The sequence below is a fragment of the Erigeron canadensis genome, chromosome 8, assembly GCF_010389155.1.
Source record: "Erigeron canadensis isolate Cc75 chromosome 8, C_canadensis_v1, whole genome shotgun sequence".
In the NCBI taxonomy this organism is placed as follows: Eukaryota; Viridiplantae; Streptophyta; class Magnoliopsida; order Asterales; family Asteraceae; genus Erigeron; species Erigeron canadensis.
In genome coordinates, this window is record NC_057768.1 from 43003886 (window position 1) to 43070976 (window position 67091).

General features: G+C 33.7%; 8 protein-coding genes across 8 annotated transcripts; 4 read left to right on the forward strand and 4 right to left on the reverse strand.

The window, feature by feature from the left end:
• Positions 1-973: 973 nt before the first annotated feature.
• LOC122609893 (probable receptor-like protein kinase At2g42960) lies at positions 974-5906 on the reverse strand. The gene is made up of 8 exons (XM_043782844.1): positions 5701-5906; positions 4281-4990; positions 4091-4195; positions 3783-3905; positions 3103-3273; positions 2872-3001; positions 2507-2713; positions 974-1279 (listed from the first exon to the last, which is right to left on the reverse strand). The coding sequence occupies exons 2-8, from the start codon at positions 4928-4930 to the stop codon at positions 1193-1195; spliced, it is 1473 nt and encodes a 490-aa protein (XP_043638779.1). The 5' UTR covers positions 4931-4990; positions 5701-5906; the 3' UTR covers positions 974-1192.
• Positions 5907-8843: 2937 nt separating this feature from the next.
• On the forward strand, positions 8844-10473 carry LOC122609895 (oxygen-evolving enhancer protein 2, chloroplastic). The gene is made up of 4 exons (XM_043782846.1): positions 8844-9154; positions 9353-9582; positions 9851-9901; positions 10017-10473. The coding sequence occupies exons 1-4, from the start codon at positions 8917-8919 to the stop codon at positions 10275-10277; spliced, it is 780 nt and encodes a 259-aa protein (XP_043638781.1). The 5' UTR covers positions 8844-8916; the 3' UTR covers positions 10278-10473.
• Positions 10474-11300: 827 nt separating this feature from the next.
• LOC122609894 lies at positions 11301-16659 on the forward strand. The gene is made up of 6 exons (XM_043782845.1): positions 11301-11880; positions 13571-13669; positions 14339-14516; positions 15064-15161; positions 15841-15902; positions 16418-16659. Exons 1-6 carry the CDS (start codon positions 11428-11430, stop codon positions 16542-16544), a joined length of 1017 nt encoding a protein of 338 aa, XP_043638780.1. The 5' UTR covers positions 11301-11427; the 3' UTR covers positions 16545-16659.
• A 1708-nt stretch (positions 16660-18367) lies between these two features.
• Positions 18368-22193, forward strand: LOC122578937 (reticulocalbin-2). The gene is made up of 6 exons (XM_043750995.1): positions 18368-19100; positions 20430-20532; positions 20643-20708; positions 20879-21052; positions 21143-21239; positions 21668-22193. The coding sequence occupies exons 1-6, from the start codon at positions 18548-18550 to the stop codon at positions 21791-21793; spliced, it is 1119 nt and encodes a 372-aa protein (XP_043606930.1). The 5' UTR covers positions 18368-18547; the 3' UTR covers positions 21794-22193.
• Positions 22194-22809: 616 nt separating this feature from the next.
• LOC122578762 (protein PAT1 homolog 1-like) lies at positions 22810-31111 on the reverse strand. Its single transcript, XM_043750794.1, has 6 exons — positions 30965-31111; positions 30510-30655; positions 29930-29986; positions 25448-25529; positions 23329-25301; positions 22810-23148 (listed from the first exon to the last, which is right to left on the reverse strand). The coding sequence occupies exons 1-6, from the start codon at positions 30975-30977 to the stop codon at positions 23125-23127; spliced, it is 2295 nt and encodes a 764-aa protein (XP_043606729.1). The 5' UTR covers positions 30978-31111; the 3' UTR covers positions 22810-23124.
• A 2940-nt stretch (positions 31112-34051) lies between these two features.
• LOC122579365 (aspartyl protease family protein 2-like) lies at positions 34052-36234 on the reverse strand. Its single transcript, XM_043751530.1, has one exon. It carries the CDS (start codon positions 36100-36102, stop codon positions 34477-34479), a length of 1626 nt encoding a protein of 541 aa, XP_043607465.1. The 5' UTR covers positions 36103-36234; the 3' UTR covers positions 34052-34476.
• Positions 36235-52251: 16017 nt separating this feature from the next.
• Positions 52252-53233, forward strand: LOC122579535 (uncharacterized protein At5g23160). Its single transcript, XM_043751720.1, has one exon. The coding sequence runs from the start codon at positions 52392-52394 to the stop codon at positions 53190-53192; it is 801 nt and encodes a 266-aa protein (XP_043607655.1). The 5' UTR covers positions 52252-52391; the 3' UTR covers positions 53193-53233.
• Positions 53234-63010: 9777 nt separating this feature from the next.
• LOC122610919 lies at positions 63011-64102 on the reverse strand. Its single transcript, XM_043783873.1, has one exon. The coding sequence runs from the start codon at positions 64100-64102 to the stop codon at positions 63011-63013; it is 1092 nt and encodes a 363-aa protein (XP_043639808.1).
• Positions 64103-67091: the final 2989 nt, after the last annotated feature.

The following is a 67091-nucleotide window of genomic DNA, read 5'->3' on the forward strand; positions in this document are numbered from 1 at the left end:
CGTACCCTTTGATCGTACCCTGCGTGATTACGTCTGGGTGGGTACGTCATCAAATGTTACCGACCTTAACTTATACGAGGCTGCAAATCTTGGAACACCTTTTTGGTTAGGTTCAAACTCTCAGGTATACAAACTTACAGGAACCCAACGTGTATGAGTTGGCATCTGCCTACGATGTCACAAGTCATAACCTCATCTATAAGGGTGGGGGACCTCCCCGCCCGTCCCCGGTTTTTCACTTTCTCCCTGCTCACTCCCTAAATGCACGGAGTGCTTCACCACCCTTCCCGCCCCTCCCCAGTTTTTTATATGTTTTTAGTTACTTAATATAAACATTAGTACAAATAAATAAAAATTAAAACAATACTTAAATATTTTAGTAAAATAGTTTTTAAAACTATAAAATTAAACATTTTATAGACAGTTAAAATCAATTTAAAATACTATTAATAATAATTATGTATAGAAAACAAGAATATAGAAAAATCTAGGGTATAAAATGTAAATTTGATTTTAATATATAACACATTTATCGATTGTGAGCCGTCTTCTTTCCCAACTCCTGCACACACATATACATATACATATAGTGTATATATATATATATCTCAATTTCCATGGCAGCTTTTACATAAAAAAAAAAAAGAAAGAAAAGAAAAACAGAAGCAACGGTCAAAAAACGGTAACAAAGGTGGGGATAGACCCGGGGACAGCCCTCTCCATGCCGGTCACCACCCAACCGGTACCGTTACCACGGGGCGGTGTTCCCCCGGTACCGGATTGGTGCCAGTACCACTCCGTCCACCCTAAGTCAGTTTTTGTAGGGATCATATTAAATACATAAATAAATATGCTGTATGACCGCATATGATAAACTTTTGTCTTTTAAATCGGTCTTACATAAACAGTAAGATTTTCAAAAAAAAAAGAAATGGAATAGTTAATGGTGACAACCTGAATAAGACGAATAGAATAACCAAAACCTCAATTGATCTTGATTATTATGAGCACAAAAAGGAAAAGAAAAAATAAAGAAACCTTGTTCCTTGTTCTGGCTTGTTGTGTGATGTACATTTTGCTTAATTTAAATTTACTGATACTCCCACCATACAACCACCATTCTCGCTAGTAATCTATCAAGAATGATTTCATAACTCGTTAACAATTTTTGTTAATTCTGTCAGATTTCTGATTACACTGCCGGGCGTTCTATGTCAGCAGGACCGCTCATGGTTTCGCTGTCCATGCTGGCTGTGCGGCTCCTCCTGTTCCTCCGTTCCTGTTTTCAAAAGTCAAACATGCTTAATCAATTGGTTACGGTAACATATTCAAAAATCAACACCCTCTATATTTAGTTATACTTGAAGCATCATTACATTACATGGGGGGAAAATGTTTCGGTGTGTTCGGAAAACAGCTTGTATAAAGCATTTTACTTGCCTTTTTCAATCAAAAAATAGCAACAATACCTCAACTATGCACATGGCTTGTCTGTAAACTTTTTCCCGGGTTAATTTATTAATTTATTTTAGTTGAAATAGACTCTTTATTTTGGTTAACCTAAGTATCCAACCCGCTCTGCGAGCCGACTAATCCTAGGGCGACCAACCGCCGTGCGCGTAGATCAGAGTCGTCGTAGGTGAACCTATTTTTACCAATAATGATAAATAACAAAAGATCTAGGCAAATGAAGAACGTCAAGAAGTACTACTGATACTTATGAAAATTAAGATTCTAGTTCTGCAGTCAAAACAATCAATTAATTCAAGCACTTCCAATAAGCATCGCACTTCTTTGCATGAACATATAAAGGTACCACCATGAACTCATAATCAATCTTAAGTTAATTTAAACACTTCTAACAGTCATTCATTTAGCCTCATCCGGTTTCATTCAAAATGATTAATTTGGTGTGAAGGCTATGCTAAAGATACTATTTCCTTATGTTTGGATTGGTAGATAATCGACTTCCTGATTTATTCAATTTGGTTATGCATATGTAATACAGAGAACTTGGATAACAAGGTCATAATGAAGATACAATAAGAAAAAACTATGACGTAAAGAGAAACGTTAATAATCGAGCCTTCATAGGCATCATTCAGTTTAGTTTGTAGCTTATAACGGATTCTGGATTTTGGCTAAAATGGAGTGGGTAATGCATGATTCCTACTTTTAGCTTTTACACCTACGTTCACATATTCACCACATTACTATTCAAACATCACTTTTTCTTTTCTTTAACACTACTTTTCCTTATAAAACTAATATTCCATCAATGAAACCATTTCGATTTGCACTACACATGCCAAATCGCATGATAAGTCAACAATAGATTGCATATAAAAAGTTACATTGTATATAGGGCATGGGGTGCCATGCATTCAGAAGATGGACATTCAAAAATCATAAGAAATGGTTTTGGTATGTATTAATAAATCGAAACAGGGAAATCAACACAGCTATCACAAGATGAAAAGCAAGAAAAGGCGAAAGTCAGTAGTACCTCACGATATGGGAAATCTGCATCAAGCATTCTTACAACCTGACTCATTTTAGGTCTCTTTTCAGAGTCAGGATCGACACATCTAAGTGCCACCAGAAGTGCACGTTTAAGAGCATGTGTCGAGGGTTTAGGATCAAGATTTGGGTCTACAACTTCCTCAGCTCTTCTTTGGCCCACCATCATTTTCAGCCACTCAACAAGATTAACCTGTCATAAGTTTAAAATACACTGAAATTGGACGTGAAAAAATTTAATTGGTAATGAATATCTCAAAGAAACAGTATGTGAGTGGATAGAGAGTGCCATATAGGACTAGTCTATAGGTATCAGTGTAGCACTCATTCCATGCATTAGATGATTTGTACCTCATTAGCAACGCGATTGTAATCCACTGGATCCCTTCCAGTTACTGCTTCTAGAAGAAGCACACCAAAGCTGTATATATCACTCTTTTCGTTTAACATACCAGTATTTGCATACTCGGGAGCCACATATCTGACGATTTCAAAACAAAAATTAAAATTTTAAAGTATTCAATCAGTCAATTTTTAGCTCAAGTAGTATAGAATATGTTAATCAAGAATTTGCAATCGTACCCAAATGTCCCCATAACTCTGGTATTTATGTGACTTTCGCCTGAATCCAAAAGCTTGGCCAATCCAAAATCAGAAAGCTTACCATTGAAGTCATGGTCAATCAAAATATTGCTAGATTTTATGTCCCGATGCACAACCTTTGGCTCTATAGCTTCATGCAAGTAAGAAAGTCTGCAAAATAATATGTAAAAGTTTCAATGCCAAGTGCACTAATCATAATACAAAGACTAAAACTATAGATTACACATTACAGATGGCAGGATGAGCAGGTTGGGAATAGGGCTGAAATGGGTCATTTTTAGTAAAGGTTGGGTTAGCTTTAACCATAAACTCCTCTCTTGTCCACTTTCTTAACTTTTTATATTTAAAAATGTTTTGATGACTAAAAGGAATATATATTCTTTTTCTTAAGGGCACTGAACGGGGAATATTGTTACATAAAAATATAAATCTTTAAATACAGATGAAGTAAGAGACTAGAGCATTAAACATAAACTTTGGAGGTTTATTATTCTGTTATCATGATATTCTGTGATTACATAATACTTTGTTCTCTTGCGGTTGATTTTTTTGAGTTGGCCCATTTGACTCATTGAAGATGGAACATAAAACAAATCAACCCAAGGGTCAAAATCACCACTTTAGTGTATCCAAGCAATTGGTATAGATGATTAACTTACGCTTTTGCAATACCAAGAAGGACCTTCATGCGAGCATCCCATGTAAGGACACCACATTCTTGAAAGTCTCCATGGAGCCATTGTTCCAGGTTTCCATTGTCCACATATTCATAAACAAGCATCCTAAGTTATTCAATTAAAGATAAATTATAATTCAATAGCTTTCACCTCCGATGAAACTCTAACGAGATATAAAAAATTGACGAACTAAGAACCCCAACTAAAATCCAAAGAACTTGCACAACAAAAGTTAAGAAAATTGCAACAAAATTAGAACGTGAATGTATTAATTTGATATAGAAATGTACCTCTGAGTTCCCTCTATACAATATCCTAGAAGTCGCACAAGATTCTTGTGACGGACGTGTCCTATAGCTTCCACTTCAACTCTAAATTCTTTCTCTGCCTGTCCCCTACGCATGTAATCACAGAATATCATGATAACAGATTAATAAACCTCAATATTGCCATGCATTTATAGCCGAATATTATACTCACAAATTGTTAAGTAGTTTCTTCACTGCAACCTCAGTCCCATTGATCAATGTCCCCTTATACACAACCCCATATCCACCCTCACCAACCACATTTTCACTGGAAAATCGTTTTGTTGCTTGCTCAAGGTCTCTCAAAGTAAACCAATGTCCCCAACCTAAATGTGAAGTTTCAGGTAACCCAACAAATGGAGATGCCATTCCTCCACGACCCACTGAAGATTGCTTCCAGATAGTTCCAGAAGTTCCTTCCTCCCCTGATTGTTGTGACCTGTATCCTCTTTCATACATTGAACTACTCTGACTTGCATTATCAGCGTCACCTCCCGATTTACTAAGTCCAATCTGAAACAGCATCTTTCCAGAACTCTTACCACTGGCTTCATCTGTAACAGTTGTTGATGGCTGTCCTCGATTATTATCATTGTAAGGACCTCCAACACTATCAACTCTAATATCTTTAGGCACATTTGGTATTTGGGAAATCGGATATCTATCTCTTCTTTGAGACTTCCTTTGGCACACAACCCACATTGATAAAAGACATAAAAACACACAAATAAACACACCAACACCTAAGCAGATCAAAACCCATACTTTAATCCCCATAAAGGAAGTCTTTTTCGATAAGCCTGAATCTAAACTCCCCGACATTTCGAATGACAATCATAAATTACAAAATTATCCTCTCCATGGCTTCAGCTAATCCATCTCCTACAAAAATTCCCCCAAAAAACAAAAAACACTTGAAATGTCAACAACAATTGCAGGGCTTAAAAAACTTCAAGGTTTTGTAATGCAATTAATCCAAATTATTTTGATAACTAACTTGATAACATAGATGCTAAATAACTAAATACCCGCATCAAAGTTCATTGCTTTACTACAAAAAAATTCAAACTTGATTAAATCTAATATGGGATAATTAGATTTTCTCTAAATGCAATATTAATATAAATTACAAAGCTCCAGATTTTGCAATGCAATTAACCTAAGTTATTCTTATAACTAAATTTAATAATATAGATGCTAAAAAACTATACACCCACATCAAATTTCATTGCCTTATAACATAAAAATGCAAACTTTGATACAATCCAAGAAAATATGACACAATTAGACTATATTAACGCCAAAATAAATGTAAATTACACACTTCAAGATTTTGTAATGTAATTAAGCCAAATTACTTCAATAACTAATTTTACAATAAGAAAAAAAAAAGGAGAGCAAAGAATCAAATACCCATATCAAAGTTCACTGCTTTATTACATCATAATGCAAACTTGATACAATCCAAGATAATATGACATAATAAAATTACACTAATGCAATTATAAATGTAAATCTTGGAATAAACTAAATGCATTTGAGAAGATTAAGTAGTGATCTATAGAAAGAAAATAATGTGAGGAAAGACTTACTGCAGATGAGATTAAATCTAATATGTAAATCAAGTTATTGTTGAATGAGAAAAAATAAAAATTAAAAAAATGTGTATGGATATAGGAAAGTGTAAGTATAGATTAATGGAAGTAGTGCACGCAAAGCCACCGAAAGACAAAGAAAAATCTGATGAGAAACAAAAAGTGAGTTTGGAAGTGTGAGTGTGTGTGTGTGTGTGAGTGTGGGCCAGGAACTTTCAGAAAATATAGAGAAAATATATACAGTGTAATCTAGACAACAGTGCACACTAGTACACCACAACAAAGGAAAAGAAAAAAGGAAGAAAAAAAGCCCTGGAAATAGGGTGTTTGGTATTAAATGTAGTTCTGCTTTAATTTAATTAGCTTGATTTTATAATTTAATGGTATAATGAATTCAAACTAAAATGGTTAATAATGGTTGACATTTGTTACTTTTGTATGATGGTCATCCTAATAAATACTTTTTCATTCCGTAAAATGCTCTCTCCGATATTTTAATTGTCCAGATTTAATTTATCAGGTCTTATGTCTTCAATTTTAATCGTAAATGTTTTTGTTTGTATTTTATAAGCAAGTACCCACACGTTGCGGTAGTGAGATAGTGAGGGTGATAGGTCATAGGAGATGATATGTCATAGTCAAATGTATTAGTCGTACGGGCTCCGCCCTCGGATTTAAAAATTCGTCGAAAGTATATCGAATAACATCTCTAATGAAAGAGCATGAAATTTTAAGAACACGCATATAATTTTTATAATTTATCGATGTACGGTTTTTGAAATAAAAGATTTTGAAAAAATTAGAGGTATAAAATGATTTATATAAGAGAGAGAAAGTTGTAGGCATTAATGTATGGTATATCATGCATTTTCATGTGTACATTGTTGAAATTGAATATTGAAAGTTAAAAAGTGAATTTGTTTTATAGTATAGAAGACATAGATATGAATGATATGAGTTTTAAATATAGTTTTCATTAATATAAATTTCATCAACTAACATATAACACAAAAATACGGTCACAGTTAAAAGAAACTCATTTAAAATTGGACGGAATTAGTGGATAATAATGTCGAAACTCAAAACTCTAAAGTCGTTTGAAAGATTAAATCACTGGGTTAAGACTAATCCAAAAATTCGGGCCTAACTTGGTAACTTATAATGAAAATGGTTTGAAGTGTTCTAAAACTTTATTCATGGAATTTTTGTTCTTTGGCATTTTGTATGTTTTACTACTTTTGTACATTGGTGACATGCATAGCCTCTAACTTTCAATTTGAATAATAAAATTTTAAATGATGTTAAATAAAAAGTATAAATAAAAACGTTTAATTTTTAGGAAAAATATAATTATACATCAATTCTAAATTATACATACATAAACACTTTTTGAATACCATGTATAAGTTTTTCCATGTAAGGCTCGAATCGTAATTATTAATCAGTGTTACCTAAACATCCATATTTAACACAAGCTTGTATAATTTTGTACGTGCCGTGTATTTTGTGTGAAATGATAAACGAGTATCACTTTTTATACAATATTAAATAGATATTTAAATAGTTTATTATGTTTGTTGAATGTCATACATACTTTTTTTTCTTTGTTATTTTTCATAAAGCCCATTTTGAGATGAGTTACAAGAGGACTTTCAATTTTTATTTTTTAAATAAATGAGAATTCTAACAAATGAATAGACACCCATATTTTCGAATGTGTATTTACACCAATAACTGACTAGTCTTTAGTTGTGTAAGTTGTACGTATTCTGTTTCTTACATGACTTCGATAAAAGAAATCTATCCAATAACAAAAATAAAAATAAAGGTTTTCGTGGAATTAAATGATATATGGCTACAGATATCACAACTTAATTTTGTAATTTTATACTTTATGAGTTTACGTTACAGATCATTCTTAGCTATCCTAAAATGTGTTTATCTAAAAAATATTAGATTCAAATATCAAGACCGTTTAACTAGGTCCATCAAAACTGTTTCCACTTGGTTGTGGTTTTATGCACTAAAATAAATTTTAGAGTAAATTACATAAAATTTATGATCTACTACTTATTTTTTTTACTATCCATATGTTGTTGGAAATATTTGCATAAACCATTTTTATAGAGGTAAACTAATAACATAAACTGTCTCCACTTGGTTGTGGTTTTATGCACGGTACAAAAATAAATTTTAGAGTAAATTACATAAATTTACGATCTACTACTTATTTTTTTCACTATCCATATGTTGTTGGAAATATTTGCACAAACCATTTTTATAGAAGTAAACTAAGAGTATTCACAATGATAAAAAGTCTTTAAAAGCTTTTTTATTCTGACACCTCATTATCCATTAACATAAACCTATTAAAAAGCTATTATTCCCAATGGAAAAGCTTTTTATGATTAAAATCATATGTATTTGGAAAAAAGCTTTTTGGCAAAAGGTTGAGAAAACCCAACTTATTCATCAAATAACCCTTTCAACCCAATGACATCAATCTATTGTAAAGACTTTTTTTTTCAAAAAAAACTTTTCATTAAACATCGTTGGAGATGCCCTAATAACATAAAGTGTACCCCATCCAACTTAAATGATTAAACTATCCTTGTTTCCATACTTTACGAGTTTACGGTTTACACTATCAGACAAGGGATGGATAGTGAATCAAATAAAAGACCACAGTGACGCTTGATGTACACGACTTTTATGTCATTTAAAGTGCATGAGGGACGGGGTATGTCATTAGTTTGCTCCTACAGGGACGGCATATGAAAACATTCCCAATGAGAGAGAGTAGATAGTAAAAAATACAAAGACCATAGGGGGAGGTTAATGCAACTTTTAATCACAGGTTGACCCGGCCCAATCGAACCCTTTATAACTCGACCCATTTCCATCGGGTACAAAAACTTACCCGACCCGAGAAAGTACTAGTTTCATTCGAAAAAGACAATATTGCTGAATTGTCCCACCACCACTCCCACTCCCACATAGGCAAATCTAATACGAGTAAAAACTTGAAAGATCATCTAATCTAATCTAGTTGGCATGAATTACAACCATTACACCCTTATCCAAACCCCTATCAATCTCATCTTCTATCCATCCATATTTCCAACCAATCCTTTCTCTTAATTTCCTTACCTTTCTTTTGCCTTCCCTCGATCATTTCTCCACTCACACACACACACACACACACTGTGCAAAATGGCAGCCACTTCATGTTTCCATGCACTCTCAGCAACCCCAGCCAGATCATCAGCAAACTCGCCTAAACCCATAATCAAACCCAACCAACTCATTGTTCGTTGCACCCAACAGAAACGTGAAGATGTTGCGTCCACCGATGCTTCCATATCCCGTAGGCTGGCTTTAACTGTTCTCATTGGTGCTGCAGCCGTTGGTACTAAAGTTTCTCCGGCTGATGCTGCTTATGGTGAAGCTGGTACGTTTCTTTTCTCCTTTTTTTTTTTTTTCTTCCAACGGTCAAACTAGCTAATACTGTACTAATTTGTTATGTACGACTAAAAATAGATTATATATTATAATGTACTAATACCGATCAGGGTGGGGTTAGTTCAATAATAAGATAATAATATAGGTGAATTAATTGTATTTTGATGAATGGATGTATGAACTGTAGCAAATGTGTTTGGGAAGCAAAAGTCAACGGAATTCTCGCAGTATGATGGTCCAGGATTCAAGCTGTCGATACCAGCCAAGTGGAACCCCAGCAAAGAGGTGGAGTTCCCTGGTCAGGTGCTTAGATACGAAGACAACTTTGACACCACCAGCAACCTTTCCGTTATGGTTACCCCTACCGATAAGAAATCCATCACCGACTTTGGTGCCCCCGAGGATTTCCTCTCCAAGGTTATAACTACAAGTTATATGATAATTTATTTATTTTGTTTAAAAAATTGTGACTAATTAATTATACACATTGAACCTGTTAGGCACATTTTCAATTAGCTAGCTAGGCACATATATATACTACTACTAGGCGTGCAACATGCACCTATTTTCACTAATTTCAAATTAGACGGTGGTTATTGACTAGCTAGATCTTAAATTAAATCGAAGTGTATATATATATGGAAATGAGATTTATTAAACATTGCGTTGCGGCATCGTTGTACAGGTCGATTACTTGCTTGGGAAGCAAGCTTACTTTGGAAAGACCGCATCAGAGGTAACCAATACTATTACTTGTTTAGGCAGGCAGGCATTTCAGTACTTTTAATTATGCCTTGTATTGTTTGATTGAACTGATGTATTTGTTACACAATGTGTATATGTATGTATAGGGAGGATTTGAACAAGATGCGGTAGCAACAGCAAACATATTGGAGGTTTCAACACCGGTGGTTGGTGGGAAACAATACTACTATGTGTCAGTGTTAACAAGGACTGCTGATGGAGACGAAGGCGGCAAGCATCAACTGATCAGCGCGACCGTTTCTGATGGAAAACTTTACATCTGCAAGGCCCAAGCAGGCGACAAGAGATGGTTTAAGGGAGCAAAGAAATTTGTTGAGGGAACAACATCTTCATTCAGTGTAGCTTAATCAAATTTTATGAGCTTTGTGTAATTACTACTAGTACGTATAATTAATCGCCACGCTCAACATCGAGTATGGTGTTTCCTACGTATTCATCATCCATCAGAGACGACGTTTGTGTTTTTGATTGATCTCAAGTGATTGTGGATATAAATTGTCTTAAGATTGATCAATATAAGGTTTCACCCCCCCTTTTGCATAATTAAGTCACTTTGATTACAATGTTTGACTTAATATTATACTTCTATATATGTGATTTTGATGTAATAATCAATTTGAAAACTTATACTCGTATATAAAAACTTCACAACTTTGTCTTTTCAAGATGATAATGTGTTGTCTCAATGTTGTAATAAACATTTTTAGCTTGTTCAGTGAGGATTGTAGGTGGTCGTGTATAGTTGCTAACCTTCCACTTGTTTTACTTGTAGAGTCAAAATTATATAAATGATGAATTTCATCGACCATAAAATACATATGTTATTTACCTAAGTAGGGATGTTGAATTACTATGTGGGGGACGCTGAATATGTAGGAAGGAGTAAGAAGTATTAACGATTATTTTGCATTTCTAAAGTTTAAGTGATTTAACAACCATTTGATAGTTTTTGTACAGATACATTTAGGACGATGACCTATACATCACTTAATTGTTATAGGTAAAACACTAATTAAAAAACACTATGGGTATCCCAACCACACTTTTTGGTATCCCAACCAAAAAGTGTGGGCCTCGTGTCTATAATGGTATATATGATAGAGTAAAAAACGGGCCTCTGTCATTAATAATCTGGTCGGGTTACCAAAATCATGGTCGGATACCATAAGCCTTAAAAAAATTGTGTTTTAATGGGTTGTGCTAAATATGTTGGGTAGTGTACCACTAAAAGTATACGGTATACGGAACACCATTATCAATACTTCAAACGGATATCTTGAACGAGTTGTACTTGGAATATAGTTAGATGGAGTAGTATTTTTACAAAGTTATGGTACGTACATAATCGGTCTTGGTTAGACCGTGGACATCTTAGTCGACTCGTTAAAAAAAGAACACGTTGTTTTCAACGCCATCCATTTCCAAACCTTCCCTTTTTCACTCGAGTGAACACTATCACCGGAAACACACTCATCCGACCCACACTACTAAACCAATATGTCAATATATCACAACATCCATATAACCACCACCAACCGCCATCATCCACCACTCACCACCACCACAAAAACACCTCATTTAACCTTCACATCCTTCAATCCCCTCTTGCTTTCAACAACAACCAACCGCCGTAACCGCTCAATTCTAACCGTCTCCGCCGCCGCCGCGAAGAACAGCAATACAAACCCTAAACAATCAAATAACAATAAACAAAACGAAATCGAAGAAGAAGAAATAGAAGAGGATTTACCATGGATACAAGAGAAAGCATTAGATATAGTTGAATTCAGTGGCTCCGTAACACAAGCTTTACCTGGTCCACGCGTCGGCCAATCTTCGCTTCCCTGGATTCTCGCTGTTCCGTTGGCGTATGTCGGTGTTTCCTTCGTGCTCGCAGTTGTTAAAACTGTTCGCAAGTTTACTTCTCCTAAACAAGCTCGCCGTAACCGGGTCCATATTTCTATCTCTTCTGTATCTTTATATATATATATATATATATATATAATAAATTGTGTATGCATATGTTTATTGCTTACTTTAGGTTAAGCACGAGCTCGTTTTTTATTAGGTTTTGTTCCTAACTGCATAGTGAACTATAGTTGAACTTATTTCAACTAGGAGCGAGTTTTTTGTACGGATAGGAACAAAATTCAACCCAATGGTGCAACTAGGAACTTTACTCAAAACTTTTGCAAAACAAGGAAGTTCGGTGTCTTAGAACTTGGCCACTTACATTGAAGTCCGGTGTTGTAGACACCGAACTTGTCCAATATATTTGTAAATCTGAAATTGAAGTTCAAGGACCACCAACAGATTTACTCCACGTGGGCAAGTTCGGCGTCTACAACACCGGACTTCAATGTACGTGGCCAAGTTCGGTGTCTTAGACACCGGACTTCCTAGTTTTACAAATATATAGGTCTTGTTCCTAGTTACACCAACAGAGGGAGTTTTTGTCCCATCCATACAAATTTTTCACTAGGAGCAGATGATGAGACACAGTTTTGTCCCAAGTTAGGAGTGGATTATTAAGGGGGGTTCATCCCAGACATGCGTGGTTCGTGCTCCGCATAATGCCCAATTGGATGTCACTGTGGTGTCTCGAATGCTAACTACTAATTCATAGTTCAAAAAAAAAAAGAAGAGATAATTGGGAATTTGGGACAGCCACTCAATTTATTTGAGGATTTAACCTAACCCTCATTTCAATTGCGTATAGGGAGTAAGGTATAATGGTGTACAAAACCAAGGTCAGATTTTGAGACACAAAGTCAGTGTCCTTGGCCTTGCAAAAGGTAGGAAACTTGGGTGTGTGATAGAGTCACAAAACCTTGAAGCCTTGGTGGAAAACGGTTGCTTCTAAATGTTTGGATCATGATAATGGGAAGTAGATTAGAGTTGTTTCGATAATCTTTTGTTTTTGATTAAATTGACTAATGCCAAATCATACACTTGGTTTACCCATTGAGTTCAGACTTCCCTGAAATACAAAATTCCCTTGTTGCATAAATTTTCCTTCTAGACTTGTTCACTATCATTATTACGTTCTTACAAATTTTTGAAGTTAAAAGGCAATAATACGTGAACAACAAAAGTGATTTGCATCTGACAGACAAGTCTACTATGTATCACTTTCCCTGATTATTACCCTAACATCCTTTTTTAAAATTCATCCAAGTTTTGGAGATGACAGCGATTTCCTATTATTTAAGTCTTGTTGTTTTTTTTTTATGAATTATCTAAATGGTATATGACGTACATAGCTAACACTTTAAACTTTGTTATGTTGAAGGGTTCTTTAATTGTATACTACATGCGTTTCTCACTCATGATTTTTACTGAATTGACCAAGGAGTCTTGTTCAGGAATCAAAATAGACCACAACCGCATTTGCTATAAAATTTAAAAGCAGATGACTTCATTGTGCAATTAATTTTTCTAGCTGGCAAATCAGAGACGACCACCAGCTGAAACTATGATACTTGCTTGTACAATTTGTCTGCTCACTTATATATGTTTACTATTGTTATTATTAAAATTAAGTCTTAACCATGTAATTTTTCATTCTTTTTCTATGCTCCCTAAAATAATTGAATAATCTGATGCATTATTATACGACTAACGGGAGGTGTGTTTTCAGGTTAACAAAAATGCAGCACTATGCAGATCCATAGATGATTTACTTGAGAAAGAGGGGAATGGAGTACAACACGAAGCTTTGAAGCATTTGATGCAGAAGGTGATATACATATAACCCTTCACTTGACATTAAGAAACACTTTTGTCTTTGTCATGATATACGTCCTTACCTGTCTTTCTTTTTTCCTTTTTTTGGTTTCATTTTTAGTTTCCACATCGCCTAAAACTAAACCACTGTGGCACTGCCTATAAATTTTTATCCGAAATCGTGCAAACACTTTCAATAATGGAAGGACAATTTCCTCTCTTTTTTTTCGTCAAGGATGGTGGTTGGTTTGTGGATTGGTTTTAATATGACAAATTATCGTGTACTGTTGGATTTGTTTATTTTTTCTTCTTTTCATATGATTATCCATCAACATATGTGTTAAATGGTTTGTAAGTATGGACTATATGGACCATAGTAGTTCTGTTTTTTTACCAACTAGCTTTTGGAATTTTTATTTTTATTTAATCACTTTTCAATTTCATAGTTTCTGGTCCCTGTGTGCTTTTGTAGTGTCTTTATTAATTGATTTTTGTATGCTAAACCATTGAAACCCGGTGAGGTATTATGATTGGAGTATAAATAGGAGTACATTAAAACTAATGGCTAATGCTAGAAACCCTAAACCACAAACGGGCTGGGCGGACCATACTAATATAATCTAATCCAATCATTTGATACTGTAACAAGGAGTATTCGATACCAATATAATTTCATATGCAGACAGGCTTCAGTATGGCGGAGATTTTGCGTAAATACATTCGATATTCCTTGAATGAAAAGCCTTTCAACCCCAAACTGGTTGCAGCACTGATTCAACTCAGGAAAACAACAATGTTGGATGATTCTCAAATCGCTGAAATATTGAATGAAATTTCAAGACGACTTGTCAAAGATTATGGTACAAAATCTGCTTATGTTTTATGCAAATACAATAAATCTCAATGAATTCTCTAGAATTATCATTGCGCTTTATTTTCATTACTTAGTCAAATTGTGTGAAATTGGTGATTTCTTTCAATCAGTTGTTATCTTAGGCAATAATTACAAGTTACTTGGAGTTAATCAGTGTCCTCTTCTTTGTAATTGTTAGAATTATTCAGAGAGAAATTTTTCTCTCAATGTGTGTGTTCATATATTGCCACTGCTATTGTGCGACAACTAGTTATTAGTAATCTCTCTTTGATGGTGGAAATAAGGTAAGGTTTTCCAAAGATATCTACACTTCATAATAAAATGAAGGTATAGCTTGACTGGTAGCTAAAACAGACAAAGTGAAAGGGTAACATATGTCCAATACAAGTAAGAGAGAAAAATAAAGGAACTATAGAGAAAGAAAAATAAAGGAACGATATGAAACTCAAATGAAATTTATATCTAAATCAGAGTTGCATCTGTGCATATAATTGGTGCTCTTTGTTTGCTCAATATGTTCTTCCATGTTGCAGGTCCAGTAGTGATGAATACATCAGGATATTCAGAAAAGGGCTTAAGGAGAAAGCTTACTGTCCAATCTTTGTTCGGAAAACTTTTCTATCTTTCAGAGGTAAAATCAAATTGATCTTTTCTACTAGGGCAGTTATTTTTTAAGTGAGTTCTCATTCAGCATTTTAAATTTCTAAGAAGTTCAATAACCTGCTCCTAGATGATTTTGTTTTTATCATCTTTACATTCAAGGTATTATAATCATGATGTATTACAAATGTGGTCGGGTAGATTTTACTTTTTAGTACTTGTATGTCAAGAAAAAAGGCCACACTTCAAGTCATCAATTATGTGTTATCTCCCATGAATGCAAATAATCCTGGGTAAGTGGGAATGTCAGCCATATAATTATCTGATCATTTGCATAATTGCATTCTTGCAAGATATTAGTCACATACTCACATCAATTCCTCCATGAGTTTTCCCTGTTTAGTCCTATAAAAGATATATTATGTTTCTGATTTTAGTTACAGTCTTCTGTCAAAATATGATTTTCTTGAATTTTGAACCTTTGCAAAATTAGATGAAATATCATACTTTTGTACATTTATTGTGTTAAATACTCTTCTAAGGCTAATTACAATCAACTTTAATAACGATCAAATTGATTATCATCTTATCCATTGAATTGTTATTATTCTCATCCTCATTGTGTTCCCTCAAACCTAGCTGTTAGTTTAGTTTGATTGCTAGTTGATGATATTATTGATGCTTATATTCATATTGCTATATGACACTAGCTCCCTGAGTTCTGCGGAAGAGACAGCTCCTTGATAGTGAAAGAAATATTTGGCGTTGCAGAGTAAGCATCATTCTTTTTTAAGTAAATTACTTTTGTAACCTTTTTGGCATGTTGCCTCAAAACAACATTGTAAGAAAATACGACCAAAATCATTGACCTCACAAAATTTTAGCATATTTGTTCAACTTTGTTAAGTATATTTTTTACAAATTTAAGTATAATGGTTAATTGTGTTTCAAGTATAACGTGCCCCTTTTTTTCTGGGTTATTCTAAATATGAGTACATGACAGTAGTTTATCTACAAATCTTTAAATAATATCTTTTCTCGAGAATAGACCTGACAGATTGGCCGGGCTGGTGTTGGCAACAAGTAATCTTTTAGTCCGGTTGACTAGTTGAGGTCCGTTTTATGTGGTAAATATGATTACCGAAATTTGTAATAATGGTATACGTTTTTTTAATAAGGTCCCTTTTTCCCATTGACCCTAGGGTCATTTTTTGGCTATTATTTATATTGATATGTTTGAGATTAAGTGTAACCCAAAAAAACATGTTTGCTCATGAAATTTCGTAGTGAGGATGCGGAAAAACTGCGGTTGAGTACAGTTGCGGAAGCCGGTGATATGGAATCACTTGAAAAGATGGTTGATGGTATTGATTCAGAGGAGTCGGGTGATGAATCTTCATTAGGGGATCCATAGATTTTGTTTCTACAGGTTTTATAGGTTTTTTTGTAAGACTGTTGAGAGATATATACAAGCGGCATGAAAAAATTGTTGTAAAATGTTCATTAATGAAGATGAACCCGTTAAAAGATGTGATTTTGCATAATTCATGTTAAACACACATGACATATCTTACATCTTCTATCAGAGCCAATTGTGATTTTGCATCTTTGGTTGGTCACAACTAAGATTGCTGATTGCGATCAACAGTAACGAGTTAAATGTTGCATATGTGGATCTGATAATGATACATAAAATATGAAAGTTTATATGTATTAAACTATAAATTATTGGGTTTGTTGGTTGGTGTTGATTCTATTCGGAGTGGGGGGTCTTTGAGCCCGACGCCGCCCCCTAAGTCCCCATCTACATTGCTTCAAGGGGTTTCTTCCTTCAAAAAATTTCTCTCTTACTTCCCGATGAATTTTTGCCGCCCCTCCCCCTTTTACTTTATATATATATATATATACACATTATATGTAATTTCAAAGACCCCTAAAGGAGCCCAGGGATGCCTCACTCCCTCCAAAAGGAGGGCTCCTTTTGAAAGGAGCATCCGCCACGTATCGCATGCCGCCCCCATGTAGGAAGCCCCATTTGCCCCCTCACTCCTCATAGCCTTAACTTCAAAAACAACCAATATTGATCGACATATAGAAAAGCTAACAATACGTGAGTGTTTCACACTTAAACTTAAATACCCAACAACCTTATATTCTCATCCCCATATATATATATATATATATATCATCATTCTCAAACTTCTTGGGTTAAAATTAATAATAATGTATATGATTTTGTTTTATAAGAAAGTTTATACCATAGACAAAGATGTTGAATAAGTGTATGTAACAATGTTTCAAGTTCGAACGGTTGCTTCAATCGGTTTTATTGTTATCCAGTTCTGATATAAACGTATATATTTTTTATTAAATTTGATCTGAAGTGAAGTTACCATAAAAAAATTTTTATTAATTTATATGTTAATTGTAAGAATATTTATATTGAATAAAATTTATCATGTTAACTTAGATAGTTTAAGAAGTTAACTTTTTTACTTCAATAGATAAACAAACTAATAAGCATTAAATTTGATGTTTTTCATTACATGAAATAAAACTATTTTAAGCTACATAAATCTATCTTCTTATTTAACTTCACTAGTGAATTTACCTGGGTTTAACCTAAGCGTTTTAATTAAAATTATAAAACTATAAAATATGTTTGTAAATTTTGTTATTTAATTATAAATCGATATAAAGATGATGAATTGAAAACATAATAATTATAAAAAGATTTCTTTGTTTGTAATAAAAGATTAGTAACCTTAAATAAGTATTTAGTGAGTTATTTTTAATTAAAAATATTGTAAATTATTTATGACATCATAATTAAAATAAAAAGCTTTTAAGAAAAAATGTAGATTTGCCACATCATATTTTTTCTAAAAATACTTTTGAAAGACAATTGTCTTTTATTTAGTATAGAGATAGAGATAGAGATAAGAATATTTTTTTTCTTCCAATAATAAATTGAAATAATGTAGAATATATTTTTTTTCTTTTTACATATAATAAAAAAATATTACTCGTAACATTTTATAAAATTAGTTAATTAATTATTTAGGAGAACATACATTCTTTATATGTGTTAAATTAAAGCCAGCATCATACCAACCAATAATATTGAGTAGTTTCTGTTTAACTTTCTTTTTTATTTTTCTTCAAGGTTTCACACACAGACGTATATATATGATCTAAAAGTTTATATAAAAACCAGAAAAGAATGTCAAGCAGATCTACCACCCTTTAAAATCAAAAAACTTTCTTCTTCTTCTTCTTCCTCAATCATTATCATTATATACTTATAATTTCCCAAAAACCCTAAAATTCAACTAAACACTCCCATTATCATTAGTTAGAATTAAAATCTTTAATCTTCATTATTATTATTATTATTATTAAGTAATAATTAATGAGATGGGCAAAGTTTCAGTAATAATTTACATAACAGTAGCTTTACTAATCCTCTTATTAATCTCACATTCCCCTGATAAATCTACTCACCGTCACCGCCGTCACCGCCGCCTCAAACTCCGGCCACACCCACAACCCAACACCACCGACCACCACATCTCTTTTGACCCATTAATCGCTGACATTGAAAGAAAACGTGAAGATAAATTATGGGAAGAAAAAAATCAAATCTTTAACAGCAATCATCATGAATCCGACCCGGCACCCGGGATGAAATCGCAACCCGAATGGGAGGATTTTATAGATGCAGAGGATTATTTGAATGATGAACATAAGTTTAACATAACACATAGGTTGGTGTTGTTGTTTCCTAGGATAGATGTTGATCCTGCTGATGGTTTTGTTACTGAACATGAGTTGACTGAATGGAACCTTGAACAAGCTCAAAAAGATGTTCTTCATAAGTCTCAAAGAGAGATGGAGTTGCATGATAAGGATCATGATGGTTTGGTTTCTTTTGCTGAGTATCAGCCTCCTAGTTGGGTTCGAGATTCCGGTACTATGTTTTTTTTTGTGAATTTTCAATGAATATATAATTATATATGTTGGTTGGTTATCGATTGTCGGTTATGCTAGATAAGTTGTTTTCGTGTAAGGTTTTGTGATATATGTGTAGTTGGTATGCTTAAAGTTGGAACTTTATGATGCCCCTTCTGTTAGTTAGTAATTTTTAAGTTGTAATTTTTATGATAGCTTTTTGTGTATAGTTTGGGTTTTGGAGGTTTTTTTAAGAGAATGCCTTCACCCCCATTAACGCCTACTACCTTTAGGAGCCTAAGGCAGGTGGAATATCCTCTCTCTATCGGTTGCTAAATGGAACTCTTCGTTTCCGTTAAAGGGAAAATGCATTTTAGGATAACTTTAACTGGCTATGCAAAACGCCTCCAAGGTGGCCTAGTGGTTAACATAAAGGACCTCTTTATAAGAAGTCTTAGCTTCGAATCTCGTAGGTACAATCTTGGGGATGGCCATGGAGAGTTTTGAAAACATTCAAGGGATACCCCTGTGATGCTGCGTACATCTGTGTAAGAAAAACTCGATTTCCTTCCTAACCTGAATAGGGAACACCTCATTTGTTTTCCACGCTGATCTTCAATTTGTTAGCAACTTAGCATTCTTTTCGTTTAGTCAACTAGGGTGAAATTGATCAGAAGGTTGATTGAATCCCATCAGTTTTTGGCCAATTTGAGGATCAATTGATCAAAATTGACCAGTCTCTCCGTGAGAGAGAACTTTACGTTGTTTGAGTTTGTGGGACACCGCGTTTATCAAAAAAGAAAGAAACCGGACAAACTGATAAAAATAAAATCCCCAAATTAAAGATTGTTTCGTAGTAAGTTAGTCTAAATTGCAATTTATCCCTACTAGTTACTAGGTTCACGACTCTTCTATGAAAGATAGTTTATAGATAATTTAGCTTGTGCCTTTTAATTTTGATCTAGTATCAACTTATTCTATCATGTACTTGACTGTGATAGACTTGGGGCCTTTTCTAGTATAGATGTACATGCTCGTTTCTTGTCATAGAGGAAAGAAATGTTTGATCAATAAAGGGACCTGGATCATTGATTTGTGTGAGCAGTTTCTCTGCACTAGCTTAATCATAACCAGATGTTTTCCGCTTATCTGTTTGGAAACCCGAATACTCTTCTTCAAACTGTCAAATAACTAGAGATTCATGGACTAAACTATATGCATTCATGATAGCCTCTCTTTTTTTGTTTCTTTTTTACAAAAGAATATAGTAAATGTTAATATAACTTTCTAGATGGCCTTTTATGTTTGGATATTTCACTTACAACTCAACTGGCTATATTGTCACTAGGTAATAATTCATTTGGATACGATATGGGTTGGTGGAAAGAGGAACATTTTAATGCATCTGATGCTGATGGGGACGGTTTTTTGAATATCACCGAATTCAATGAGTAAGTTTATCTACTCTCTTTAAGCTATATGAAGTTTTAGGCTTGTAGCTTCTTTTACGGCCTGCATCTTGTTATTTCCATTAATTTGTGCCATCTTTTGTGATATCCAGCTTTCAGCACCCTGCGGACACTAAGAATCCTAAACTTCTTCGGTGGCTATGCAAGGAAGAAGTGAGGTGCGTGCTATTTACAACTAAGCGTTATAGTGTTATTTCTGTTTAGCTAGAGAACTTCACATGAACAATATATAAATTTATATGCATACAAATGTATACAAAATTACCCAAGTTATGTATTATATATGGACTTTGCAACATAATACATCAAATTTTTTATCTTGTTTCAGTGAACGCGATACTGACAAAGATGGGAAGATAAATTTCAAAGAGTTCTTCCATGGACTATTTGACCTTGTTAGAAATTATGATGAAGAAATTCATAATTCTTCACATTTTAATAGTGATTCGTTAGAGTCCCCAGCAAGGAGCTTTTTCGCCGAGCTTGACAAAGATAGTGACGGGTATATCTAGACCTATATTCCCAATTAAGCCTGTATATAGTAGATGTCCGAAACAATGTAGGTTTGATGAGACTGAATTTTATATTGTAGTTGCTTGTCTGATGTTGAACTGCTACCTATCATTGGAAAGCTTCATCCGCCAGAGCGTTACTATGCTAAACAGCAGGCAGATTATATTATATCACAGGTGAGTTTTTTTAAAGTGCAGTGTCTAATCCTGTGGCTAAGTTATATTCTAGCCAGCTAAATGCAGTTTCTTATATGTGTGCGTACGACCGTACGTACATTTATTTTTAACTATGCTACCATTTATTTCAATAGATTGTGTTTTATGCATTTGTATACGGTCTCATTCAGGATTTCAGGATAAATGGATTTTAAACCCTATTTGTGAATATCAGGATAACATTGTAGGTTGCATTTGTGGGACATTTGTTTGTGTTAAAATGAAATTATTAAGAACCGTAAATCAGTGTCTTAGTGTTTGTAGCTAGAGGTGGCAAAACGGGTGGGCGATATTCAAATGTCAAATATCGACCATGTTTGAAGTGATTCAAGTAACATAGGTACCTGACAACTCACAAATTCCTAATTAATTCCTCATTTGTATTTCAGGCTGATACAGATAAAGATGGACGCTTGTCATTGACAGAAATGATCGATAGTCCATATGTATTTTACAGTGCTATATTTAACGAGGATGAAGATGAAGATTATGAATACCATGACGAGTTCCGCTAATCTGAAGATTTGGTAAAGACTTCCACGATTCTTTTGGTGTATGACTATTTATGTTTGCAGCATAGTATTAGGGTCCGATGATGTTTCTTCTGCAAATGTAGAATAACTTTGTTCTTCATCAGATAGGTTCTAAAGCAAACATTTTTTACTTCAGTTTCTGAACCATAGGTACAATTTGATGATAGCAAGCATTTTTGTTTCCTTTTCGAGGAATATCCTGATTGAATGGATAGTGAGCGAAAAGCATATATTTGTCATCAAGCTTCAAATTGTGTATTTTATTGTTGTGATTGATACCTATGGGATTTCATCATGGCACTCGTATAGACTTATCAGAGTCTGCTGCATGTTTTTTGACACTGGATAATAATAGTCGATATTGTCTGTAACCTTGTCTTTAGTCGTCCTTTAGTGTATGATCATTTGTTTTTACATTTTGGTTATTTCTGTAGTAAATTGACCTTATCTAGTCATAAAACATTTTATAGAAGATAAACTAAGATGAAGTATGTTGCTTGCTTTTGTTCAGTGCTTACGTGATAAATAAAAATTACATATTTTGAGGAAGCAGCATGATAGATAGTGATATGAGTTGCCTATTTCGACCTCTAGTTTCAAATCGATTATCCTTTTTATGGTCTTCATAGTAATATGATTTTGAATTTGAGGCTAACCACCCGGATCACACTAAGTCTTATTTGTGTATGTTGTGCAATTCAAAAGTATGGCTTAGGTTTTGAAATTGGGTAAATCTGATAATAAGATCATATATATATCAACATAAACCACTTGGATAATCAATATTTGATTTCTGTTATTCATCCATCGCATAAGCTATAAAAGATGTATATGCTTCTTTGCCTGACTGGGCTCTGAGCGCATCTTAAATTTAAATTACACAATCTCAAACCAAACTGGAACACGGATTCTTGCTTCAGTATTGTGTAAACACCACACCCAAACGAGATAACAGAGTCAGGCAGGTTTGGTTCATTCATTTGAAGAACACCTCTATCTCAATACAAAAACATTTCAAATAAAATAAAAAAGATAATGGAAATTGTAGACGTGAACGCGAACTAAATCATCCAAGAGTAATTACGAATGTTACATTGTATAAATGTATGAAATAAGAAGCACCGAAAGAAACAGGGAGTACCCAAAAAAACATGCCTCCCCTTTCACCTTTCACGAGTGTACCTCTCTATACACGGAAGTCATCCTATTAGTTAAAACTGTTTAAAGTTACGACTGCACCACATGCAGAAGAATTACCAACTTCATCACATCTCTTTCCAATTTAACGTCACAGCGAGGATGAATAAAAACCATCAAACTGCACCATGCAACAAAACCTGCATTTGCCACCACCAGGATTACCAAGAAATGGTCACATTTCATGCAGGGCCAACAGAAAAAGCATTCATAACCTAAAGTTGTCAATTATCCATGACACCATTTGGGACCATATTATGACCAGATAGCATTTAAAGTTTTGTACAACACTGTCTATAACATCTAATTCACCCTCTTACCGACTCAGGATTCACTTGACCAATGCTCCCTCTTGGATCAGTCAAACCAGCAACCTGCATGGACCTTTGTGAAAAATCAACTAACATCTTCCTCTGATTATTATCAGTGTGTGGAAGACTGGCACGCAGAAGTTCAACCGGCATTTCTCTACTGATAGCAAGTGCTGCCTCTGAAGCAACAATTTCTGTGGTTGGTGGGACCTGTGTACACATAGCTTGTACTAAACTATCATACTTGCTTAAGCAGTATTTCGTAAGAAGCCCAAAAAACGCATCGAAGGAGGCTTGCCATAGCTTAGGATTTCGCAACCCAGAGTTGGTAGAAACTGGAGGGTTACTTAACAATGAAGTGGCCCGATCCAAAACAGATTTTAGAACAACCGAAGCCCCGTCTCCGGACTGGCTCCCGAGAGGACGTAATGGTGGCTGCTCTGAAGAACACACTACTGCAGCAAGACAAGCACTCAAAGAATTAAGATCCATTGAACCAACGCATGTGGTGACCGTTTTTGCTAAACCAGTAATGGTCATGGACGCTGATGGGTCAGAAGGAAGGCCGCCAAATAGAAACCTTAAGTGACGGAAAATCGCCATGCATACTATCCGTGCAAGTTCACCACTTGGTGAGAGAAGCTGAAGGTATTTTGATATGAGTTTGCGGCCTTTGGGAAGTGATACTAATCGTAAAAAGATGATATCATCCTTAGCAGTCAAACTTTTCCCGAGAGGATCAACAAGCTGAAGTGATGTAGCTAACCCTTCTAGAAGAACCTGCCTTCTTTGTCTTATTTGTATACCGCCATCTTGAGGCTGACTAGATTGTAGGAGACGATCAATGTCATCCACATCAAGAAGAAGATAAAGGCCATCTTCGATCATAATTCTGGCTGCAAGCATTGGTTCTTGTTCTAATGGTCTCTCAGATGCTTGGTTTTCAGAACCACCATCAACAGGAGGATCTACTTCAAGAAGAGGCTGGGGCCTACGGATGAATGTTAATGAAATCCTTCCATTAGCATCAATATTGACATTATTTTTCGATTCTGTACTGTTACGTGAGGATCTAAAGGGTGAATCTTTAAGATGAGCGGGACAGAAACGGGTTTTTGACTTTGAATCAGAAGAAATTTTAGCAATTCGGGCTTGGTGATAGTAATCGTCTATGTATGGGTCATTGCTGTGAGTTGCAGAATGCTGCATCCTAAGAACGGATTCAATCTCTTCGGATGTCATGTATTTTGATTTGAATTGTACCTGAAATTTATCACTCTTCTGGTTACTACTATCAGAGCCCTGACGAGAAAGTCGTCCACTTTGCCGATTGCTTTTTTGGCTCGTTTTGGATTTTCGACTACTTAAATGTAGTGAACGGGAAGGGAGTGGGCACAGCTGAAGTGGTGCATAAGGACCAACAGAGTGTTGAAGTGGTGATATAAAATGTGGTGATAGTGATCCATTATGAAGCAATTTCTGCTGAAACGTGTTGCTCAATAGGCCCGCATGGTCCACATGTAGCATATGATTGGCCCAATTATTTTGTGGCTGAGAATAATGTGAAAGAACAGGAGGAATTAAGTGTGACCCACTTCCACTATAACGGGATCCATGAAGAACACGATTTAAATGCAGCTTACTGGAATTCAATAAAGGTGAAAGATTTGGCTCCGAAAAGGGTAACTGGGCATTGGAAGAAAGATTCATAAAATTTGAATGCTGGCGTGGCGAGGAGAGGTTTGCTTGACTAATAGGAGGGAAGGAAGGGAAAGATGGGTCAGGTACCAAAACAGGTTCACTGAGGACCTGCTGTTGTTCAACAGGGTATGATGATGCTCTGTACAATGGCTTTGAATCTGAGTAAAGATGAGGTTGTGATGACCATCTTCTGCTTCCTTGGTAGCATTCAGTGTCAGTAATATGTTGGTCCAACCACTCTGTCAACTCTCTTTCTTGCAACCATTCGGAAGCAGATGAACCTGAAAATAGTTTAGTTGGATCAATTGTGGTAATACCTATAATAAAATAAAAAGGAAAACAAGATGGTAACAGAAGATTGTCATTTATATACTCACTTTCCTGTAAAATAAATCACAATAAATGACTGGGTTATTTGTGTACTCACTTTCCCTTGAAAAAGATCCAGATCCTGATCCTCGGTCACCAATAACTCCAGGATGCCTAGGTCCACTAACTGATCTGTTCAACTGCAGAGCATATACCATACCGAAGTTACTCAATTTACACAAAATTAATGCAGATAACAAAGAGATTAATGAGATAATAACACAGAATTATTGATTACGAATTAAAACATGTCAACTAATGGAACAAATGCATTTTGCGTAGTATACATAAAAAGTTACAACGCAAACATGTCATTTTGAGCAGCAACACACTATCTCTATAGTTAAACAAAATAACTATTGAAAAATGTTAGATTGCATAAATTATATCTTGAAAGCTCGGGTTATCCGGGGATGGTGAGTCTTTTTGAGTCAGATGTATGCGACCTAACTGGGGTTTCCTTATGATCGTTTCCACCCATTTCCTGGCCACCCCCAAATTGATTATCTGGAAAGGCTTTGAACCTGAGACCTCTTCTAAGAAAAGAGGACGCCTAACCACTAGGCCACCTCGCTGATGGTTATATTTATGCAATAAACTTTGCTTAGTCATACAGCTTAAAGATACTATGAGCCTGTGAGTACGAAATTACTAATCTAACTGAAAATCTAGTAATGGAAAATTTTAAATAAGATTGCTGGTGGAAGAAACTGGACTAGTGAACAAATTAGCACAACAGCTGTCATCAAAACTTCAAAAGTTTGAATCATCTTTAGGTTATTAAAAACAGTGTAAAACTACTAACGGAATATGACATTCACATATCCATGAAAATGAAAAATATATAGATATAAAAAAAAAACCCGCAAAGATAAGAAAAGAAAGGTGCTTCCTAAAAGACCAATGAAACCTAGGACATGTTTTTAACTTAAATAGATAGAAGACTTGAGATTTCAGTTAAATCAAAAAACTACGACGCAGATTTAGTTGAGTTGCAAAGTTTTAGTGCTTCCCAGGCTTCATTTTGTATCACCATCGTACCCTCAGATATGCTAAATGATGTATTGCAAAATGACCATCAGTAACTTTACCCACCATCACACTTGTTTTATGTTGAACAAGCAAACAATTGTTCATACAAAAACAAAGGAATAATAAATACTACATAGTGTAAGGATAATTGTTTTATGTAAAGAGGCACTTTCATCCAAACTCTGAACCTTTTCCGTTCTAACAATGGTTTATTTGCTGTAAAAGAACAAGTACAAGGGCTCTCTACTCACTTTATGATCTTTAATCTTGTAACTGAAAGTGCATAGACATTTTTTATTCATCTTATGCAGGAATATATCTCTGGAAATACAAGATAGCACGTCTATCAGACACTCCATTTTTCATTAAAGAACATGTAACAACATCCTAACCAGAACCTGGCACTGGACTACTGGGTTGATCTAAAGTAATTCAGCCACTAAAAGCTTAGAAATTATGTACATACTTTCAGTGGCGGGGCCAGGAATGTAGTTTAGGGGTGGCCAAAATTAGTAACAGTTTTCATGCTTCCTACTCGAGTTATCTTGGAAATGGAACAGATGTTGCGGGGTTTCTTGTGGTGCAAGGGTGCCTTAACTCGTGGAAAATCTAAAGTAGCATGGGAAGTGGTTTGTTTACCAAAAGAAGAAGGCGGTTTAGGGATTCGAAGACTTTATTACTTTAATTTAGCTCTTATTTCGTCTCATATTAAGGATCTGCTTACTCTCAAAGAATCCTTGTGGGTCAAATGGATAAGTATGTATAAACTTAAGGGAAGGAGTTTTTGGGAGGTTCCATGCCGAGGCAACATGACATGGAGCTGGCGGAAATTACTTCAAGCTAGGCAGATTGTGCGTCCTTTCTTTTGGTTCGATATTGGTAATGGTAAGTCCACCTTTGCTTGGTTCGACACATGGAACACTCAAGGGACTTTAATTGATTTTCTAACAACAAGAACAATTACAAGAGCTGGGTTCCAACTTAATGCAAAAGTGGCTGATATTGTGTTAGATGATGCTTGGAGATGGCATACTGAATGGGGTCCTAGACTCCCACTTGTTGTTGCTCCAAGTTTGAATGAAGATAAAAAAGATACTGCAATGTGGAGAGATAAAAATGGAACAACCCATGACTTCTCGGTAGCTGTTGCATGGGAAGAATTGAGACCACGCCAATCTGTGGTTCAATGGCACGAACTGGTATGGTTCAATCAGTGTATACCTAAACACGCCTTCATGCTTTGGCTGGTCATGAGAAAGAAGTTAAGAACTCAGGATTATCTGCGCCAATGGGAGCATCTAAATCAGAATGATCCCATTGTGTGCTCTTTCTGTGAGATGCAACCCGACTCTCATTCCCACTTGTTTTTTGAATGTAATTATTCTGCTCAACTTTGAATGGGGGTCACACAAAAAGCTGGAATGGAAGGAATTCCCACTGATTGGGATGCTATTATAGCCGATGCTATTTTATTGGCAAGAAAGAAATCGATAAGAATTGTTATACTTAAGCTTGTTCTGGCGGCTACTGTGTACTACTTATGGCAGGAAAGGAATGCAAGAATCTTCAACAAGAAGAAAAGATCGAGTTCTGAATTGATCGAGGTGGTAATCAATACTGTTAGACTCAAGTTGTTAACCTTCAGGTTCAAGAAGACGACCCATGTAGAAAAGGCTCTTGTGGAGTGGAAGCCGCCTTATCATCTAGTTAACGAGACGTAGGCTTCTAATTTTTTGTCTATCTAGCCCATTGTTTTGTAACTTTATTCATGGTCGGCTAGGTAGTTTATTATGGGACTGGCATGTCAATGCCCATAATAGTTTCTGTGATTGCACAATGGTGCGTTTTTTGTACAAGCATACAAATTTTTGCACAATGGTGCGTTGTTTGTACAAGCCAATGTGACATTTAGTCACATTGCCTGATTTATTTTTGATTAATACAATTCATAGGGTATATCCTTTTACCCAAAAAAAAATTAGTAACGGTAAACAGTTACTACTCTAGACCACAAGCTAAGCACTTTCCTTTCGGTAGTAATTATCTTATGAATCTGCTTATTCTTCTAAATTCTAACTATTTAACACTTGCCCCGTATTTAAAAAATATACGTACAATATAAATATAGCTCAGTATACTAGTTTATTTAAAGAATATACGTACAATATAAATATAGCTCAGTATGCTTCTAAATTCTAACTATTTAACACTTCCTCATCTTGATGTATTTGAGTTTATTTTGTTATTATTCAAATAAATGGGAACGTCATGATGTATGTCCGAATTATTGGTCATATAATCTTGGTATAATTATGATACGAACCCATCCCATAATAGGTTCGCATCATGCCATAAGCTAAGTGTAGAATTCACTCCCAAAAGCTAGCTCAAAGGAGGAGGGACACCTAGGCTTATAAGCCACCAACCAATCCCATACTTGGCCGATGTGGGATCATATCAATACCCCACCCTTTGAAGAGCCAACGTCCTCGTTGGTCACGGCTATGTTGGTCACGGTTGGCACCCTTCTCCTTGGGTCCAAGCCACCACTCCATAGGCCACCACTCCGAGTGTTAACCTCAAAAGGTAGAGTTGGCTCTGATACCAATTGATACGAATCCATCCCATAATAGGCTCGCATCATGCCATAAGCTAAGTGTAGAACTCACTCCCAAAAGCTAGCTCAAAGGAGGAGGGACACCTAGGCTTATAAACCACCAACCAATCCCATACTTGGCCGATGTGGGATCATATCAAATTAATATTTTATTATGTTATGGTCCCTACGAGTGTATACCTACTGAAGGGCTGAAGCCTCTTTTCTAACATCACTTTAAACTGTGTTTTATTTCCAGATTCTTTTTTACATCAGTCAACTTGCACATACATACTAGTAATACACATAGCCACATTAAACTTTGGGGGGTGGGACTTGGCCACCCCTGCCCCCACACAGTTCCGCCTTTGCATACTTTTCCCATTTCAGTTCACTTCAAGCAATTTCTTATAGGACGCGTCACTAAAACAACTTCTTGAGAAAACTATACCAAGTTGATTCAATACAATTACCTAGAAATGGGTTGATTTGGATTATACTTTTATCTTTGATGGGAAACAAATACGTAATATTTAAAATTCTGGTTGATAATGAAATAATCAACCGAGTCAAGCAGGTCAAAGTGTATCCAAACGCATACGTCTTAAATCAGATCACTAATAGTCATTTTCATGAAAGTGACCAAAGTGTATTTTTGGTCCCACTTTTACCTGTATGACTGTAACAAAAACTACATCTACTGACTACTGACCCAAGCCCATACATCACCCCCACCCCCACTATTAGCATGGCTAGTGTTTCATACACCAAGCACGCAAATAAATGCTTGGTCTTGTACCCCCAATCTCAAGTTTATTTGGCTAGGCTTGTTGGTAACAAACTTACTCAATTAAAGGGTCAAGCCAACAAAAAAACTATATGCAAACAAATTAGTAGTTGAAGAAAGCTGACCTTTGAAAATGTAGTTGACAGATCATCTACTTCTGATAGAGACCCGAGCCCTGATTCCTGATGATAGCAAGTGAACACGGAACGAAAGTTAGCAAAAGCAAACTGAGACGTATCAGTTAAGAATACTACATTAATTACGTAAACGATAGCATAGCAACATTAGAGGTCAGTTGACAAAAGAAAGAAACTTGTAAATATAGTTAATGCATTTTAAATCAGGTTCAAAGGGTAACATGACTCTCCAAGATCTAGATCTATAACGAAAACAAAAGATATTCAAATAAACACAAAACAAAGGCTTAATCGAATGAACTACTTAGTCCATTAGACAATCACAAGTGACTTGCAAGTAAGTATCATGTACACGAAAATCTCAATACCACTAGTATTACACGATCGTCTAAGATATTAAAAACACCAAATTTATACCAAAATACCATTGGACGTTCCTCCTCTTATATGCATAACACCAAGGAGAAACAATGTTACAGACTGGTAAATCATCAACACGGACGTATAACAAGTTCATTAACCATTCGTAGATCAAATACTAACAGTTAAGTAGTCAAGAAGCATATACCTCTTCTCTATCAAACAGACGATATTCATCGTCAGCAAGTCCAATCAAAGGGTTATCTTGTTCAACTTCTATACACCCAAAATCAGCCTTTTCTGATACATTTTGTCCGAAAAACGCATACTGTGAGGCATCAAATAGTTTATCACCTGCATTACAATTCAAAGATATAATTCGTATAAAACATTACTATAACAAAAAATAAAATAAAAAAACGCAACTTTCAGGTAATTTCAATTCCAAAATCTATATATCAGAAACTCTTTATTTGTACAGTAATTAAATTATTCATTTCCAGCCAAACAATTTTATCAGAAATCTTAAAACTAAAGATCTCATGTCATTACATAAAAATTAGAGATACAATTATTATATGCATATGCATAAATTTAATTTTAAAAAAAAAAAAAAACTGGAAAAAGAAAAAGATGAGGTGATAAGGAAGGGGAAATGAGTACCAGATCTCTCCATAAAGAATGGGTGATTGTTTATAAGAAAAAAAGAGGGGAAAATTAGGGTTTTGAAAGAGTGGATCGAAGAAGAAGAAAGGAGCTAGGCATGTGATTAGCGTGGAGAGTTGACGTTCTTTCTTTGTTTACGCAAAGTTAATCAAGCAAGGAAGTAACATATCACTTTCCTCTTCACACTACTACTACTTCTTCTATCTACAATCTATTATTACTTGTTTAATGCGTACTTACTTTTATTTCCAAAAATAAAAATAAAAAAAGAAATACATCTATAATCTAAAATTCTATAAAAAAATTATGCCCTATGTTGAAAAGTTTACAATTTTGGAACATGCGAAATCATCATTATACCCTAAATTAATTAACTTATACAATCATTTCGTAGTCTTTTAAAATTATCCACTATCCATAAAAATCAAATATCTTTGTATCAATTACCTACACCACTTTACGCCGACGCCATTACCATCCGTTGACGTCACCATATCGCAACTAATGTCATCATCGCCGCATTGCGCGGGTACCATGCTCATATACAATCAGTGACATGTCATTTCAATCCCAACTTATAAGTAGATGGTCTCCATTCTCTTTCTCTATACATCTTTTTTTCTTCAACAGGTAATACTTTCATTTATTGATCTAAATAAAATTATCCATATATATTTTCCCTAGTTACTAGGTTTCTTATTTTCTTTTGGCTTAAATTGAAAGATGAAAGTGTGATGATAGATTGGAAGGGCCGAAGAAGGGTTTTGTTTTGAGGAATCTCACAAATAACACATTAGACAACATATTATTTGTTATCTTGTATTGATTTATTATAAAGATGGGTAGATATATATAGCATTATATGCGTCTGTCTAAGCTTAGTGAATAATTCGTGCTTTTGGTTATACGACAAAATTGTACATAGTTGGTTCGTTATGTTGTCTTTTGAGTTTGTAATTTGATGGTTATTATTTTGTCGATATATGAAATTATCGGAATTTGATTGTTCTGTTAAAAAAAATGTACCTATATTTTAAATTTGCCCCCTTACGATAAAATTTATGGCTCCGTCTCTGGTGGCGGTGGCGAGGGGGTGGCGGTGACAACGATAGTAACGTGGTTATTAATATAAAAGTATTATTTTAATAGTTAGGGATGTATGTTATAAATAAATATATTAACGATATAATAGATACATTATAGAAAGATATTAAAATTAGTGAATAAATGAGACGAGTAGTTTGGATCAATATTTTTTTTTTTTAAGAAAATAGAAAGACCACATGCTTTATAATATATTTAAGATAAAATTATAGATTATTATTATCTCTTTATATAACTATAATTTTAAAGAAAATCACTATCGAAAGCTTTATTTACAACCCCAAAACCTTTTTATTCCTATTTCAATTTAAATTTAAAACTTTAAATTTTCAAACTTCTTCAAATATCAATTCATATGTTATTGGTTGGTAATAAGTACTCAATTTGTTATCATATATACATATAGCTTGAACTAAACTAAATTTTCAAATATTTTTATCATGCTTTTGATTTTTTGTTTCTTGAACTGTAGGTTATTTTGATGGTCAGATCAAGTCAATAAAAATTAGATTTTATAACAATATAGTTGTAAAAAGGAAAATAAGTTAGGCTTTAATCTAAACAATTCATTCGTTAGATAATCATTTATATTTTTATAGATATGATTATGAAAAAAAAAATACATATAAAATTATATAAATTTGACTTTTACAACTTATAATGATAACAAACAAATCAATATATTATTAAATAGTTGACACTCTTACATTATATTATTATTAGGGTGGGGGAAATATCTTAACACCCCTCTCCAATTTTACAGAATACCACAATACCTCTTTAAATTTATTCCCATTCAAAGAGCCGGTGAGAAGACCGTTTACTACCTTCCCAATTCCTTCCCCATCCAATAGGAACCGGATAGACAGAATAATGTATAACTCGGTGACTGATTGGTACCAACTTAATCCTGGGGTATACCATGTACTCTAATGCTAGTAACCCATGGGGTATACCTAGGGATGACAAAAATACCCGTACCCGATGGGAAACCCGATACCCGCACCCAATTTGATAGGGGAATCCCCGAGTTAACCGGGGATGGGGACGGGTATGGGGATGTAAATTTAATCCCCGATGGAATTGGGGACGGGGATGGGAAACCGTAAATCCCCGATCCCCATACCCGAACCCGAAAATACTATATATATTTATTAGAATCACTTTAAGTCCTTATCTATATTTTATAATCAATTTTAAGTTTAGAGTTTTTATTTAATAATTTTTATGTGTTATACTTTATTAATCATTTACTTAACATATACATTAGTTTATACATAGAAAGAAAATGTCGATATAAATATTCTCCTACATATTTTTTATCAAGACAAATTCATGTTCATTTAAAAAAGGTATCCCCGATACCCGACGGGGATCCCCGATACCCGATGAGGACGGGTATGGGGATGTAATTTATCTCCCCGACGGGGATGGAGACGGAAATGGGGATTATAAGTGAAAATCGGGTACGGGGATGAGGATTAAGATCCCCGACAATCCCCGCCCATTGTCATCCCTAGGTATTCCATGTACTCTAATGCTAGTAACCCATGGAGTATACAACATGACTAGAATTGAACAAGTCGAAATAATAATTTCAATATTTGCTTTTCATTTCTAATGTTTTTCATTTGCATCCAAATCTTGAATAATTGTTTTTAAAAAACAGCACATATAGCTCAACTCATGACACAACCGCCCGACATCACCATAGGCGTTGCCTACCATTGCCACCCAAACTTATTAGTTTATTGTTGTGCTCATCAAACCCATAATAAAATGTTGGTGAATATTAACAAAATAACCAACATTTAACAACTTATCTCATGTCAAATATAAGAATAAAATATTCAACCGTTGTTTATTTTCGTTTTCCACAAGATATGAAGGATATAAAAGAGACTGCTACGGTACATCATAGTCAAAGTACTCCGTAATTCTTTTTAGCTAAATATACAGTCAATATTCAACACCAAAAAGTCACCGTCAAAAACAAAATTGGCATTTAACAATTCTCCACGAATAAATTGCATACTTTTATAGACATTGTTATTGCGTTTATTTTTACATCATTTCTACACAAACTTGGGAAAGATACTTTCTGTATGAAGTGTCTATTTCTTGATTACCTAAAAGACACTAGGCTAATAATACAACAATGTATGTATAAGAATGTAACAGTAGTTGTCAATACAACAAAATGAATGTAAAGCTTTATATTTTCGATTAATATCAAAAACAATTATATAGTCGATCAATTGTTAATTCTATGCTCCGGTCATTCTCGACCGAAATAATAAAAATAAAAAAGAATATAAAAAATAAAACCACCATTCGGTCTTTCGTTTACACCTTCCCCTGCCCCGTCACACGTTGATTACAACTCACCCGACGAACCTTACAAACTAAACATCGGCGCACTTTCTTGGCGCGAACCCGAGCCTATTCTTCTTTGTGTCATACATGATATGGAAATTTTGTTGTTGATAGTTACCAATTATTGATAAAGCAGAACGAGGCGTGCCCAATATGGCTAGACACACTATTTCTTCGGGTTCAAGCTTGATAAAGTAGTTATCGACTGGAAAGTTCCACACCGCGCCATCATTGAACACGATCCCAAACGAGGGTAGCTCGTTTTTGTAATCGGCCATTCCCGATACGTTGTAACACGGTTCGAGAATAGGGAAATCTGTCACTAATGGGAATCCTTTTACTTTCTCCATAAACGAATTTTTGATGATGTCGTAAGCAGGATCCGCAAAGTAACTAAGTGTGGTTCCCGAGTCGATTATAGTTCCACCGAACCCGTCCGACGATAAATCCCATGTTTTCTCCGGTATATCGAGGGTTTCACCCCCAATGACCACCGACTTTATATGAACGTAATAAAAAACGTCCACGGGGGCCTCTTTGCCCCCAACTAACGCAGTAAAATTCAACTCGGGGTGAGTTAAAAGATCCTTATCTTCCCCGAAAATCAACTTACTACTAACACTCGAATTACTATCTCTATCAACGAGACAATACGAAAACGAATGCCCGTATAAAGACTGTAACTGAGACGCAAACGACAACGGGCCACGCCCGAGCCCAAGCAACCCAGCCGCACCATGAAACAAACCGCGGTTCCAATGACCACAACCAAACATAACATTCTCAACTTGAACCTCTTGATGCCGCTGCTTAAACCCACCAACATTTGTAGTCAAATTAACCGTAAAAGTCTCGGTAGCAAAGTCCCCTGTCGTGTTCGAGCTATCACCGTACCAATAAAAATAAGGACACGATTGGGCTGTAGATTCGGGCTTGCATATTTGGGCTGGGTCGGGAGAAGTAACTAGACCACACCGATGATCATGACAGCTAACATTTCTATAAGATGATGAATTGTTGGGGTCGTAATGAGGCCCGGTTTGATTAAAACAATCGTAACATGGTGTACATTGAATCCAATTTAAATCACTACCTGTATCTAGAATTAAAGAATAATGTCTAGGAGGTGTACCTATAAAAACATCCATAAAATATTCTCCAGAGCCAAGTGTTACTCCGGATTTTAAGGTTCCCATAAGTTTACCTGCATAGGTTTCCATCCCGACAGGAGGTTCTGCTTCTGTTTCAGAACCTCCCGTCGGTTTTTCCTTTACACTTTCTTGTTTTATTCGTCCTGGAAAAGAATTGCGCGTTTTCTTTTCCAGGATTCTTTTATGTAAGGTTTCGATTCTGGTGAGATCGTTTATCGTAGAATCGAATAATGAGTCTTTTGCGGGTGGTTTTGTATGAGTTGAAGATGATGACGTGTGTTTTAATTGGAGTTTGACTGATGGTTTTGGTAAATAGTGGGAATTGGTTTCTTCTGGTGAGGTGAATCCGCAATCATCTAAGGTTGGATTGTTCGAGATATCGAGTCCAGCTAGAATCGAAGAAGAAGAAGAACTGTTTGGTTTTAGAACAATATGGTTTGTTGCAAAAGCTGTAGTAACACAACAAAAGATTAAAAGAAACAAAAAGTGATTGAAAAAACCCATTTGATTAGAGAGTTTTGTTTTATGAGAGTTTAATATGGATTTATGAAGCAAACAAAATAGGAAGAAGGAAAGGTTTTTATGGGCTGTGAATTTGGTTTAAAGAGAATAAAAAAGGGAGTGATTTGATTCAAAGAGAATTTGGAGATTGAGTTTTGTGGAAAAGGGCAGGAGAATCATAAGTATGAAAATCAAAGGATGGATTGGTGGCTTTGACTCTCAACAAATAGAGTTGAATGTTGGAAAAGGCAGAGGGTGGTGTTGTGTCTTGTGTGGTGGGGGAGACCCACAGAATTCAATATTTTACTCTAAAAGTTTTTAACTAAAATAAAACATTATTACGAGTATAAAAGATTATATATATTTTCCTTCATGGGAAAAAGTTACTCACATGGTTATACTATAAATCATTTTAAACTAAGATTTACGTGGTTATTTATAAAGTGTTGGTGAATTTACCCACATGTACATGGGTTTATGCTACATTTGTCAATCTAGGATAGAGAGTAGATATAAAGTAATGTAAAATTTTTGAAGTTAGCTAAAAGTAACTTTTTTTAATAAACTGTGATGAAAATGCAAAGTGTAATTTGAAGTTCTAATTTGTGTTATGAGAAATTAATTAATTAATTTAAGTATAAATTTTTCTATAATAGTGACTAACATAAGTTTATGAGTTACTTATTTTTTATTTAAAAATATCTTTTAATAAACTTAAGATTTTTTACAGTACAAAGTTCATCATATATGAGATAAAACAAAACCGAATATTTTTTTCAAAAATTTACAATTGATCAACATATGTGGAGAAAAAAAACTTTATAAATAACGTTTCTCATAAAATCATGTAATAAATGAATCATAATTTCTAATAGCTTGCATCTTTTTAGCCAATTCGGATGATTAACTATTTTCATTCTAGTATATATTGATAAAAAGATGTACATTAAAGGATATCGTTACCAACACATAAAAATAACTTAAGACAACTCTCTAGGTGCATTAAACCATCATTGGAGGCCATGTTTGAACCTAAAACTTGTAATCCTCATAAATTCACTTTAGATACCCATGTATTTTGTAGGTGTGATTGCAAATTGATCTAGATTGAAGTAATTATTTTTAAGACATAAATATAAGTTGTTATTTTTATAGTTTATAACATGTAACATGCTACATGAACCAATACATTAATAAAAAAATTCTTGGGTAACTATGATTTTAATATACAAAATTAAAGCTTGTAAGACCTAGTCTCAAATAATTTTAAAAACCTTTGTGCTCTAATGGCCCGTGATTACTTTATTTTAAAAGGGACCGTAAGCTAAAACTTATACTTTATTTTACCCATTAGATCAGCTCATTGGATAATAATTCTAACCAAAAAATATGCCCAATAAGGCAATAATGAAAACAATTTGACAAAGTCAAAGGGTAGCATAGTCTTTTGGGATTAGAGAGTCAATAAGTTTGACCAAGACTCTTCCATCTAACTAGTCTGTATCTGTAATCCATAATCTAATAGGAGGACTAACGGTCGTAACGCGGTTACGTGGGTTAGCTTCTTTATTTTGACTCGCTCATTACACATGAATATAAATATACTAAATTTTTACCTAATTTCGGTGACTTGTACTTTTTTAAAATATTTCTATTATTAAATCCAATTTACTACTACTATATAATACTGCGTAATACTTTATCCTTATTAGAATTAGAATATCAACTACCATTTACCAATCATTCACATACAGTTAGCAACGGACCAGTTGAAAACTAGACTGCACATTATATTCGTGTCACTGTTGTGATTTCTCATGATTAGGCTACTCTAGCAGTAATCCTTTTTCTTCCCATAAAAGTATTCTTATTTTCCCTTTACATAAAAGGTTTTTTCTTTTTCATTAGTACGAGTTTACGACAGACAATAATCCTTTTGTCAAAAAAGGCAACAACCTGAAAAAACTGAAACATAAAATTTTGCCTTGGAGTCTTTTCTAAACATGACAATCATTTTATAATATTAGTTTCTCATGTACATCAATCGGACAAGAAGGAAGATTCAAAAGTGGAGCAATGAAAAGCTTTTATTTTTATAATTTCTTATATGACAAAACACCTTAAGTAATAAAAATTTAATTGATGCATATGTCCAATGAAAGATTTCTATATATAACGTTTCTCCTCATTGATATTATAACATATATATAAAAAGGTCTGAAAAAAATTATGTCATACGAGGCTTTAGACCTTTCCTTATCATGACGAGGTTTTCACCTCATCTTGATAGTCACATTAGTTTTTCTTTCTCCAATACACATCCAAAAACACATCTCTCTCCCTATCATAACCACATTATCGTCTCATCTTAATTAAAAAATTATAAACTCAAACACACATACACTCTTGCCACATCCCAAAATTAAATATAAAATATAACCCATACAAACGTCCTACACAAACTCTTCCAACCCTTTCTAAATTTTGATAAGGCGCCATGAAGAAGATGCATGATGAGGCCTTGCTTATCCATCTTTAACTTCCGGCCCTTTTGTCAAAAAATTGTCACCCTGGCTTATGTGGAAACACAGCCCCCATAAATCCTTACAAGTTACAACGGAAAAGCCAACACCCTGGTCCTCTCCTCCTACTAAATTGTTATTTCGTTTTTTTTTCCTTTTTTTTCCCTATAAAAGGTATATCAAGTCAAAAATAAATTACGGATTGAAAGATTGATACAAATTTTTTTATTAAAATATCGATAAAAGGATGTGAGAGTATATATATGATATGACATTATGACACGTGATAGAAGAATGAGAATGATGAAATCTAACTATATTTTACTGAGACTATCTCCAATGCTAAGGACGTCCTTGAGCTGCCACATCATATCCTTACAAATCCTTCAAATCTTATAATTTTATCTCCAACCATACAAACCTCCTTACATATCCTTTTACCTCCACTAGAAACAAAAGTATACTCATCCGTCCCATTTTAGTTGTCATGTTGACTAACTTTGACCGTAAATAACTTTGTTTGTAGTTTGTACTATATAGCACTTGATGAAGCTTATATGAACGAAAAGTACATTAATAACCCAATCCATTCATATATTTTATATCAAGTGTTACATGACACAAATAAAGTTATTTACGGTCAAAGTTAGTCAATATGACAACTAAAATGGGACGGAGGGTATTAGGTAAGGACAAGTAAGGACATGTCCTTAGGTAAGGGCATGCCCTTAGGTAAGGGCATCCTTAAAAAAATCCTTAGTTTTGGACAAGCTTCAACGACAAAGGATATCCAAGGGCACCTCCATTGGAGATAGCCTAAGGTTATCTCCAATGCTAAGGACGCCCTTAGGCGTCCTTGAGTTGTCACATCATATCCTTACAGATCCTTACCAATCCTTACACATCCTTATAAATCCTTAAAATCCTATAATGTTATCTCCAACCATACAAACATCCTTACATATCCTTTAACTCTACTAAAAACAAAAAAAAAATAAAAATAAAAATATATAAGGGCACCTAAGGGCATGCCTTTGGGTAAGGGCATGCATCAAAAAATATTTAGTTTCGAACAAGCTTCAATCGCAAATGATATCTAAGGGCGTCCAAAAACATCCCCATTGGAGATAGTCTAATAACATCATATCAGATATCAAATTAATGGACCCTACTATCTATTCACTAAACGATGGAAAACTGGCTAGGCAACCGATAGATAGTGTGCCACCGATGTTAAAAGGGAAGAGCCAACCGATGAGACAATTAATTTACAAGCCATTGGCGTAGCCTAAGAAGTTAAAGGTGATTCACTACATAATCAGATGTGCGCCAGAGCATGAATAAGAGTCCGGGGACTATGATGTTTCCAGAATTACGCTTATTTCCATAAGGCTTTACATTACAATTTACTTTCTTTACCGACTTTGATAAAGTAATATTAACTTATGAATCACGTTAGTAAATTTAATATTTTGAATGTTTGATTACATGATGATATATTATGAATTGAAGCCATAAATGTTGTTCTCTATTTTCCTACATATGAACTAATTAAAAAAAAAAGTTGAATCAAACCATAGACTTAAAGTTGAGTTCACCCGAATAAAACCAAATTTTTTAGATAATAACTTGTAACATGACTAGTCTAGCTTCTCTTACAGTATTAGACTATTAGTCTATTAGGCCAGACCTTTTGTTGCAGTTACTTTGTTGGGCCACAAGCCCACAAATCATTTAATAGTTCAGAATCTATACATTAATTGTTGTGAACTTGTGATGAAATTATGGACTAAATATAAGAAGCTAGCTCACAAGGAGCATTCAATATTTCAATCTAGTGAACTTCAAAACGAAGTGCTCAGATGATTTATGCCAAAAAGGTTATAGATAATACAAGACTGAAAACTCTAAAGAAAAACTATAGAATCCTAACCATAGGTCAAACCAGCTAATCTATTATCAATCACCAATCAAATGAAATAAATACAAAAAGGCTATACGAGGTATTATTACAACAATATCGCGAAAAGAAAAAAAATACGTTCATATTGAATTCGTAGTTTGTATTTGAGTGTAACTCTCATTGGAGAAGTGCTTCTATCACAAGCCCAGCATTATTTGATCATCATATTTCTGTTATCTAATGATTAACATGGTTGTAAGTACGACACGCATTCACAATGTATTATTAAATAAAATATTGAACCAAAAGATTGTATCTCAATCAGTAGAATTATCTAATGAACTATCATTAAGTTAGTACAGTTTTCTAAAGAAATCTAGTTACACAGTATGCTACAAATATTTAGGACGCATTTAGTTTTGAAAAATATTTCCTAACTTCCGTTTTTAATTTTTTTTTAAAAAGGAAAAGAGTTTTACATATTCAAAAAACACGTTTAAAACTAAAAAATGAAAAACAATTTGAAGTTTTCAAAATTTAAAAAATGGAAAATAAAAAAGTGGAAAACAATAAAAAATGTTTTCTAATTTCTCATATAAATGTGAAAAACAGTGTTTTCTGTATTTATGAAAAACATTTTTGGAAACTATGATTTAAACACGTTTTTTGTGTTTCACGTTTCTTAGAAAACAAAAATAGAAGAAAAAAGATATTTTCCCAAACTAAATACCAAAGTGCCTATGATCATTACACCATGAAAAGATTTTCCAAATCAAATAATGTGTCAAAACCAAATATAGGCCCTGGCTTGTTGAATTAAATGAAAGACTCAACTAGTTTGATTTCATTAAAAATGCAACCATGTTCCTATTTTTCTATCTTCTTATCTTCCTATACTATTAAAGGAGGAATTCTCATGACATAAAAAAAACTTATGTATTAGCTACTTAGGCTAGCCAATAATTTTTTTTTTGGTCATGCTTCATGATCCATTAACCAATTTTTTTTTAGTAATATTTATGTGTGTTTATATACTATATGTGCTATATATATATTTGCTTTAAAGAAAAAAAACACCAAAAGAGAAAAATATAAAACCCACCGAAAACTGAAAGTTTGTCGACAATTTATAGTAGTTGTCAGCCCAAATAAAAACTACAAAAACTACATTTTACTTAAATATTAATTATTTCATCTTATCGGCTATAATAAAAACAACACTATTCAACAGACTCGCGTATTATGCGGGATCTAAATCTAGTTGGTTAATTAAAAGTTTATCTTCAAAAGAAATCTATGTAATAAGATTGTGGTTTGAAGGTTAAGGTAGTCGTTGATAAGTCATAATTATCTACCAATATATATATATATATATCAAGGTCATAAATTCATTCATAAACAAATAGAAATTCTCGGATGGACTCCATTTTTCATTTAGAGTCATTAGATCAAATTTAATTATTTCAACTTTGTTAAATAACAATATTAATATTTATACTTTATATGAATAGTCAAAATATGTCCTTCTTAATTATAGCAACTAGATTTATGTCGAATAACACACCCGTAACATATGAATTCGAATAACACAAACGTAGCAAGCAATTGTGGAATACTTTCTAAAAAAAATTATAAAATTCCTACCATAAAAATGCCTGTATATTAATTTGGTATGTATCATATATTATATATTTATTTAGTGATATTTAGTTTTAGTTTAATATAATAAAATAATAATTAGTTAACGATGGTCTGTTCAGTTAGTCAGCTACGGCTTTACCCAATGTCTTGAATTTGATCCATATTCATACATCTAATTTAACAATATATCATAAACCATTACATTTATCTTAGACGGTAACATATATGTATTTTTTACATTGACCTTTTTAACACTTTCTATCTTGAGTTGATCAATCTTATAATCAAAAAACACAGCTGCACAATTATATTTGTTGGAAAATTTTATAACAATTGTTTAGTCATTTTAAAATTCACCGATTTCATAATTCGTTTGAACGACCCAAATAAATCCGACAATCTAAGAGGAAAAATAAAATATTTTTTGTTGTAATTTCTCATATTTACTATTTGTTAACAAGAAAGTATGTAATATTTGTATAGAATACACTTGACAACCAATAATAGATATTAGTCGTTGCATTAAATATATATCGTGGTAATACTATTTTCACAATTTTTTTAAAAAGTATAAACTTGCGTAAAAGTATTTATGTTCATATATGAATAGTTCGCACATGAACTTTACCCTGTGTGTGTGTGTGTGTGTGTGTGTTATATAGAGAGAATGGTTATTCTAAGAACCCCAAAATTGCAAGAACTTTTAAAAACCTTTTTTAAATTTAAATTATTTACTATATGATTATTTAGACATGTTTCTATGAATATATAATTACTTAAAAATGTTCATATAACTATCTATATATATTTGATCATCACCAATCTCATGATAACATTAATTTACAAAATACTTGCATACATATGACCAACCTACATACATGTGTTCATAGCACTATTCATGTACATGTGATCATAAAATTCATGTCTCTACGTAATTGTAATTTAAATCTAAAATTGCACCTAAATAACTCAGATACAATTACAATCACTATGTAAAGAATAATCAATGATTAAGATTGATTTAAAAAGTTTTTTAAAAGTTTTCTGTAATTTTTAGGGTTCATAAAATAACTTTTGTATTTATAAGTATGACTTTTTGGTGATGAACACTTATTTTAGGACAATTGAGAATTAAATGGCTCTGTCTATTGTAAGGTAAACCTCATTCCAGATGGCACATTTAGTTATGAACATGTATATGTTGTAGTATATAGTTAGTAAATTGATACTTGAATTTGTATTATATAAAGCTACTATGTTTTCTTAAAATTATATTACCCACCCCTTCAACTTTTAAGTATGGTAGTATGAGTTTTTGGATATTTTTTAAATGGAAAAATGATTGATCCTCATAGATATTAAACTAAAAATACTCCTAAAACCTTATGAATATGAAATGTGAATTTCATTTAATCTTTTTTCCTAACCTCCCCTTGAATTGCCACATGTCACCATCTAATAAATTAAGAGAATTTTTAGGCTAATGAATTAGGAGGGTTAATCACTCTTTTTTATTTTTTTTATTTTGACTGTTTTATTTGTATTATAAAAATAAATATATGAATGAATGGAGCTTTAAATGTATCTGTGTTGATATAACTTTGATCAAATATTATATAAACAAACACAAGTTTAACCGTCAAAGTTGAAAAAGTAAACGAAAAAAAACAAATTGAAATATTCTAAATTAGGATGGATGAATTATTACACTAAATGAATATGGTTTAGTTCTAAATCATAATTATACAAAAATATAAAAAACATATATTCAAACCATATACGATAAAATCATTTTCAAATAACAATTGCATTTTAACATGTCTATTCTAAAACTATTATGTTATTATAAGAATAGGTAAATGATTAATTCTCCTAAACTAATAGCCTAAACATCTTCCTAACTATTGGATGATATCATGTAGAAAAATCAAGGGACAAAATTAGGGAAAGGAATTATTGGATACCACATGTCACATAGGTAAATGATTAATTCTCCTAAACTAATAGCCTAAACATCTTCCTGATTATTAGATGATATCATGTGTAAAAATCAAGGGACAAGATTAGGGAAGAGAATTATTGGATACCACATGTTACATTGTCACCTTCTTATAGTTTTAGGAAGATTTTTATGCTAATTTTTAGAATAATTTATCATATTTCATAAAAATAAAACATGTTTATCTCGCGTATTACGCGAGAAAGTAATCTGATATATATATATATATATATTAAATGGTCTAAATCTCTAAATGATTATATAGATTAATTTTCTATTAGAATAGACCTACTTTAATTAATATATACTATGTGCATGACAAGTTTGAGCTAAAAGGGCAAATTCTGGCTTAAAATAATGATCAAATGGAGTGCCATTGATCGAGACAAAGACATGACATGAAGCAAAATTCAAAAGGATAGTTTTGTATGTCTAGCTAGCTTTGCCAGTTCACACCACATAATATATTGAAATCACTAGCTTTATTGTGACTGGTGATGGCCTGATGGAATAAGGAAATCTATATTTCTTATTTGCTTATGCGCATGTCAAGAGACAAACAGAGACTTTCAATTCATAATTTGAAGACTTGTGTTGGTATAATATCTGGGCCGTGGATCACTAGCCAGCCCAACACTTCATGTTCTTTTACTCCGAAGTCCGAACGAGCAAGGCGGAGAAAAAAAGCCCATCTCAATTTTTAAATCGTGACTTTGTGTTTGTCGGCTAAAGACCCTCACGTGGTATTCTCTCCTCAAATATTATGTCTGACTAAGATTTTTTTTTTATCACTCCTAATAAATAATTGTTAATTAATTTTATTTGATGAATTTTACGTTCAATCGTGTAAACATTGATTTTTCAGATTATATTCATATGACTAATTGAATATTTATTCATTATTATTTGATTTGATTTTTTCGTAAGACAATTTATTGTGAGTTAATGATTTATGCCGAGTGCTCAAGTCCACTTAGATTAAGATTAAGACAGGTCATCTAATTAACATAGGTTATGCCCAAAATTAAACTTGTCAATTAATAAAAATTATGTTTATGTAAAACATAACAAATACTCGATAAAGTTTAATAAGTGAATTAATACAACTTTTGGGATTTCGGAAGAGGTGCACTTTTTATTATGTTTACAACTTATATTTTAGGTAATGTCTTATGACTTATAGGGATAAGCAAAAGACCTGTTGACCCAAATCAACCCGCCCGAAACCCTAATGGGTCGGGTCACGGGTCACGTAACCCGAAACCACACCAAACCTTCGTGAGCCGGGTCACGGGTTACGTTTTCATGCTCTCGCGGGTCGGGCCGGGTCTTGACGGGTCGGGCCGGGTTTCGACCCATGCACATCCCTACTGTCTTATTTAATTATTTTTAAGTATAGCTATTTTGTTAGTTATAATTAGTTTTCTTATTATTCTCAAACCAATCGAATTTTGTTAAAACTTGACTATAACCACACACACTTTTTGTGAAAACGATATCCATTTACCTATCTAGTGTAAAGTATTTAGATTTATTTTTAGTCCATATTTGATGAACATCCAAACTTTGTGCTATTTGGGTCCAACTTCTTTCTTGAGCTCAAGTCCATGCTTTGGATTTTTGATCCGTTGGACGAAAATGTTTTATACAGATATGAGATATTGAATTTTTTTATTTTTTTTTATATTATTATTATTTTCTAACATATTTCGTAAACATACATAATAAATTAATTCATAATCTTAACTACAATCGCAATAATAGATAGAAAAATAATTTTTTAACAGTTTTTATTTATTATAGGTGTGTGTGACTTTGTTTTACCATGAAGTAGAATTTTAAAACTTATTATATGTTTTAATAATGAGTTAATTAATAATCTTAAGCACTATAATCGCAATAATAGATATTAAAATAACTTTTTTAGAACTTTTATTTATCATAGGTGTGTGTGACTTTGTTTTACCATGAAGCAGAGTTCTAAAACTTATTATATGGCTTAATGATGAATATGTCTCATCATCAATTACATAACTAAAACATCAGATGGAAAAAAAAAACGGGGATAATTGAGAGCTTCTAAGCCGAAAACTCAACCTTATGTCTTGTAATAAACCAAATACAATGGTCGTGAAAGAAGAGTATATGAATATGACTTTCATGTGCAGAAAGAAAGAAAAAATAACGTATCAAAACAGTTTTTAACAAACTCCAACTTCCAACTTTGTAAAAAACCAATATCAAGTTATCAACATATATACCTACCTTTTGGAAAAAGAAAACAAAAAATATTTAACAGTTTTTAACTACTCCTTATGATGTTTTACAAGTTGAATTGATAAAACAAATGATGAGTATGAATGAAATAAGTGCCTAAATGGTAAAGAAATTCAGATCGTGTCGATAAACATGTCAAACCCAACATTTCATTTGGTACTTTAATCCAAGTTTTTTTTTTATCTTTACCTTTATTGTTTGACCTATCAATTTTATTCTTTTAGAAGTTTTATCAGTTGAAATTTCTTGGTTTTTATTATCTTTATATATATAATCTTCTATATCTATATAACCAACTACTTTGCCCGTGCTATATTACATTAAATAAACACGTACTAGTCCAATTACCATAACCGGATAACCCAATGCCTTCTCGACAAATAATAAAATCTAAAAAGTCATACTCCGTATTTGATAATTACTTCCTGTAAACTTAACATATAATTATACAAAATTCTTATATTTAACCATCATTATCATATATTACTTCAACCATTCAAACTCGTATATATTGTATAAAAGTTAACGTTTCCTTTACCTCCAAGTAATTATATTATAATTATACTAGTTAGTTAATGATGAATATATAAATGCAAGTAGTAATATTTTGGATTGAGTTGTTGACCAAATAAATATATATGGTGATGCACTACTACTAGTCTACTACTACGAGAAGAAGAAAAATGTATATTTGTCATCAATTGTTTCTAAACGTGGAGAGGGTGAAAGCGTGTAAATTTAATTTCGAACCACTATCTATCTTTTCATTTAGTTTTATCTTACCAAAATCCTTCCTTTTAGGTAACTAAAAAGGTAAAACTTCAAAGATGGTTTTTGATTTTCATCTCACCTTCTTTTTAAAAAAAACATATTGCATGTGTTTTTATTAGTTGATAAAACAATTAAAAATGAAAATAATTGGCTAAAATTATTTCTATCTGTTATATAGCAAAGGTAAAGCAAAAATACCATAATATTAAAAAAAATAAAAGTTTAAAATACTTTCAAATATCTTGTATGTAATGTGGTAGTCTAGTTAACTAATATAAGAGATGTACTTTTTAACTGATGAGTAACAATCATCAACATTATAGACCAATGATTATTAACTAGGAAATGTTGAACGCACGATGTAAAAACAAGTGAGCTATTTTAAGCTGAACTAACTTTTATCATCCACAAAATTATCAACTAATTACTTTAAAAACAATGTATATGAACAATCAACTAATCTAATCAAATAAGGAAGTGATAATCATACCTCATAAGTTGATTAATCTACCACATTGTACAAGTATTATAATATATTGTACAAACAGTTAATGTACAATTGTGATAGATTAATCAATTTATATGGTATAATTATCGCTTCCCAATCAAATATGTCACGTAATTAGACAATTAGTTACCGATAATATATGATATATTGGTCGCTGTCATGAGACACTGGTGGCACAGCATTAACCACTCAAACTCCAAAGTTAACCAACTTGATTTTTATATGGCATGGCAAATAAAAATATGGGGAATTTACGCATGGTTTGAAAATTAATCAAACATATGGTATATTAAACTGTACATGTTACATTAAATAAGTCAAAATCAAATTATCATATAATAGTTCGTTTGTTTTAGCTACATTTTTATATGTATCATACAATTAATGTATTTTTTTAAATCATAAAATAGACGTTTAAGGAGCATTTTCAGAACATTATTACAAATTCATAATTAGTTTTCACAACGTTAGACAATATTTAATATTACAAATAAACAAAATAAAGACAGTATAAATAAAATTTACATATATTAAACTAGTATGGTACCCGTACAATGTTGCGGCGGCGTTGGTGGGGACGACGGTCTAGTGGTGTAAGTGATGATTTTATTGGTGGTGGTGGCGGTGTCAATTGGTGTAGGACCGTAAATTGATGTAAAGGCGATAGTAAAAATATTTTAAAAGATAAGGATTGAAGTGTAAATTAATTAATTAAGAGCATAAAATGTCAAGGGTAATTTTGGTAATTCAAAGACAGAACTTTCTAAAAACAAAAATAGGATTTTCTCTTTATAAAACAGTAAAAATAACATATTATGAAATAATAAATACATTTAACAAGAATATTAGGAGTTTATTGAAGTCCAAGTGGTATATCCATGATTGGCAAAATAAATAGAACGGATTTGCGGGTTAGATTTACCCACAATGGATACGGTATATTCATCGCATATTCACTACCCAACAATAATAGAAAATTTTTTTATCCATACTTGCATCATGGGTGTTACACAAATTTATCGACTTATAGAATAAATAGACTATCATATACCCGTGCGTTGCAGCGGATACTATTAACAAGGTGTAATGTGGTGATTATCAAAAACAGTATAAATGGACAATCAAGACTTTCAAATAAAAAAAGAGTTGTTTTTTATGAAAAGGGGTATTCTAGATAATTCTTCTGTAACTTTCAATAGGGGGAGTACTATTATTTTATTAAGTAGTGTCTATGCTCTTTTATAAAAATTATCACATCCTTTATTTTTAGAAATAATCACACAACAGTTACATACAAAATTACTAAATTACTCGTAATAAACACCCACTATGGAAAGAGTTTTTATAAAATACCAAATTTGTCGTTAATGAATTAATTTACACTCTAAACCTTTATTTTTTAATTAACACTTTAAGCCCTTAACTTCAAAAAGATTTCCACTTTCACAATTACATCAACTTACACTACTTGACACCGTCACCACCACCAATAGTTCATCATCGACACCATTAGACTGTCTTCTCCATCACCACCACCGCATTGCACGGGTACCATGCTCGTATATATGTATAGGAATTTTTTTCTAGTTTATCTTATTTCTGCATATTCATATACGTGTTGATTTTGATAGGGAACTTTTGAGCTTTGCAATAAATTCTTTTAACAGTTTTCGTTATTTTGTTGAAAATTTCTATACCAGACATCAAACTATTTAAAGTAATTTATCATATTTACCAGTAACTAAAACAGGATTTATATGTTCTTAAAACGATACGTGGCGTAATCCTTGATTGATACGTGTCATTTTAATTTATTTATTTTATTAAATTAGTTTTTTTAGTTGTATATAATATCAACTTCCTTATTAGACTTTAAACTAAACTCTAACTCTAGGCTTAATAATACAAAAGACATGTTTTCTCGTTAATAAATTCTCTTTTTTTCCCCCTCAAAATTTGAATTTTTATTACTTATATTATTTATAATAAATTATTAACATGAAGTCTTCAAAATTTGAGGCTACGATCTGAAATCACAAGGTTATTTGTCATTATTCACTATGCTTAAAAGTTTCAACTTTGATGTGGTTCCAAAAGAAAGAAAGAAAGAAAGAAAGAAAGAAACTGCTCAGTCTGCTGCCTTTCGCAGGTTTTGAGCCCCAATACCTCGATGATGTATGGGGGAGGTTAAGATGTAGGAAAACCTAATCTCTACCTAAGTAGAAAGGCTGCTTCCATTTACTACCTAAATGGTAAAAAAAGCCCTCCAACCTATGCATTTGCATGAGATGAGGATCAAACCCATGACCTCTGAATCTTCCAAAAATTTAAGGTAAATCTAAAACTCTAACTAAACATATATTGATCATCGATTTACTTTAACCACAATTTATTTAATACTCACTAATCATGTATGAGGCATATTCGTACGGGTATTAGGACTAGTTACATTATACATTATACAAAGGTTTGGATCAGTGGTAAACACCATGGCCTCTGAAGTCAGAGGTTATAGGTTCGATCCTCATCACATACAAAGGTTGGAGGACCTTTTTTTACCATTTAGGTAAAAATTGAAAGCAACCTCTCTACTTAGGTAAAGGTAAGGTGTGCTTATATTATAACCTCCCTCACACACTGTCGAAGTATTGGGGCTCAAAACCCATGAAACGCGGCACTAAGCAGTTTCTTTTATTATACAATAGAAACAAATTTGAAATTGTTATAATTAACATTAAGATTGGATCTCTTAAGTGTTTATTTTTTTGTAAATATGTGATTTGATCTCCATCTGATATTTGAAATATTGAATTGATAAATAAAAAAAAAAAAGTAGATTGATGCAACAATATTTTTAAAAATCAATGATGAACATTAATATAATTGAGACAAACATACCCTACATTATTATTTATCAAAACCTCAAAATAAATACAGTATGGTAGTTTTTATATTAAGAGAGTGTATTACACGGACATTAATTTTCCACAAAACACAATGCAAGGGACAAAGAAGTTCCAATCTACAAATTAGAAAGTAAGCAAAAGATCGCGGAGGGAAATAGTGGAAAAAACAAGGTCCCACTCTTCTATACCTATACATTTTCTTAGAAAGAATTCTTTATTTCCCTACAAAAGGTCAAACGTTTTCTAGAAGATTTTGTAATTTGTTTTTCCAAAGGAGTATCCTTTTAAGTCTTTTTAAGAACCTTTTTAGCTAAATTTTTGATACTTAATGTTCTGTTCAACAAAGAATTTGTAAAAATCGGTTTTGAAATCTTTGGATATATCCATATTCCATTCTAACCAAATTTTTAAATTTTATAAAACAAATAAAGTTCATAAGAAATATACAATAGTAATTTCCATTACCAAATGAACGAGAAGATTTGATGTGTTATAATACTTGAGAAGGTTGACTCATTGATTTTGGTGATATTAGTACCACATAAATTGATTAATTTACCACAACTATGTATTAACTGTCTGTACATTGTGTTGTAATCTTTGTGCAGTGTGGTAAATTAATTAAGTTTAGTGATACGAATATCACTTCCCTATATGGACAAACAAATGAATACATTGTTGTACGAATTACTTGGGGAGCGTGATTCAAGTTGACTAAGATGTATGCAACACAAATGGGTATTCTCATAACTTTTTCTGACTATTTTTGTGACATCCCCTCACATGTATATTTTTCTATGAAAGTTTCGAACCTAGAACTTTTTAGGTAAAAAAAATGTCTAACCATTAGACCACCTTGATAATCAAATCAATTAATGATATTAATTACAAGTTAGACCGATATCAAATCGAAAATCTAAATACAACACACGAAATGCATGACAAATTCTAATCATGCACAAATAATGTAAAAACATTTGATTATTGCAGATTGGTTAAAAAAGAAAAAAGTTAACCTGCCATAAAAGTAGATAAAATTCAAAGATTAACCTATATTACAAAAGATTGTTGTATACGTATCAATTTTCCCATTAATAAAATAAATACTATATGATTGTAATTAATATAAGATTTATTTACGTATTTAGTTTTTAGTGATGATACATAAGGTTTAATTTGTAGTTTTATACTTAGAAAAACATATATTCCTTGGGTTTTACACTTCTCACAATGTGCAGCCTCGCTGTGTTTTCTTCCAAGGTTGTTGGTTCGAGCCTCGGCTGACACAATCTTTGGATTTCCTATCTAGGAATTTTCCACAAGGAGAAGGGTTGAGAGACTGCAGCGTATGCTAATTATCTCTGAGGTACAAAGATTGTTGGTTAAAATTGTCTCCAACCATGTCTGAGTCGAAATACACCTTTAAAAAAAAAACAAAAACATATATTCTAGTTACATACAGGTGACGTTAGTCAACGTGGTGTGCTTTGAAATACAAAATTCTCAAAATTATGATTCTATAGATATTTAATTGTCTCTAAATTAAATTCAATGAGATTAGGTGAAGCTTATATAAAATTCATTTTAGACACTATATATATATATGTGCATATGAAACTAATGTATATAATAAGAAATTGACTGGTAGAAGCAATAGACATATAAACACACACGACCATATCAGCCTGCCATATCAGACTACTATACAAATGCTCTTCATGCCATCACCAACAACAACAACATTTGATCTCTTTGATCCACATCAATGATCAAAAAACCCGATTCCGGACCACCGTCCCGTTCGGCCCGGACCGGATGTTTCCTAGCTTGTTTTGGGTGTACCGGCCTGCAGGACCAATATATAAAGCCCAAAGAGAAAGTCAACTCTCCTAAATGGCGCCGTCCACGTTGGATCTCTAAGTTCACCTTGATCAGTTTCAAGAAACCCGTGGTCAAAGACGTCGTCCCCGTTGACCCAAAACGACCCGTAAATAAGTCGGGTAATAAAACTTGGGAAATTCAAGTAGTGGAAGAAGAAGATGTAGCAACAAAATGGACAGATTCTGTTAGGCAACGAAACGGGTCGTACCGTAGTCGCAAGAAAGAAACAAAAGTTGTTACGCGTTTGCCAGCTGAAAAAAAACATGGGGCCGTGGTTTCTAAAGCTATTGTTTCTACACCTTCGAAACCGTTGACTCATTCGGTATCATTGCCGATACCAACGAAGGAAAAGAAACTAGCGGATGGTCCAAAAGTTGTGAAGAAAACCATACCTTTAGGTGGGAAATATGACTCTATAATTGGTATGTCAGTAATATTAGTTATATTGGTTATAATGGTGTTATGGGGCAAGTTGTGTGCAATACTTTGTACTTCTACATGGTTTTATATCATCCCACGATTGGGGGCCGCCGGGAGATACTCTGTTGTGGATACAATAAAGAAGCGGCGGCCTGAGTCACATGAGAATTTGGACATGGAATCCGTGGAGTATAAGAAAAAAGTTGTCTTGGAAGGACTTCTTCAAAGAAACAACAGAAATGTCGTTGGTCGTTCTACACGATGATTATAGGTTAATTAATTGATTACAAAGAAATGTTTTGTTTTCGTTTTTGTTTTCTTTAAAATTTACATTTAAACTTTGGTTTTTGGGAGGTTTTAAACTTTTACTAGGGGCTGATGGGAATCCTATTATCGTACATATACATACAAATGTTTTTGATATATTTGTACTAATAATTAATAATTGTTTTGAAAGATAACATGGTTGTGTGACGAACTGACGATACAAAAAAATGTTTTCATTTTACAGTACATGATACCTTTAGATGATTGCTGGTTGGATTATTATGGATAAATATTAAAGTTAACTTTTGATTCTTTCCTTTGGTTATAACACACACATACGAAGTAGAGCATAAGGCCAATTTAGACCGGCTGTATTATTATTGGATGAAATATCATATATATATATATATATATATATATATATATAGAGATTGAGTATTATAAAATAAGTATTAAAGTAAAACAAGTAAGACAAGATTTTGACCCTTAGATCATGGTTAAATCGATGCACGAAGATTCACAAAGCAATTGATTCACGATGATTTTTATGATGCACGGTGATTTTGAATGAAGAAAAACCTATTGTTTTATTTATTTTACTTTAATACTTATTTTATTTAACCTAAAACGTATATATATATATATGCTTTAAAAAAAGTTTCCAACTTGATATGTTTTTGTGTATTTTTGATTATGATAATAGTGAATTTTCTATGTAAATAGGTTAAGGTTAACCCATTGTTTGAACAAAGGCCAAAACAGTTTGGGATAGGAGGGGCATTGCCACCAAAGAAGGATTTGCATAGGTTATATATATATATATATATGAAAAGTTTCAAGTGAGAACCATTTGAATTGAAAGAACCATGAGAACCCTTTAATTATAACTAGATGTTGATATGTGAATAGTCTATGTGAACAAAATATTGCACATTTGAACATGTCAAGTTATAACTAATATTACCTATGTTCATATATGAATGGTTCTCAAATAAACTTATGTGAACGAATATGTTGACATATACCTAACACATATAAACATCAAGTTATAATATAGTGGTTCTCATGGTTCTTCCATTTTAAATGATTCTCAATTGAATTTTACCCTATATATATATATATATATATTCTCATAACAAAATTAGTATCTTTTTTACAATAATGTAATCCATTAATTTATTTGTTTGGATTGATTTATCTTACTAGATCATGATCAAATTGTTAAAAAAGTTTATTAAGTTATATTTTTAATATTTCTGCTTATGTATAGATTCTTGCTTAATTTAATTTTGAACTTCAAAAGCATAACTTTTGATACAAAGGTAGCTTTATGGGGTTGTGGCGATTAGTATACTAACAGTTTTAGCAAACAAATTCAATGAAAGTAATTTTGAATATAATATATTAATATGCATGATTAAATTCCTTTACAGCTATAATATTGTGTTCATCCCTCGTAAAGTCGTATTATAAATAGTGACAATTTCTAAGAACGGAAAATATCAAGACATCATATAATGCTTCACATTTGTCTCAAACACAATAAACAAATTTATTGCATGAACTCACTTCTTCCAATTTAAGTAATTGATGTTGTTTCATTAGTTAATTTATTACCTAGCTTAATTGTGTCATAACATTATTATAGGGTAGTTCACTTAATTTTTTTTGCATATATACATTTAGCATGATTGTTTGTTGATTAGTACTTGTATTTGATCAACCTTCCAAATAAAATGAAGAAAGAAGCCTAAATCAAGGAGCAGTAGTGTAATACTGTAACATGATCATGATCACTTAATATATAAAATAATACCATATGTATTACATTAAACATGATTTAACTAAATCAATACATAATCATTTTATTATTCATATATTATGGAAGTTGCGTAGTGGCAATACCAAATACGAGGTCTACACGACTTGTAATGCGTACCAAATGATCTATTATTCTAACCTGGCATATTATTTAAAAATATTGGGTGCATCGAGTATATATGAGGTTTTATTTATCAGGTACATGGCCAAAACAATCATATAGGGTGGTTGAAAATGAAACGCCCTGATTACTTTGAAGTTTGAACGATCGTTACTCGACCAAATTATGCATATTCAAGTATTCAACCATGAGTCCATGCATGACACCACATTTATTTCAAAGAGTATGTATATACTTGCATAAATTTTACTAGCTTGTAGTATACATGTATAAAAAGAGCTCTTATATAAATTAGCTTTATGGTTATTGGTTTAGTTACCGGGGAAAATACCTGATATGACATTGGATGTAGTGTTTGATAATTAAAATTACTCTAATGATCAGCTTTATGCTTATTGGATTTGGAAGTTATATTAAGCACTAAAATATATACGGAAATGTTAGGTAAAGCATGCAGTACCTATCTTATAGTAAGAAGGGATTATGTAATATTTACGGGGGTTATGTATGTTTATCAATTTCAAAGGTTTAATCAGTAATTTTTTTTTAATGTGACAGCACCTAAGCTTAGGTAAAATTTGCAATACGGATATTTTTTCAAAATATATTATCATTCTGGGAGGTGATATTAACCATCTTTTTTATTTAATTTACCATGTTATTAAGTACTTGATACGTGATTTTGATAAATAAAAAAAAAGTAAAATACCAATATCATCTATATCTATATTTCTATACTATTATATAATAATAAAAATTATATCCTCATGTTGAAAGTTTAGAAAAAATAGGACATGCGAATTGACCAAACTACCCTTAATGAATTAAATAACTACAAACCTTAAAATTAAATCACACCATTAGTCCATTATATTATAAAATATTTCTATTAACCTTTTAAATCAAACACAACTACATCAATTACCTACACCATTCGACGTTGTCACCATCATCACCATCCGTTACCGTCATCACACCTCCGTCATCGTTGTGGCATTGTACAGGTACCATGTTCGTTTTCCATTTTATATATTTAGAGATTTTTCAAAAAAGTCAACAACGTCTTTTATGGTCAAATGCCATAATATTTTCATATATCGAGGGTAAAAACAGGATGCCTCAGTTAACTCGCATATATCTAAATCACTAGGATTTATTCGGCTGTGCAATGCACAACCCACCAAAAGCTAGTATTACGTAAGTTAACGAAGGTTTATAAAGGTAAAACGATGTTAGTTTTTAAAGCCCATCTTCAGCGTGAAGCTAAAAGTAACATAAATATTGGGACAAGTTACATACAATAGTGATATAAGCTAAATAGAAACATCCTTTACTGAAAAAACATATCATCAGCAGAGTTATATACAAGCGTTTTCATCACAAGCATCAAGTTCCATGGTGCTCGAAAGCTACATGGCTTTGTTACAAAGTCTAGATGATGCAACTATATTATGACTACAAGTCTAAGCCTTTAGCCCATAAGAAGGGTCATAGATTGTACAGAAAAGGGAAAGGCTAAGGCTAGCTTCAAAAGATAAAACATTAAAAGGAAAGGGTAAGGCTAGTTTCAAAAGGGAAAACATAAGAAGCTGCTTCGAAAAGTGTCAGTCTTATGTGCAAAAGCTAGTAGCTTCTTGGGCTGGTTTGAGAAGAGAATCTTAGTGGAGTGTTTTCAAAAGGTGATTCTCATATTCCTGTAGGTATGTTCCTAGAAGCTACATATGGATTTAAGTTTTTTTGGTTGGGCTCTCATCCATAGCCTGAGCGCCAGTTTCCTTCCTTATAGAGGCACGAGTCGGGATTGTAGTAGCCACTTGAGCACCTATCTCTTTCTTTATGGCAACAAGGGTTGGGGTTGGATCTGTCACACGAAACTCTAGTTCTTTTTTTTTAAAAGCAAATGTCGAAACCGCATCTTTAATTGGACTTTCATTCTTTGTGAAAACATGGCTACCATGAGGTTGGTTTATAGTAGGTGTTTCAGTGAGAACCTGGTCATCAGAGAATGTAAGTTTTTTTTCCACAGGCTTTGAAATGAGTTCTGAGTCAATTTCTTCAAGGATTAGTTTTGTAGATGGGGTAAATAGTTGTTCTTTTCCCTTTGCTGAAAGTGGGGTACTAACATCTACCATGGTTTCAGAAGCATGCTCCTCTTGTTGCAGGGCTGTGTCAGATGAGCCTGCAACATCTAAAGCAGGGACAGAAGAATGTTCTTCCGTACATTGGGCTGCTATGTTAAGCCGAGGTATCACTTCACCAAGTCTGTAAGCCTTGATAACATTCATTTTCAATTGACTCTGACCATGGAATGTTGTTTCATATGAGCGTATAAAGGCAACAATCGTATGTTTCTCATTTGACATAGCAATGTCACCATGAAGGTCAATACTCTGTAATAATGATGTACCAGTATTAAAGAATATGAATAAACATTCAAATATCAGTTAGTTTTACGTATCCGTTTAGATACGAACATATGAATTTAAGCAGATGTGTGTTAGAAGAAGATTTAGTTTGTATATGTAAACACAAATATTTCATATACAAGTTTATTAGTTTGCTAAAAGTATATGAATATGAGCATGTGTGTATGTATGTTCGTCAAATGAAGTAGTAAGTTAGGCTTACATTTTCCTCAGCTTCTTTCAGTTCCGTTGCAGTGAATGGCATGAGTTTTTCAGCATCAGGTGTGCATACAAGTGCAGAAAGACTTCCAGTTCCATCATCTATCTCAATTGTAATTCTAGACCTATCCGATGCATTAACAGGACATGGTTATGGGGGACAAAACATTTAAAAATGAGTATCCAAATTTGTAGGATATTAGAAAGAAAAATGGACTTACAGTGCTTGAATATGGGTTTCTATCTTACATGATGGACACGTAACCACCCAAGTAAGATCAGCATCTAGTGCCTTTTGACAATTACCGCAAGCTGTATACCATGGGCTTCTTTCTTGCTTTGGAAGTCTGGTTTTCCCCATAACCCAAGCTGTCTTTATCTATTTATTTTTTTTAATATTTTAAAAAAATAAGATTGTATGGTTTAGTTTAGAATATACACCATGTGTTATTAAACAAGTGAGTTCTTTACAATGGTCGCTTACTTTTTTGAAGGAGGAAACCGCTGTAGCAATTGGGATTATAGCATCATGTTTTGGATAAGGAAGGAGTATGTCAGTATTGGTGTAACTTTTAAGGGCAAGGAGTTGTTGAAGTTCTTGTTTGTGGGTGTTGTACCTTACATTAAAACATGTACATATTTAAGAGCATTATTTAAGCGTAACTGCAAGGAGTGATTAAAAAAAATTCTGAGTTTCTAATAAGGTACCATTCATGCATCTGTAAGGCATGTGTTACTGGAGGGTTAATCATGAAGCCAAAAGATGATCTAGTGGTCAATGAGAGGCCTGTATGCTAATTATTTTAGGTGGTGGAAGAAAACAGGTAGTTGTTATACAGTACTTAAATGCATAGGTATCCATTTACCGTAAAAAGTTGTCACTTTTAGGCGCAATCCAAAGATCATTGGGCCGGTCTCGATTATGCCAGAAAGTGTTTGCCCTTCGTTATCATCAAACGTATTCCATAAAGTCAGTAGCAAAAGCATCTTGCTACATTAAAATAATGGACGGTTAGGTACATAGCATGGAATACCGATGTAAGTGGTTAAGGCATCTTACTCTTCATCGACGATGACAATATCCCTTGTAGTAACATTCGGCGATCCTTGCTCTTTACTGGGAAAGCATTGCAGAACTATACCCCGAACATCTAAATGTAGAACATAAATAGGTTGAAGTGTTGTACTAATTAAGTAGGTAAATAAAATGCAAATTGGGTTAGAAGAAAGAGAAATTACTATGGAGGGTGTCCGTGTCAGCATATTTGTGTAGATCAGTGAACTTCGTAAAGTTAAATTCACAATTCAGTGTCATTGGGATAGGATCAACTAATTCCTCAATAAGAGTTTTGTTGTTCAAAACCCAAGAGCATGGGTATGAGCTGATACGGTATTTTTGATCATTGCTAACAACTGCAGCATTTGAGATATAGTATCTCTTATATTGTGCTAATAGGTTTGCCAAAAGACGTACGTTGTTGCCATATATAAGTGCAATCAACTTGGTTCCCTACAATTAGTAGCAAATGCTAAACATGTCTGCAACAAGTGAGGCGATTCTTAAGAATATGAGAGAGACATAAGAAAGTTACCTCATAATCTACCAAGACTAATCTCCTAAACTCATTTTCTGACTGGCTCACTTGCACATGGCCATGTTCCAATACTTGTACAAGCACTGTCCAAGGTTTTTTAGGGTTAAGGTTAATGTCTAGCACATTTGAGATCCGTCTTGTCATTTTTCCTGTATTTGGACATTTACTTATGAGGAGAATTCATAAAATTAACAAATTAAGGAAAGAATAGATAATGTTTGTAAATTGCAAATAGTAATAATAATTCCAACACAGATACTTTATTGTTAAATGAATAAAACCAAGCAACCCTTCTTGAACAATTTAGAGCAACACTAAAGAGAATTTGAGAAAATTGTAACAGATCTATGTTACTTTTACCAACTGATGATAGTGAATAAAATATTTAAAATAGAGATTGCAATAAGGTAACAACAGTAAGGAGAAGGAAAAAGAGAGACCTTTTTTTGTTGTAAATCTGATAGGTGGTTTATTGTTTGAGATGGTTGAATTTGCGTTCTTATGAAGGCAAAAAGTAGAACATATCCCATATAATCAGGGCATCAGTACTTTTAAAGAGATTGTGTACACATAACTTATAGGATTGTGTGGGATTGTTTACATTTGGGTATGGGTAAGAGGGGTTGTGCAGGGTGAGGGGGTATGGGTAAGGGGTTGTTTTGCAGGGCAAGGGGTTCTCCATAGTTGTTAGGAATGTAAAACATTACCAATGTAATATAAAGATCTTAGCAAAAGATCTATGTCATTAAGAGTAATATTGGGAGTGGCTGGATGAAGAAAATTAGTATGTTTTTTTTAAAATAGTATTTTACTATGACACCTCCGTTTGTCAAACATGTTGATAGGTAACACCAAATAAGTTTTAATTTTCTTTTTCACCCTTTTATCTTTATACATATATATATACACACAAGTAATAAAGCAAATCAAAATAAATAAGTTGTCATAACAAACCATGGAATAAGTGCATAACCTTATGCATTATGTTGATCTTTAGACAACATAATTCACTTTAACAATTCTTGTGTTTTAAATTGCATCATTTAATGGGATCACATATCTTGTTAGAGATGTGCAACATGATCATCAAAAGCATACAAATACAAAACATGAGCTGACCTAAAGTGCAACATGTAAAGTAAAATATAAGTAGTTGTTTGGTTCAGTAGTACAGATTGCTAAGTCTGGTAACTTGGAAATCACAAATATATATACCAAATACAATTACGTAACTGGATCTTGGAGCTTGTATGACACGGTGCAGCGCATCTAAACAAAATAAGAGTTTAGTTTCTTGAAGATGTTAAGGTACGTCCAGCTCTGTTAAGTTTGAGAGAGAAAGAAGGCAGCCTTTGCACTTAGGCCCTTGAAACCTGGATGAAAGGTTCTTACGCTAACAAATGGCCAGTCGTCATAGGCTTTTTGAACTGTTGCTCGAAAGTAAATCAGGCACGTTCATGGGTGCCGCAAAAGCTACGCCACAAAGAAAGCGAGTCAATGAAAACAGACTGAAAGAGCAGAAACTGTTATGAACAGATAGTACTCACGTTTATGTAAGGCGCAACAATGACGAACAGGTGCGTTTTCCAAAAGCTATGAAAGTAATACGTGACCAGCATTAAGTGGCAGACCACCTGAGAAGGTGTCCAGACACTTTAGGTTGAATTAGAAATTTACATATAAGATTTACTTTCTAATGGCACAGGACAAATAAAATAGCATGGAAGATATATACTTACCAATATCGTCAGTGATTTGGAGAACTTCTTTATACACAATGTTCTTTGTTTCTCTAACGTTGGGAGCATCAAAGAGAGGTGGCCTAATCCGCACTTTTGCATATTCTGTTGTCCTTGCCCGTGAAAGTGCTACATAAAGTTGCCCGTGAGAAAAGACAGGTTCTTTTAGGTAAACGCCAACAAAATCAAGGGTTTGGCCTTGTGCTTTGTTGATAGTCATTGCAAAGCATAACCTAATTGGGAACTGAATCCTTTTGAATGGAACAGTATAATCCTCATCAGTTGGAGGAAAGGTATTCTATGTATAAAAACTTCTTTGCCAACAAAGTTTCAAAAGCAATCTCAGCATGTATGACGTTGCTTCTCAAATCTCTGCATATTAATCTAGTCCCATTCCATAATCCTTCAGTAGGGTTCAAGTTTCTTAACAGAATGATAGGCGAGTTTGGTTTCAAAAAAAGCCTATGAGGTGGCATACCATTTGGTGTAAGCGAATGCAAAAAGTCCTCATACTGAGTTTGGTCATTTGGATCTATCGTCTCATCAAAGCTTGCATATTCCGTTAGCTCACCTGGGAATTTTGTATCAAGAGGTCATTAATCTCATCAACAAATATATTTTTGGTTGTTAGTATGGCACGATTTAAAGCACATGAGCCACTAAAGGTCTGAATATTTGGGTAGACAGATTCAATGAGGGCATCTAAGGAGGCAGTTTCTGAATGTCTGTCAATGAGCATGGAGGCAGGAATGTTGATTAGGTCATTTTCATCCGTGGGTTGGGTTCCGTTGCCAATTTTGAGCAGAAACTCGCTGAAAGCAGGGTCTAACAAAGCTCTCATGTTCTCTTCCAAACGTAATATGTGAAGTGATGGCCATAATGGAGATTTAGTTAGACATGCAGCAATAGTTTCCGCCTTAGTACCCTTGCGCACCACGGGTAGTGTCTGTCTAAAATCTCCACCAAGCACGACAACCTTACCCCAAAAAGTTCCTTTGAATCCATGAGATCTTGCAAAAGATCATCTAAAGCCTCGATAGCGGTCCTTTTGGCCATTGGGGCCTCATCCCATATGATCAGCTTAGAGCCTTTAATTAGAGTTGTCAAAGAACTTTGTTTGCTAACTCTACAGGTTCCTCCTTCGACTAAGTCAAGTGGGATTTTGAATCTTGAATGAGCCGTCCTACCCCAGGGAGTATTGGCGCTGCTATGCCTGAAGTGGCGGTTGCCAGCGCTATATGTGTTTCTGATCTAATCTTTTGCTAATAAAGCCCTATACATATACGTTTTTCCCGTACCACCAGGGCCATCAACAAAGAAAGCACCACCTTCATTTGAATGTACTCTCCCAATTATTATATCGAAGGCTATTTTTTGCTTTTCATTGAGTTTTATTATTGTATCAAGATCTTCCTACGAGACTATAATACCTTGTTCAGCTCTAATTTCTCTTGTCAAATCTTGAAGGTCAGCATATGAGTATGCTTGTGGTGCCAGATCAAATTCATGAATGTTTCTGCCCATGGACTGTAAAAATCCATTGACCTGTAACAACGCCTGCTTTGTAGCTTCTCTATGTGTCATCTGGTTAAATCTTAATAGGTCTTCCACCATTAAATCTTCATAAGCTAACCACAGGGCTTGAGGGTTGTTGGGGCATGAATAAACCAGAAGGGTGGCAAAAAGGCGTCTAAGTTCATAGGGCAAGTGGAAAGTAGAGGCCTCTTGTAAACATAATTGCTGGCTATTATCATCTACCAAATAGCCACGTAACAAGCATGCTTCCCTAAAAGTGGTGGTCTGATGGGCATTAAACATTTTTAAATCACTGAAGGACTTAGGACAACAGACTTTTGACAATAGTATTCTCAAGTAATACCTTTCACCTTCAGTTGGATGAGCTGCTACTATTCGGCCTACAGAATCCCTAGGTCTCTATGTTTCCAAAATCTGTCCCCTTGCAGCCAAACAAAATGATCTGGGAACTCAGAGTAGGTCAAGTCCAAGTCTTGGGCCAACTTGTCAGTTCTATTCATAAAAAAAAATTCAGTAAGCATAGTCTTTCTCTGGACTGGATTATTCAACACATTTTTAGCTTTTTTTTTTTTTTTAAAAGTCAATGGCTGATAATTCTCTAAATGCAGCTGCAAATGTATAACAGCAGGTTTTATCTCACTCATTGCGAACCTGTAGAACCTCCATGTTGCTTCTGGAGCCGAAACCCATCTCCCTGACTGATATTGGTATATTTCATCTATCAGCGTGGAATCATTATTCGATGACACAGCAAAACTTATTCTATCACAACCTTTACATATGTACTTATATATATATTTGACTGCCTTTATTGTCGAGCATATTTCTACGTTGATATGACAATCAAACTTTGCTAGCAAGTAGGGATTGTATGGTATCACCCATCGGTTATCAAGTGTAGCTTTCCTAACTTTGACTGTCACCCCATTTTTTCGCCTCCGGTAGATCGGGTATGCATCAGATGTTTGAGTGGTCTCATTAGAATAAGGCCTCGGGTATGAGTTTTTGCAAGTACCATTCTTTTTCATACAAACATTATCAACGTTCAGTATACCACACGGGCCATGAAGCATGTGCTTGACAACCATTTTATACAAGTGAGGGTTATCCTTCTCATTTGGTATTTCTGTCGACACAATCTCATCATATTCTTCTGGCCTATACATCTTGCAGTGAGATTTCAATATAATGAGAAAATGTGCGTGTGGAAGACCTCTCTTTTGAAATTCTATAACATAAGTGTAGGTTGCTACTTCACCGAATATATGTTTCTTAAACAGGTCTTCTTTCAGCAATTCAAGCCTTGCATGGAAAGCTCTTACCACCAGATCTGCTCGATTCTGTGATTCTTCTTGCGGTATCAAAAGGTCTTTGATTTCTGGCCAATTTGGGTTACATGTCATTGTCAAAAATATATCGGGTTTTCCAAATTTTTGCACTAATGTCATGGCGTCTATGTATTTCTGACGCATGTTTCTTGGCCCCCCAATAAAGCTAGATGGAAGGATTATTCATTGGCCAACCTTTGAACCTTGGGTCTCACCTGCTGCTACTGCATCCACTACTCCTTGCAGATATTCTTTTCTAATTTCTTGTTGTTGTGTTCTGTAAAAGTCTAATCTTTGTGTTTCAAGTTTGACGTAGTTGTCAACTACATACTGTTGGAGGAGTCTACCAAACTGTAAGAGACACAATCTGTCATACTTCCTAATTTGGAGCTTGTAGCAATAATACTCTCTCATAGAGACATAATCTGCATCATTTGGGCCAAGACTGGCCAAAAGAAAGAGAGTGTGAATTTACCATTATGGCAGATAGGGTGACCCAAAAACAGTAGACATTAAAGGGTATTTGGCTTACCATCTTGTTCGTTGCACAACAAAGCCTCAACACTTTGAGCATTTTGGGGAGAAATAAGGGTTGCAGAACTAACATTGTTCCGCCTCGCCTTTTTTTGTTTCTGGCCTTTTTTAAGGATTCTCTGGTGCCAACCAAGTTCGCCAAACGGGAACATTAAAGGATACTGTAACGGGTCATCACAACCGTAATAATAATGTATTCTTCTAGAATGGTTGTTGTGCGTTTTAACTTCAATGTTCCTATGACCATGGTCCCCATCTTCTCCACCATCTATCCAAAGTGCTGCAACCTGTGAGACTTCTGGTTTATTGTACACTCTTTGATCTTGTGATGGAAGTGTTTTAAGGATTATCTGGTAGTTCTCCAAATGAGGAACGTTTTTAAGTGTTCGAAAGAAACAAGCATAAGGGTTTTGCAGAAGCACTTCCATGCATATGCCAATTGCTGGTTCAGATAGCCTTTCACAAGATGCTAGACGATTTTGCATTTCATGTTCAGTGTCATGGAAATAAAGCTGGAGGTTTTTGGCACCATCGTCACCGGGATGCAAATCATTTATGAAATGGTAAACTTGACCTTGCACCCTAAATGTGTAAATGCCCTTGTTCCTCTTGGCAAGGGTGGTATCTGACTTTACGCCCAAAGAAGTAAAAGCAAATAGGTTGTTATATGTCCTAATGCATGTTCTAAATGCCTTTGCTTCTTCTGATGGTGATGTCAAGAGTTGCTTCAGGATGGCTGGGAGTTCGTTGTTAGCCAAAACAACACGACCATTTGAGCAACAAAAATTCTGCGTTTCAGAGTAAAATTTAGCCGCACCAAAGTGTGCACAATCTTTCATTCTAGGCAACGATTCGCTCATTAAAGGAATGAATTGCAACAGGTTTCTTCCGGTTTCGGGGTGCGGCCTGCCACCATGTAGTAAAAGCGACACCCATTCAGATGGTGAATAGAAAGGGAAAAAAAATTTTGAATGGAGGGGAAATTCCCAAACAAACCTTTCCTCTTTGTTCTTGGGTTTTTGGCCTATTACTGGTAGATGTTGATGCTTGTGTATCTGTTAGGCATATAGATCGTCATTACCAAGTAGCGATTAATGAGCGTGCCAAGGTTTACATAATATCTAACAACCTTTTGTGCGAGTTAAGATAATTGGAGACTCATGAAAAGGGCTAACATGGCGTGAAGAACCATTGGTTGCAGCCAATGTATCAGTCCTTGGGAGGGTGTTTTTTTTCTTGGTTTGCCCTTTTTGTTTTCCATCTCAAGATAGACTGTCTCTCTAATTGCTCGTATTCATGAGTTTCATATCATGGGTCATATAGGTGCTATAAATGCAAATTTCGGGGGAGCCCGAGTTTGCACGTCCTCCCCGTGGTTAACATGACTATTGCATTGAAATAGGCTATCATTAAAAGCTTGGTCAAACATGTGTTGCGAACCTGGTCAGGTTGAGTTTGTTTCTTTTTCGTTTCATATTAGTCCGGTAAATGGGGGGTTAAAACGACAATTCCTTGGAAAAAAAAACAAGTAAAAGGCAAATATATAGGTTGAACGATAGTCGATTCTAACAGGATTGTCACAGTAACGTATAAAGCACTAAAGTATATAGGGGAAAAAAACGTACCTTAGAGCATGAAAGCGAGGCGTTAAGTAACTAAATCTCATATCCATTTGAAAGCCAGTTCATTAATCCTACATTTTTTGAAAAAGCAACGAAAAAAAGGTTTCATGTATAGATTGATGTTAGTTGGAATTTAGAGAAAGTTATTGTGTGCAAGTATATATATGATGGATGATGGATTATAGGTTGTTAATTTGCTTGTCTCCTACTGTCCTGTTTTCATTTCTTTAAGAGTCTCTTACCATTTTAGCTCATTTGGCCAATTTCCAGGAGTTCATATTAGAAAACACATCAAGAGGAAACCTCAAACATATGTAACAAAGTAGTAACTTAATTCTGATACACCTAACCTGAATATTGACTTTTATCTAAGTACAGATTGTATATAACAAAGCAAGATATAATTTAACAAAACAAATTTCAAATGTCAATCGATCAATCAACTAATAAAATATCTCAACAACCTAAACTACTTAACCATAATTAATATTTTTTTTTTTAAAAAAAAGAGACCAAACCTGAAACACCCGATTGAGCAGGGGCAATGATTATTATTTGTATTCATCAGAAACGGAGGAAAAAGAGGTGTCACCACCAGTTGAGGCAAACGACCCGGAGCCCCCATGACTATCTAATACCCGGTACGACATCGGCGTGGGGGAGTCCGACGCATGAGGCAACAGATGACCACCCCGACCAAATCCAAAACCCGAAAACCCGGATGTTACCCAAAACTTCTAACAAATGAACGGGGGCTGAACCGCATCATCTAAGACTTGTATTATTTTATTGATCTCTGTTGCTGGTTTATTTTATGCCCATCAAGTAGTTTTTATATTATTTGTTTTTAAAAAAAGGGAAGAAAAAAGATCTATATGATGGAGGGTTGTCAGGTTATAATTGGAGGTAGAATATTTTTCTTCATGAAAGAGAAAGGTTAAGTAAGAATGAAGGGAATGAAAGAGAAGAGAAAAAGA

Coding starts and splice junctions, on each gene's coding strand:
- LOC122609893 (XM_043782844.1), bottom strand. CDS start 4,930: ATGTCGGGGAGTTTAGATTCAGGCTTATCGAAAAAGACTTCCTTTATG. Junction 3,906..4,090: donor TGTATAGAGGGAACTCAGAG/GTACATTTCTAT, acceptor TGAATAACTTAG/GATGCTTGTTTATGAATATG. Junction 1,280..2,506: donor CAGATTTCCCATATCGTGAG/GTACTACTGACT, acceptor TTTTGAAAACAG/GAACGGAGGAACAGGAGGAG.
- LOC122609895 (XM_043782846.1), top strand. CDS start 8,917: ATGGCAGCCACTTCATGTTTCCATGCACTCTCAGCAACCCCAGCCAGA. Junction 9,583..9,850: donor CCGAGGATTTCCTCTCCAAG/GTTATAACTACA, acceptor ATCGTTGTACAG/GTCGATTACTTGCTTGGGAA. Junction 9,902..10,016: donor TTGGAAAGACCGCATCAGAG/GTAACCAATACT, acceptor ATGTATGTATAG/GGAGGATTTGAACAAGATGC.
- LOC122609894 (XM_043782845.1), top strand. CDS start 11,428: ATGTCAATATATCACAACATCCATATAACCACCACCAACCGCCATCAT. Junction 13,670..14,338: donor TGAAGCATTTGATGCAGAAG/GTGATATACATA, acceptor TTTCATATGCAG/ACAGGCTTCAGTATGGCGGA. Junction 15,162..15,840: donor AACTTTTCTATCTTTCAGAG/GTAAAATCAAAT, acceptor ATATGACACTAG/CTCCCTGAGTTCTGCGGAAG.
- LOC122578937 (XM_043750995.1), top strand. CDS start 18,548: ATGGGCAAAGTTTCAGTAATAATTTACATAACAGTAGCTTTACTAATC. Junction 20,533..20,642: donor AATATCACCGAATTCAATGA/GTAAGTTTATCT, acceptor TGTGATATCCAG/CTTTCAGCACCCTGCGGACA. Junction 21,240..21,667: donor CAGATTATATTATATCACAG/GTGAGTTTTTTT, acceptor TTTGTATTTCAG/GCTGATACAGATAAAGATGG.
- LOC122578762 (XM_043750794.1), bottom strand. Junction 29,987..30,509: donor GTCTGTTTGATAGAGAAGAG/GTATATGCTTCT, acceptor TGCTATCATCAG/GAATCAGGGCTCGGGTCTCT. Junction 25,530..29,929: donor TGTCAACTACATTTTCAAAG/GTCAGCTTTCTT, acceptor TATGCTCTGCAG/TTGAACAGATCAGTTAGTGG.
- LOC122579365 (XM_043751530.1), bottom strand. CDS start 36,102: ATGGGTTTTTTCAATCACTTTTTGTTTCTTTTAATCTTTTGTTGTGTT.
- LOC122579535 (XM_043751720.1), top strand. CDS start 52,392: ATGATCAAAAAACCCGATTCCGGACCACCGTCCCGTTCGGCCCGGACC.
- LOC122610919 (XM_043783873.1), bottom strand. CDS start 64,102: ATGCGTCAGAAATACATAGACGCCATGACATTAGTGCAAAAATTTGGA.